This window comes from Pinus tabuliformis, chromosome 1_1 (assembly GCF_031772625.1).
Source record: "Pinus tabuliformis cultivar Carrire ecotype Pingquan chromosome 1_1, CPIR1, whole genome shotgun sequence".
Classification (NCBI taxonomy): domain Eukaryota; kingdom Viridiplantae; phylum Streptophyta; class Pinopsida; order Pinales; family Pinaceae; genus Pinus; species Pinus tabuliformis.
The window spans coordinates 175267678-175339766 of NC_142297.1; positions in this window are offsets into that span (position 1 = coordinate 175267678).

A 72089-nucleotide genomic window follows, 5' to 3' on the forward strand; every position below is an offset into this window, starting at 1 on the left:
TGATAATTCCTACAGCTTGGATTCAGATGAGGAGATCGAACGATGGCAGAACCGCCTACATGAAGTCACAACACTTAACTGTAACATGATGATTAGATCACTACGACACGTAGCCACCGAGGTATGGCAACAGCCAATGGACAACGGTGCAACAAAGGAGGAGGATTTTGTCAACCTTGAAAAAACATCCATCAGAAGGCCGAAGCCGCAGGAGCTAATGGAAGTAGCACCGCGCGCGGCAACCACACCAAGGTGGTATGCACCAAGGAAGCTGAGGTGGAATGAGTGCGGAGGTAGAAGGCGATTCTGAATACAAATCAAAGGATATGCGCGGTAGCCACAATAGAGTAAGATGGTCACTGATCTACAACAACGGGGAGGCTTGTATGCTGCGCAACCATCAACCCAACTGAATCTGCAAGTAGCCAGGGTTCGTTGGGCCAATAAAAACGTACACAAAGCAGGGCTTGCCAAGGGAACTCTACCCATGGTCAGACGGGAAGTAAAGAGAAGTTCCCTAACCACTACCCCTACAGTCTGACCTGAATAAGAAGACCTAGATGAAGCGATCCAGCAGTTGCAGGAAGCCATTTGGCGCAGATGCCTAAGACATCGCAAACTGGAGGAAGTATTGGCGAGGCCACAAAGGCAAACCACGAGGTTGGACAAAGAAATTGACAAAATCAAAAGAGTAGGCACACAAACGAACAGCGCAAGCATGCAAAGGAAGGGAGCAGACCTGGTCGGCCCTCCTATGATCCTAGTAGAAGCCGTGACCCTGCTATCGTGGTTGCAACTGCACCCTACTAAGAAAGGGAGCACAAACCGCAAAGCGCTATCCGAGTCAAGTGTACGCGAAGGGTGCTCGCAGCCCGGGCTAGCAGGGAAAAGGAAGGCTCACACAAAGGGTGCGACCACCTGACTATCTGTAGGGGGCCAAGTCTCAGTGCTCCACACAGTTGAAAGAGGGTGTGGGACTATAAAACAAGCTGTGCAAAAGCTACGCAATTCAGCCGTGGCGCGCAAGGCCAGTCAAACACATAGAATGCACCCACATACCACGAGGTGCGTTGTCGCATGGGAGGGATGGAATACAACCATTACAGTTATTGTTCATGATAATATGTCCCATTTACGACACCGAGGAGCGGGCAGTGGGCAATTAAGGCATAGTGGTTACTGCCAAGATCACATTAATGAGCCACGAATAGGGAAAAAGGCCGAATTTGAATTAGCAATCGTAGATAATAAGCAAGTGAAGGGGCATACAACAAAGCTTGATCATTCATAGAATAGGACGCCCTGGGTTCCAACTTAGAGAACCAAGATGAATGAAAAACTACTAAAGGAAAGCCCGTGGTTTCAAGAATTGCCAAAGGAAATACAAGATTCATTCCTCAAGTCTATAACCCCCACCAAGGAGGTTCTATAGAATCCTATGCCATAGGCAGCCGAAATCCCCAAATCACCCAGAATTTCGCGGACCAAGAAGGACCCCCAGATAATAAGACCAGTAAGGATGTCGCCGCGAAATTCGTGATTCAACAAGCTCACAGTAGAAGAAAATGGAAAAGTTATTCCTATTGAAAGCGATAATGAGGAAGAGGAACCTCTGACCTATGTTGAAGAAATAGAAGAAGAAGGCAAAGAAGATATCCAGCCAGTACGACGACCAAAGTAAGTTCCTCCAAGCAAAGGGAAGGCCAAAGTCCCTACAAATCTGGATGACATTGACAATATACTCCTCACCCTTTCCCTTTCTAAAGAGGTGCGGCTCGAAGGAATGACGATTGGCCGCATCTTGACTATGAAGTTTGAAGACTGGGACCTTGCAAATACCAATAAGTTTTCCCATTTGGAGACCAGCAAACTAATGATGCAAAGTGTGGAGGGAACTGTTACGAAACTTCAACCGAGGAAGTGGATGTGAAAGGTAGGGGAAGTTGGGTTGCTCTATCTCCTGTCTGTTCCACATTTTCAACGGCCCCCCATCACAATCTTGGTCATCTGGCAATTTCTCTGTTTGGTACACGATGGATACTTATGGATAGACAAACCCATTCCCATCATGGCCAACCTTATTCACAAGATCACACAGCTTCCCTACGAAGGCAGGGACCCCATGGAAATAGTTGCTATGAGTGGCAATGTGAAGATGATGCAAACCTTGAAAAAAAAATACAATTTGGAGAAGAAGCAGTGAGGGTATGCTATTGACAGTATTCCAAACAAAGGGGTTCGCGTTGCTACCCAATTTCTGGCAGGAAAAGTGATGCGAAAATGTCGCGCCAACGAGGTCCCAGCAATAGTCGTCACACTAGCGGAGTAGTGCACAGAAGGGGAACGGTTCAATTGGGCGTAATTCCTTTTCAATGAATTCCTGGCCAATTGCGAGGTCCAAGAGGAGGGTAAGACTTTCCATTATGAATGGTTGTTGTTATCCATCATGTTGTTTACAAGTCAACTACCCGAAGACAGCCAGTTCCCTTCCTTGGACCAAGATTGGCCAGAAACCTCCAAATACGCGTCGCTCTGGGTGATGAGGGACACTGTAAGAATCCAGGGCATCAAGATTTTTTGGATAATAATGGACGCAAATGTCTGCCAATGGATCAAACAGTGACCCCATCTGTCCGACGAGACATATGACAGCATGAAGAACATCGTTGAGTTTAAGGCAAACATGCACCATCTTTACATCTGGGCGTGCAAGGACCCAGACCAGACGTGGTCCACACTTCCCTTCATTACCATTAATGAGGATGTCTATGCAGTATTGGATACCTGGCCACTAGAGTGGCACGGACCTTATGCAGTGGGGCATGATGAGATCAATATCCAAAAACATAAGGTTAAAGCTAAGCGAGTAGCACAGCAAAAGAGGAACAAACAGCACGCTACAGAAGTATGGGCGGTCCAGAGGTAGCACAGGCCTCTACCGGTAAGGCACCCATAGAAGGGGCTGCAACGAAAAAGGAAAAAAGCGGTCTAAAGGTGACCACCAAACCGTCCATGGATACAGGGACGGAAGGAACGGTGCAAACCACCACGATTGCGCCCCTAAAATGGCCACCACCAACAGAACAGATGAAGTCGCGGAAGAAGGCCAAGGCGTCTAAATGCAACGGAGAACTGACCACATTGACCAAGGGTGACCTAGGTGACATAGGGGACACAATTCACAAAGTCACCTGGGGAGCTATCGACTAAGCCATGTCGGAGCAACAGATTGTGTTGGGGGTGCTCCACGCATAGATAGAGGAACTTGGGACATAGGCCTCATAGCCGGGAACCATTGCTACTTGTGGAGTTGTGGGTATGTTAGCCACTGAGTAGCTGCTAAAGGCCCAAATGGCTAATACTATCGCGATCCCAGCAGGAGTGTTGGCAATAGAAAATGAGGCAGACAGAGCTATGGTGGGCCGGCTTACGAGGCTTGGATTAAATTTGTCTACCCTCTCGCATGAAAGCTTGTACCAGCTCTAGGACAGTGCAACAATGGAGCGCCGTGCCAGGGAAGGACGCGTGGAATAAGTACTCAACGAACAGAGAATTAATATAGAATAGTTGAGCCTCCAACAGGATGAAGCAGTCACACAGAGTCAGTAGTTGGAGCAATTTGTAGGGGAAGCTTGTTCGTGTGCCCCTGAGCTAGAGATTGCAGCTGAGTTTCCTGTTGGCATACGAATCCACAAGCTAGATAGTGGGTTCTGTGAAGCAAAGGAGGAGGCTGTGAGGATTCAGTTGGCTCTCAACTTGCAGATCGCAGAGCTGAAACTCAAAGAATAGTCGTCTACACCACCGAAGGTCACCAAACAGTGGAGAGGCATCATTCAATCCCTACAATCACTTCTTACGCTCAAGTCCCTACAATAGGATCCAACCTTACAATGGTTGGAAACAGAGGCAAGGGAGCTACAGCAAGCCTACGATAATGTCAGGGGGACCACGTAGACAGTTGCTATTACGCAGCGTTTGGCCAAAATGAGGGAGAGTCAGGCTTTTGAGTTAAGTTTTTGTTTGGATCTTGATTATGGCTTTGAGAAGGCAATATTCTCTGCGTGTGTAAGTCCAAGTCAAGGGTGTTGATAGATAAATAGATGCTCTACAGTTGTGTACGAAGAGGCCTGGTAGAGTCTGCAGCTATGTGCGCAGACCCCTGCCGCTGAATTTGCAGGGCAGATCTGGTTGTATTGAGAGAAGATATTAATAAAGATAAGTTGTTTTCTGAAATATCATAGATCTATTGTGTTTTGGCTTATGCATCTGTTATTTGAGCTTATATCTCTCAAAAATTGCGTGCACTAGGTTTTATTATTAAATGTTTGCTTAAATACTATAACAAGAAGATCAGATCTATAATAATTGCCTTAATAATAAAGTACACCTGCAATCCGATAGTAGTACAGAAGTGGTGCGAGGCCATAGAACAGTTTGCGACCCCTATCCAGACCACATCAAGACATCCCAAGGGTGCAGAAACCTGGTTCCAGCACCCTCCCCTGCTACCTTGGGTGATACCTCAATCCGCGCTCAAGTGTACTTTCTTATTAAGGAAATTATTATAGATCTAATCTTCTTATTATGGTATTTAAGCAAACATTTAACAATAAACCCAGGGCACACAATTATAAAGAGATATAAGCTCAGATAACATATGCATAAACCAGAACACAATATATCTGCAATATTTCATAAAACCACTTATCTTAATTAATACCTTCCGTCACTACAACCAGATCCGCCCTGCGCACTCTGTTGCAGGGGTCCGCACAGACAGTTGCAGACTCTACCAAGCCTCTGCGTACACAGTTACAGAGCCTCTATCTATCTACCAACACCCTTGACTCGGACTTACAGACGCAGAGAATATTACCTTCACAAACCCATAAACATCAAGATCCAAAACCAAAACTTAGCTCCAAACTGACTTCTAGTCCTAGATCCTTGCTCTGTTTATACATTCCCATGGTTTGTGGACCATGGGCAGGCTGACTCACTTCCTATTATTTTATATTATTCTCGAGCAGACAACCCTTTGACTTGACCTATTACAATTCGCGCTCTGTGCACTTTGCGGAGTCTTTACCATACTTTCACCCAAAACTGTGGGCTTTGAGCCCCAAAACCATTACGTGGGCCCTCCGCTACCCAACAGGCCCCCAACACAATCAATGTGACTCGTCCCGAGTCACTCGGCTAGTGCAGCAATCTTCACGCAGAGGTCATTCAGCAAATTCTAGGCTTCGCTTACCCTCGCAACAAAATCTTCCACCACTTGCTTTATCCATTCTACGTGAGCCACCGATGCATCATCATCAGATTCCGTTGCTTGCCTGAGTTCCGATGTTGCCTGCATGTGTGCTAACTTTCCCTTGATGTTGGTGGAGACCGTGAAGGCTTCATCAAGCCAAGGCTGGATGCGTTCTTTAAGTACTACCTCCTTCTACTGAGCGGCATCAACTTGTGCCTTGAGATCCTGGGCCTCCCTCATTTTTGCTAATCGTTGTGTTATGGCAACCATTTGCATAGTCCCCCGAACTTTTTCATATGCCTGCCGTAACTCTCATGCTTCAACTTCTACCACCTATAGCGTTGGGTCATCTTGTAGGGATGTGAGTGTAAGGAGGGACTAATCCAAAAATCCCCAGCAATCTTGGACCACGTGATTTATGACTTCCAATCCTACTTTAATTTCGCTATGCTGTTGTTTGCAAACTCCCGAGAGTGTGGGTGGTTGCGCCTGGAGCCGTAGCTCTGCAATCTACAAATTTAATTCCCGCTAATGATCTAAAAATCACTTATGTATGATCTCAGTTAATTAAAATAGGTATTGTAAACTCATGAGCTGGTATGTGCCTATGTTATTTTAAGCAACAAATCGACAAGATTGTGAAATACATAGGCAATTGGAAATAGTAAGAGAAACACAGCAAGAAATGCAAAAACACAACAATTTAATAAGGAGTTCACCCAATCCTCCTGGGCTACATCTCCTAGTCCAGCTTTCAATGGTGGCATTCTTTTATTGTGTCTTTAAACAGAGATGTTACAATGAGGAGCTCAATGTGAGTCTCCTGTAGAAGATGATGCTTATTAGGGTGGTACTTGGATTCCCCAAGCCACTAGAGTACACTGACTCCTCCTTACCAAGTCTGAACCTCAACTAGTCTTAATGGGATGAGTCCAATTTGGTACTCAGTTCCAAACAAATATCCTCATAGGTATTGCTTGAACCTCTCAAGCCTTCTTCGTTCTGTCTGCTTGATGCTGCCTTATCTCTGCAGGTCAGCTCGACTTCTATTCTTTGCTTCTTGCTTCACCCTTTGTTCTATATCTTCTATCTCACCATCTTCTTACTTTGCTCTTTGTTTGTTCATGGCTTAAAGCCAATATATCCCTTGACTGTTTGCTTCCTCTTCCATCTCCTCAAATCGCCCGCCGCTGTCTGCTTGGAATTCCCTACTTTTGTGTCATCGCCATTGTGTAACGTTTCACAAAGAGGTGGCCACTTTTCCCCTCACAAAATGAGCACCAACTCTTCCTCGAACGGTCATTATTTCGGTTACTTTGTGAAATGATTCATCTGCCAACTTAGTGGTCAAATTGGACTTCAAACCTTTATGTGTCGTAGCTTATTTCTCCCTCCAAATCTGGTCTCCCATTGGGTGCAATCTTAGCCGTTGGATCTGGGGCCTCCAGATCCTACGGTTATCATTTTTATCGCATGGTTGACTTGCTCGAACGTTAGCCTATGATGAGAGCAGTTTTCTCTCTCATCAGCCGGACACGTGTCACTCAGTGTATGGAATTGCTTGGTCCTCTGACAAATCCACTTACCGCCCAAAATGCCTCTGATATTCCACCGGTTCTGGAGCGCAGGACCTGCCTTCTATTTTAGTGCTTTTCCCATGGTTTTCCGATTTCCCTTGTGACCAAGAGCTCAGGGCTTTTCCTTCTCAATGGGTTTTTCCCAACGATGCGTGCGCTAATCGCGCATCAGAAACAGCCTCCGTTTCTAGGTTTGAGCCTCCCAACTACCACTTTCATGGTCCCCATGGGCCAATGGTCAGCGCGCTTCGACTGAAGGTCATCGTTGCTCCATGCTAGCTCCAATTTTCCATTATACAGAGGTTATTTCTGATAGCTCGTTATCTACAAGATTTTGAAGTCTGTCATGATTTGAAATAGTCATAGAACTCTTGATAATTTTCATGGATCCAATTCGGATCACGGCCTTCCCACTGAAAAAGCTTTTGGACCACCAAAAGTTGGTTTTCAAGCATCGGCTAAGTGAGGGTACAATTGTCTCACCTGTCCAATCTCTATCCACTTTGCACTGCTCGGCTTTGAACCCTTGAGCCCAACTATGAGGTACTCAACATCTCCCTTGCGATTCGTTCTCACCTTCCTGTCCAGAACTGTGTCTTCCTACAATTCATTAAGATATTTAGGTAGTAGGTCATCAATAGAAGGCAATTGACTCTCTTCTTCGATATCCTCAATTAGTGAAGGTTCAAATAGTCTCAAGTTGTCTGAATTGACGACTGAGTAGATGTGCATGTAAGCTGGTAGATCAAGTCAAAAAACATTCTCACCAATTTTCTCAAGTATCTTGAAAGGTCCATACCAAATAGGCTTTAGCTTTTTACCTTCACCTTATATTTTGTCCTTGCTGATATACAGCCAGAATTGATCACCAACTTGGAAACTATGCTCCATCCAATGCTTGTCATGCTTTGCCTTGTATTTGGCTTGGCTCTTTTCCATCTATTCCTATACTGCCTGGTGAATCTCTTGGATTTGTTCAATGAACCTAGTTTCCTTGTCCACATCGTTGTGTCCCTCAACTGTTATGTTCTTACCAAAGACAAAATCCAAAGGTGACCTGGGTGTAAAACCAAAATAGGTCTCAAAAGGAGATCTTTGTGTAGAAGAATGTTTGGCTCAGTTGTAAGCATGATGCACATAACACAAATGTTCATCCCAAAGCTTAGGATGCTTGCTGCAATATCCCCTGAGTAATTGGATCACTATCCTGCTGACTACTTCTATCTGGCCATCGGTTTTTGGATGGAAAGCTGTGCTTTTCTTCAGTTTGGTGTCCATCAGCTCCCACAAACTTGACCAAAACTTTCCCACAAATCGGGTGTCTCACTCAGATATAATGGAAGTGGGTAATCCAAAATGAACCCATACATGTTGAAAGAACAGTTTTGCAGTTTGTTCAGTTGTAATCTGTTTATTACAAGGTATCAAAATACACATTTTGCTGAACCTATCCTCAACAACATACAGATAACCATGACCTTTCCTAGATTTAGGCAGTCCTCCAATAAAATCCATGGAAACACTTTCCCAAGGATGAGAAGGACCTGGTAATGGAGTGTACAAGCCTAGTTTTCTATTGTTGGGCTTGCTTTTAGCACACATGGTACACCCTCTTAGAAATTGTCTTATTCATTCTTAGCCAATAACAAAATCTTTGCAGATGTGCAACTGTTTTACTTACCCCAAAGTGACCTGATATTAGAGAAGTGTGTGCTTCTCGAATTATCTTAACTCTTTCAGTTTGTGGAATGCATAACTTCCCACAATGATATAGGAGTCAGTCCTTAATATGATAATCCAATTCTTCTACTCATTTGCCTTGACTTAAAGTTGCATATACATCCTTAAAGTCTATATCTTGAGCATATTGTTCAATGTAGCTCTCATGTAACACAGAATTATGCTTAAGTATAGTAGATGCATTTATAATGGGTTTAGATAACATATCTGCAACTTTATTGTGTATGTCCTTTTTATATCTGATGACTAAATGAAATTGTTGTAGAAAACCCATCCATCTATAGTTTCTTGATTGTTGCAACTTAGTTTGGGAGTGTAGATATTGAGTGATTGATGATCAGTATGTATTACTATCTATTTGCCCATTAAGTAGTGTTTCCACTTTTTCACACTCTGTAATAATGCATACAATTCTTTATCATATGTGGGATAGTTAACTACTGCAGAATTAAATGTCTCAGAATGATAACATATGGGTTTACCATGCTGTATCAACACTGCTCCCAGGCATAGTCACTGGCATCCTTTTGGATCTCAAAGGGTCTTTGAAGATCAGGTAGTGCTAGTACTGGTGATGTAGTAATCTTTTCTTTCAAGTTGTCGAAGGCTTTCTGCTGTTTGCCTCCCCACTGAAACACCTTGTTCAATCCTATTAAAGCATGTAATGGAGTTGCAATTAAGGAAAAGTTAGAAATGAACTTTCTCTAATATTTTGTTGCTCCTAAGAAGCTCCTAACTTCTGTAGCAGATTTGGGTTCAGGCCAGTTTACAATGATTGCCACCTTAGAGGGATCTATCTTCAATTCACCACCCCTTACTATATGTCCCAAATAATTCAAGGATGTTTTTCCAAATTCACATTTTGAGAGTTTAACATAAAGTTTTTCTCTTTTCAAAACATCTAATGTCTGCTTAACATGCTTTAAATTCTCTTCCCATGTTTTGCTAAATATCATAATGTCATCCAGATATACAATAACAAAATCATCAAGAAAAGGTTTGAGTACATCATTCATTATTCTCATGAAAGTAGCAAGAGAATTAGTTAAGACAAAGGTATAACTAGCCACTCATACAATCCCTGCTTTGTTTTGAAAGTAGTCTTCCATGCATCTTGTTCTACAACTCTAACCTAATGATATCCACTATGCAAGTTTAACTTGGAAAAATAAACAGCTTCTTTCAATGATCTAATACATCATCTATGCAAGGAAGGTGATAACGATTTTTGTTTGTTATCTTATTTAGTGCTCGGTAATCAATGCACATTCTCCACGAGCCATCTTTCTTTCTCACCAAAATGTTCGAAGATCCACATGGTGATGTGCTAGGTCTGATGAACCCCTTCTCGAGCAACTCTTGCACCTGCTTCTTGATTTCGGCATTCTCTAAAGTGGACAACTTGTACATTTCAATGTTAGGCAATGGAGCATCTTGCTGCAAATTAATTTCATGCACTATTTCCTTTTTGGGTGGCAGACCTTTAGGTTCTTGAAACAAGATATCATACTCTAAAACAACCTTTTCTAAATCAGCTTGCTACTTAGCATCACAACCCTCAAATACATTGGTTTTATCAGGTTTCTTTTCCTTTACAACCATCAGTAAAAAAAAAATTCATGAATTTATCATTTTTTTCATCTGCCCTGAGTTTATGAGAGTGTAATTATTCTTGAGCTTATGAGCTCTCACAAAGTATTTGATTCCATATTTAACGAGTAGATACGTGTTCTCGGCTCTATAGAAAATAGCTTTTCTGTCATACAAGTAAGGACTTCTTAAAACAATTTCACATATATCCAAAGGAATTATATCTAACTCAACCTCATCTACAAATTCTGACCCAAAAGAAAACTTGAGTTTGCATTGTCTAGTCACTTGTAGTTGTGCTTTATCATTTAACCATCCTAATGGGTATGGTTTCTTGTGAGGTGTGGTTAGTAATCCCGACTTCTTTAAAATTGCTTCAGAAATTAAATTTACTTGTGAGCCACTATCAAACAAAGTATCAATCTTTTGATGTTTGGAAATAACTTTAATATGGAAAAGCTCATGTCGTTTTCTCTCATTTTATTCATCAATAGTAGATTGTGCAGAATTACTAGTAGATTCTTCAGAATTCTTACCTTTTATACCTGTGGCTGCAATCGTTGTTTCATCTCCTGAGTCCGACCCCAAATCTTTCTGAATAACTACAGCAATACTCTTCTTCTTTCCCTCGAACTTCTTAGGTCTCGACTTCGGATGCAGAATCCAATAGTGCTCATCATCATGCCCATCCTTCTTACAGTGAGTGCATGAAGACTTGATTTTCTGTGCAGTTTTGCCCTTCCTTGCTTTCCATTTATGTTTCCTTTTCTCCTTATTCTTGCTTGTAGTGGGTTGGGATGATCCCCCAACTTATGGGTTTCCATTCTTTCGTCTAGCTTCTAGATGCGTAGCTTGAACAGATACCTCATCTATACTAGTGGGATTAAACATGAGGATAGTGTGCCTCATGTAGCTGTGTAGACCACTGATGTATTTGAACAGTGTCTCAGGTGAGTCTAATGAGATTCCTAGAATCAATGCTCTCTTCCTAAATTCTTAGGTGTAACCTTGTACACTTCGCCTTTCAACTATCGAAGATATTTCCAGATCATCATGGCTTGCTGCATCTAGGCCAGTGGATAGAACTACTTTTTGATTGCAGAAACATTCACTCCAGATAGAAATAGTATTACCATGTCTCTTCATGTCAGCTTGGGTCCTGCCTTCCCACCAAACTAGGGCAGTGCCTCCAAGGCACAGGCTGGCCAGATGAATCTTTCTCTTGTCTGAATCAATACTCTGCATTCTGCAGTAAACATCAATTTGTCTAATCCAATTGTCCAGCTTTTCTGCATTCAACTCTCCATCATATATTGGTAAATCAAATTTAACATCTAGTTTAATCAAAGATGTCTTCTTTTTATGTTCAAGGCTATTAGGAGGTATGAGAAAGCTTTCTTCTTTCCCTTTGCCTTTTGAGTGGTCATGGAGGAGAGACTCTTCTTCTCCTTTATCTTGTTTGGAGCCTAATGAATCTTCATCCCTGTGTTTTCTAAAATACTTATACATTTCCTCTACCATGGACCTTATGGCCAGGAAACTATCTATAAATTGAGGTTCTGGCCCCACAGAACCTTCCTCTGACATTGTTTTCTGAGGATACACTCTTCCAGTTTCAGGATTAGTTTCGACCAACTCTCCTTCTCCTAATTTGAGCTTTGATCTAGTTAGCATTCAACAACTAAATCCAGCACAAGCTTTTCTAACCTTAAAAACCTATAGCTCTGATACCACTTGATCTGAAAATCACTTATGTATGATCTCAGTTAATTAATGTAGGTACTGCAAACTCATGCACTGGTATGTGCCTATTTTATTTTAAGCAACGAATCGATAATATGGCGAAATACACAGGAATTGGAAACAGTAAGAGAAAACAGCAAGCAATGCAAAAGCACAACAATTTAATAAGGAGTTCACCCAATTCTTCTGGGCTACGTCTCCAGGTCCAACTTTCAGTGGCGGCCTTCTTTTATTGTGTCTTTAAGCAGATTTTTTACAATGAGGAGTTCAATGTGAGTCTCCTGTAGTAGATGATGCTTAGTAGGGTGGTACTTGGATTCCCCAAGCCACTAGAGTACATAGACTCCCCCTTACCAAGTCTCGACCTCAACTAGTCTTAATGGGATGAGTCCAATTTGGTACTCAATGCCCAACAGATATCCTCACAAGGATTTCTTGAACCTCTCAAGACTTCTTGGTTCTGGATGCTTGATGTTGCCTTAGCTCTGCAGGTCAGCTCTGTAGGAATTTACAGGGTAAGTTCCTCAGAAAGAATACCAAAAGGACACCGCTCACAACCAGATCACATATCAATACACCAGTATTTTTGACGTGGTTAAAACCCTCAAAGAGGGAAACAGTCCAGGGCCTGTCCCAACATGGGTACTACAGGCAATTTATTAATCAAAGAATGAAAATTTACATAAGCTTCTCTCATGCACGGATTTCACGAACAATGACCCTCCATGCGCTTTAAATAGAACTCATGGACCAATCGGGTGTCAAGCCACGGATCAAGTGTCGGTAATACCGAGGAGAGAATGAACCGTCTGATCACTACATATCGTGACCGTCGGATTGTAAGTTACAAAATGTACAACGGTAAAGAAACACACTTTACCTAACTCTATACTAGACCAAGTTGAACTTAACTATTTCCTATGTGTCGGAATATCCTAACATCCCCCCTTAAGAACAACTTGGGATAGGATTGAAGGATTTACAAATATGACACAATAGGAGAAGGAAGGACCCACTAGAGCCTATCCCCCCTTAGTGACAACTTCCTGAACTCCAAGCATATATCGAAGTTTAGTGAACTTCGCCTCTGTGAGAGCCTTTGTGAAGATGTCTGCAACCTGATCATCTATTGAACAATATTGCAGTATTTTTGATGTGGTTAAAACCCTCAAAGAGGGAAACAGTCCACGGCCTGTCCCAACGTGGGTACTACAGGCAATTTATTAATCAAAGAATGAAAATTTACATAATCTTCTCTCATGCACGGATTTCACAAACAATGACCCTCCATGCGCTTTAAATAGAACTCATGGACCAATTGGGTGTCAAGCCACGGATCACGTGTCGGTAATACCGAGGAGAGAATGAACCGTCGGATCACTACATATCGTGACCGTCGGATTGTAAGTTACAAAATGTACAACGGTAAAGAAACACACTTTACCTAACTCTATACCTAACTCTATACTAGACCAAGTTGAACTTAACTATTTCCTATGTGTCGGAATATCCTAACAAGCTCGACTTCTATTCTCTGCTTCTTGCTTCACTCTTTGTTATGTCTCTTCTGTCTCACTGTCTTCTTACTTTGCTCTTTGTCTGTTCATGGCTTAAAGCCAATCCGTCCCTTAACTGTTCGCTTCCTCTTCCATCTCTTCTGATCACCTATCGTTGTCTGCTTGGAATTCCCTTCTTATGTGTCATCTCCACTGTGTAACATTTCACAAAGAGGTGGCCACTTGTCCCCTCTAGGGTCGTGGTCACACCAAAGGTGCTACGCTGCAACATGGACAAGAAGAAAGGTGATCGTTGCTAACACTATTCATAACAAGATGTCTGAGTTATGGCAAAAGGGAGCGGGTGGCGGGCAATTAAGAGATGTGGTACGAGCTAGATCTGGAACAATCTACCACAATCTTAACATTATTGCACCAAAAAAGGAGGGAACGGAAAAATTTGAATTTCGAAACACTAGGCCAGAGTTTTACTTTCGTTTTCTATTGCCAGGACCGGGATCTGCCTAAGTGATGTCTAATGTCAGAACACTGGAACCCTACAAAGAAAGAGCTTGAAGACTGGTTGGATCAGAAGCTTCATGAGTTCGTGGTACAGGAAAACAAAAATCTGCAAATCTCTGAGGAAAGGTGGCTGGATCACTACATATACACTGAAATCCACGAGGTCTTCTTTGCGTATTTCTCGACAGAGTTGTACGAGTAGATAGCGAGGCTAGCTGATAGCATGGGAAGGTGCAAACTTAATCAACCAATAGTGTGGACTCCTTAATTGGTGTGCAGGCTAGAGGCGTCTGAAGATAAAATCGCACGGGCAGTAGACCCCTAGTTAGATCGGATAATAGGAGGGTTTATCACTGAATTCGTGATAGACACAACTGTGAGTTACAGCAAAGCGCAAAGGAGATTTCTCCAAGGACCGTGGGGTAAGTACATCAAATCATTGAATACTAAGATTAAAATTATGTTATGTGAAAAATGGGTTATGGCCATCCATTAATGTTTGTTAGAAAATTATATATTACGGAGCAATGGAACACATAAAATATTGCAGAAATATAAACACAGAGAACGTATAAAACAAGAGAGACACAGATATATGTGGTTCACCCAGTTTGGGCTACGTCCACCCCGAACAGCCAGTCCTTCCTTTCTATTATCCAGCAAAATGAAGAGACACAACCTACAGCAAATCCGTTGTAATATCCTCTGTTTTCTCTCACAGTCTCAGCTCTCAGTTTCTCGCTCACAGAATACACATCTATATCTCAACCTCCAATACAATGCCCTCATACAAAAAGATGGGTTGCCTTCTAGGGCAAAAAACCCTAAACTAAACATAAGTTCTACTATCAGATCATCTGCCTAATGAACGGCCCAGATTGACTAGAAATTACTATACTTTTACAATGCAATTTTACATTTGTTTTTAGCTTCGGGGGGCGCTGCCCTCGAGCCCCCACAGGGGGACCGCTGGCCCCCAGACCCCCCAGCCGAGGGGGACAAGTCCCCCCCGCACCCCCCGTGTGGAGGGGTGTATAAACTTCCTGGGGTATACATCCGACTGAAACAAAGACCTCTAAACAATCATGCTCCACACACAACAATCTCCCACTTGGAGAATGATTGTAGAAACTCCACCGCTGCTTCATTTGTTGGACAATGACTCCTCTTTGGACCTGGCTATTTCTCATTTTCATCGTCATCCTTGAAGACTAATTGAAACTGAGCATATTCTCAGTTTCTCCCTGTTACAACTTTTGTTAGCATATCTGCAGGATTCTGGCTAGTGTGTATCTTTTCTAGCTTCAACTCTCCATCTTCCAACACTGATCGTATGAAATGGTACTTGAGCTGTATGTGTTTAGTCCTAGAATGAAATGTTGAGTTCTTTGCAAGATGAATGGCAGTTTGGCTATCACTGTATAATGTGCCCATATCATGCTCCTTACCCAATTCACCCATAAACCTCATTTCTTTACTAGCCTCTGTAGCAGCAACATACTCTGCTTCTGTTGTTGAAAGTGCAACAACACTTTGGATTTTTGAAATCCAACTGACAGCTATTCCACCAACAGTAAATACATATCCTGTATTTCTCCTCCTGTTATCCCTGTCACCTGCCATATCTACATCAACGCATCCCTGTAGAGAAATGTTTGCACTGTTAACGCTCGAATTTTCCCTAGGCTGAGGAAGGCAAAACTCAAGGCAACATCAAACCACGCTCAGCCTCGTAGCTAGCCCTACGAGGACAGGAGAGGGCTCTCTCCGGGTCAATCTCGGAAAAATATAATCAATGAGGCTCGAGATGACTGAAATTGTAACTAATCTTAGGCTAGGTATTAAGTGCAGAGGTTTTGATTTGGTTGTCTTTAGGGTTTTGTTGAAAACAATGGGAAAGGCAATTTGGGCTCGGGGATGAGACACAGTTTTTGCAGAGGTCTGAATGGAGCAAGGTAGGCAATTGTTTGATGCCTTAAAAGCAATGAGGTGAATAGATCAGACAGGTAAGGAGCTAAGGAGAGCAAGAAAACCTCAAGGATTCTCCTTAAACAAATGAAAACATAGGATATTAAACAAACTTAAAGGCGGAGCATTACAGATTATGAATTCTACCTTAACACTTAATTTGTTCAATTGCAGAAGATGAGAGAAGGAAAATGATACAAATAACAAACTTACAAGTACTGAAATAAGCACACCATCAAGACATAAAGCCACAAGAATTCCAAACAGTGCTGCAAAACCCTGGTCTTTCCTTTGCCAAAATGCTGAAGTAAAATATACAATAAAGTCTCAAAGCCTCTTCCCCAAGAGTCCAACCTGTGCTACTGAATGAAAATTTACATATATAGATCAAGCTAACCTCATTCCCTAACCTCTAGGGGTCGAGCTCCTCCTTCTGAGAGTGGTTTCAACAAATTCTAAACATGGAACTGAAAACTAGGTAGTCAAACAACTAACCCCTATATGCTAGGAAACTGATTCATTCATTAAATTTTTGCTATTTTATGAATGAATCATCTAGAATAGGTAATATAGTGCCAAAATTACATCATATACATCAACTTACATCAAGGAAAACCAAAAATTACATCAAGAGGTGAAACTGGTCAAAATTGGCCGAAATTCTGAGCTGGAAGGTGAAAAATTGGCCAAAATCCTCAATGCGCAGCGCCCTGATCTCTACGCGCGGCGCACCTTTCCGGCTGATTTTGAGGCACTTCCCCACATTCAAATTGAGCTCAAGTTGGCTTGTTGGAAAGCCCTGGATGTCTAATTTCCAACCCAAGTGGAATTTTCCCATTTAGTGTCCATTTTCCCCTCCAAAAGTTCATTTTCCCAAGACTACTTCCTGTGTGTCCAACAAGGGGCAATGATGTCATTTTTTGCATGTTTTTTGACCATTTGGGGACCCAAACCTTGATGAAATTCCTTGGCAATATCTGAGAAGGTATATTTCATCATGAAAAATCCAAAAATGCAAAATATTTGTGATTTGGACCTCCCAATCTTATGGGTAGCGCGCTGCGCGTTGAGCCAAAAAACCTGTTTTTAGGACAAAATTTTCAAAAATGACAAAAATTTCTCCAAATTTGCCCAAATTCGGAGTAATGACCCTCTATCATGTAGTGTGCTCCGCCAATGAAGTCTCGGCCAAAATTTGGAGTGGATCAGGCTTTTTTCGCCGTTTTAGTGCCTTGCTCAATCGTCTCCTAAGGATCTTCATTTTCGCTTTGCAAACATGCATGCGGGCCTAGTAATGATTTTTCATGTGACGAAGCAAGTCTTTGTCTCTATTGGCCTTCGCCAACAACCCCTCCAAGTGTCAGTTGACCTTCTCAAGCACAAATTGCTGCACAACAGGTGTCAAATCACCCGGTCTTGTACGGGCCAACCTACGGTCTTCACGGATTCGTTGCAGCTCTATAAGTGTGTGCTCCTCCTCTAACTGTTTATTGCGCTGCTCCAAGTATTTGATCTGACACTCTGCCTTCAGAAACTTCTCATTCAATCTATCAATTTCAGTCTGTTCCACATCACTCAATGCAACATCAATATCATGACCACCTGAATGGCCCTCCTCGTAAATTGGCTCCTTTCCTCTGTCCTGAACCTGCACCTGTACTGAAGAAGAAGGCGAGACCCCTTCCATACCATGTGGAGATAATACTCGTTGTGCTGATGAAGTCAACGAGACCCCTTCCACCCCAGGTGGAGATAATACTCGTCGTGTAGATGCAAATAAGGCCCTGTGGCCTCGCTGGTATGTCACATATGGAGGAGCACTTATATGCTCAGTCTCAGGAATGCCTGGCTAGTGTGAAGGTGCTCCCTCATCATGAACTATCTCGAGAGGTGGCTGTAATGCTGCAAAGTAATCACGGGAGATGAAATCTTCCCAAGTAATGCCCTGTTGTGCTAACTGATGCATCACTATGATTTTAATCAATGCATAATGATAGATGCTCTTATGCTAATGTGTTGGGCTCTTCCTTTGTACTAAAGGTACCATCCTCTCTATGTTGCAACACATGAAAAACGGAATGTTCATCATACGTACCCTTGTGAAATGCATCAACAAACGAACATGGTACGCATATAGACGTGAGAATCTGCCCTCGCAACTGAAATATCATATGATGAGTTTCATCAATGGTGCATACTCATCCCTCAGGAATCTGAAAGGAAAAACTGCACTCAAATGTCTTATATACGTGGGCTTAATATATGGCTGATAGTAAGATTTCTCTAACTTCTGACGTTTATTCCATTGCTCTCCAACATTTGGTATCCCAGTGGCCTCTGCAATAATCTCTGGTGACAAAATGAAATCAACCGCGGTGAGGTTTACATGGCCATCATGTAAATGTAGAATGAACAAATGAGCTAATTCACGATGAAACTGAATTTGCGAGATTAGCTCACAATAGTGATAGCATGATTGATGACGAAAACAATCCATTGCAAGCGGGCAAGCCTGCAATTGAACCAAAGAAATAGGCTCTTCCCTGAGAGGCTTACACCTTTGCCACCTCTGCAAGACCTTCGTGGCACATTACCCTCTGTTGTAGAATCACTGTCATACTGCTGCTCATACTCTGACTCTGTATCTGACATGGCTTTTAAAAAAACAATGTCTGCAATATGTATGTTGTAGGTATGGTGAGATTACAATTTCAATACATACTCAAAAAGCCAACCGAAACATCAGAAGACTTATGCCATAATGGACATTCTGATTTGGTGTATTTGGGCATAAAACAGTCACAAGGACAGTTTGACAAATGGACAAGGGTATGAAGTGTTGTTGGCTCAAAGCTTTCACATGGGCATGGAGCTATGTTTCATCAAGGAAGGGCAAAAAAATCTTCACCACTTACCCATATGTCCTTTAATACCCTTAAAAAAAAAATTTCTAGGGGCTTAGGGTTTCATTTGATTTCTTACACCCAACACATCACCTCCTCTCTTCAAACACACTATAAACACTATCAAATTGATTGAATCAGTTATAGAACACCTACTTGCAGCTTTGGAGGCGTTTAGACACGATCTGGGCGCATAGACAAGTTTTTCCTGTGGCTGAGATTCAACGCGCAGCACGCCACCCCAGTGCGCAGTGCACGCTCCTATGCGCAGCGCCTGTGTAATTTTGCACTGGCTCAAAACGCCCAATGCGCAGCGCACTGCCCAACGCGCAGCGCGCACTTCCTATGCGCAGTGCACACCTGTACACTGTCCACGGGTTTGTAAACACGGTCTTTCGTCTTCCAGCACTTGAACACGCTCTTGCCTTGATAGTTGGTGAACAAATAGACTTGTTTTTCCCCTTTTATAAGTAAACAAAATATCTCATTTGATTTAAATTTATTTTCAAAAAAAAACCCACTTTGTAAGGTTTGGCACTTTCACTTTTGGTCTTTTAATACAACACTGCTTTTTTATTTTTCCTTGCTTTTCTGAGGTTTGGACTAATCATTTTTGTTGATTTTGCAGGGATCTGGCATTTGGCTTTGGAAAAGATCAGAGGCTTGCATCTGAATCTTCTTGTGATGAAACAAATACAATTATTACAAAATGAAGTTTGACAATTTTTAGTTCCAAAACAGAGTTTTGGACTAAAAATGTCTTTAAATGCTTTTTGAGAAAGAATATAAAATGAAAATATTTGAAACCATCCTCATGACCTGCAGGCTTCTATTACATATATGCAAAGGACTGAAAACCCTAGACTCTAGGACTAAAGACTCTTCCTTTACCGAAACCAATTAGTTATGACAATAAACTTTGGTAATTGTTTAGGAATTTGGACTAACCCTGCAGGTACAAGCATGAGGCATCATAAGACAACCAGACCCCCTCGTCAGTCAATGGCATGCCCCTAGCGAAATGCAATGAAGTGGAACAAGCGAGACACCTAAGAATGATATTCAAAAGTGAAAAGATCTCTGACGGAGGGCTGTAAGGACCGACTCTAACATGCACCACCAAAGCATAATGCTTGATTTGTGGTACCTTTCAAATATCTGAGAATCCATTTCACTGCCATCCAATGTTCCTTTCCTGGATTGTTCATTTACCTGCTTACAACTCCCACTGCATGTGCAATATCAGGCCTTGTGTAGACCATTGCATACATTAAGCTTCCAACTGTTGATGCATATGGAACTTTAGACATATAATCCATGTCTTCTTGGGTCTTTGGGCACATTTCCTTACTAAGTTTGAAATGGCTAGCAAAAGGTGTACTAACTGGTTTTGCATTGTGCATATTAAATCTTTTCAACACCTTTTGTATGTACTCATTCTGATACAATGTTAATTTGCGATTTTTCCTGTCTCTAGTGATTCTCATACAAAGGATTTGTTTTGCAGCTCCCAAATCCTTCAGTGCAAATGAATTTTCCAATTTCCTTTTGAGTACATTTATTTCCTGCATGTTAGATCCTGCAACAAGCATGTCATCCTCATATAATAACAATATAATATATCTACCATCATTTTGCTTTTTCAGATAAACGCAATGATCAGAGTGACATCTAGTATAACCTTGTTCAGACATAAACTTGTCAAATTTTAGATACCACTGCCTTGGAGCCTGTTTTAAGCCATACAAGCTCTTCTTCAACCTGCACACTAGTTTCTCCTTCCCTTTCACCTCATATCCTTGTGGTTGCTGCATATATATCTCTTCCTCCAAATCCCCATGGATAAAGGCTATATTTACATCTAACTGCTCAAGATGCAAATCTTCAACTGCTACAAGACTTAAAATAGTTTTGATTGAAGTCATTTTAACAACAGGAGAAAATTTTTCATCAAAATCAATACCTTTCTTCTGTGCAAACCCCTTCACCACAAGTCTAGCTTTGTACCTCTATTTTCCTCCATCTTCTTCCTTCAGCCTGTAAACCCATTTATTATTCAATGTAGTTTTTCCTGCAGGCAACCTGACTAAATCCCAAGTCTGGTTATGCATTAAGGAGTCCATCTCTTCTTCCATGGCTACCTCCCACTTCTTCCTGCTTTCAACCTGCATTGCTTCTTAATAACATTCGGGTTCACCAGAATCAGTCAACAATAAATAATATAATGAAGGAGAGTATCGTTTAGGGGGTCTACTTATCCTGGTAGATCTTCTAACACCACTTTCAGGTGTTTTGGGTGCCTGTTGCTATTGTGGTGGTTGTTGTTGATTATTATTATTTTCAGGCACCTTTACCTTTTCAGTGATTTCATCAAGAACTGCGTATTCCTTGTTTTCTTTTTCCTGTTTCTTTTCCTGCAACTGATTCTTATACAAGACCTTTTTATTGAATATTACATCTCTGCTCCTAATGATTTTGTGATTTTCATAATCATATAAGCAATAACCAAAATCATTAACACCATATCCAATAAAGGTACATGTCTATGACTTTGCCTCAAGCTTTGTTCTATTTTCTTTATCAATATGGACAAAGGCCTCACAACCAAAAGGCTTTAAAAAGGAGTAGTTTACCTATTTACCTATCCATGCTTCCTCCGGAACACCACCATCCAAGGAACTTGAAGGCCCTCTGTTTATTAGATAAACAGCACTATCTACAGCATCTGCCCAAAACTGTAAAGGCAATCCTGCATGCAATCTAATGCACCTTGCACGCTCCATGATTGTTATGTTCATCCTTTCTGATACAACATTTTCCTATGGTGTTCTTGGAACTGTCTTCTCTCTGCGAATTCCATGTTCTGAACAGTACCTATCAAACTCTTTGCTGCAATATTCACCTCCATTGTCTGATCTAAGACACTTCAATTTCTTTCCTGTCTCAATATCAACCAAAGCTTTCCATTTCTTGAAAGTATCAAATACATCAGATTTGTTCTTAATACAATAAGTTTTTCTAGTTGCATCATCAATAAAAGTAACATAATAACGAGAGCCACCGAGAGATGATACCTGAGCAGGTCCCCATACATCTGTATGCACAAGCTCTAATTTTTCGCTCTTCTTTTCTTTCCCAACTTTGAGAAATCTGACTCTCTTCTGTTTTCCATAAATTCAATTCTCACAGAAATCCAAATCAACATTCTTCAAACCCGGCAATAAATTCCTTGAGTGAAGAATCTTCATCCCCTTTTCACTCATGTGTCCGAGCCTATGATTCCATAATGCTACATCTGCTTCTTTGGAAGTTAAAGCATTAACAGAGTTAGAAATACCATTGCATAAATACAATGTACCAACCTTTTCGCCTTTTTCTATTACCAGGGCTCCTTTGGTGACCTTCCAAGCTTTATCTGTGAAAGTTGTCACACAACCTTCACCGCCTAGCTGCCCTGTTGAAATCAGATTTTTCTTTAGATATGGAACATGCCTTACCTCCTTTAGTAGCCATTTGTTTCCATTCTGTTGTTTTACAAGAACCTTACCCATTCCAATAATTTTACAGGGTTTATCATCACCCAAACGAACTTGTCCAAAATCTCCTTGAACATAGTCATGAAAGTATTTCTTATCAGGTGTGGCATGGAATGAGGCCCCTGAATCTACCACCCAGGAATCAGTAATATTTTTGAAAGAAAGAATCAAAGCATCTTGTAACACCTCACCTGTCACATTTGCTTCGTGATTGTTTTCTTGTTGTGCATCTCCTTCTTTTCCCTTTCGAGATCTACAGTCTTTCTTTAGGTGTCCTTTCTTTCCACATTTCTAGCACACTATCCCCGATCTGGACTTGGATCTGCATTTCCTTGATTTACTGCGATATCCTGAGCTCTTTCCTCTTTCCATTTTTCTTCCCCTAGACTCTGCACTCAAAGCATTACCCGATGTCTCACCGGAGCTTTTCCATCCCATTTCCTCGCTAAGGATAGCACCGACAACATCATCAAACTTTAAAGTACTAGATCCAGACACAAAGTTACTAATGGCCATTACTAAACCATTCCAACTTTCTGGTAATGATCACAAGAATAACAGAGCTCTAACTTCATCATCAAAGTTTACCCCTACAGAACATAACTGACTTGTAACAGTATTAAAATCATTTAAATGGTCTGCAACAGATCCACCTTCCGACATCTTCATATTAAATAATCGTTTCATGATAAATACCTTGTTTGAGGCCGAGGGTTTTTCATATAGTTTCGACAACACCTCAATCAAACCCTCTGTCGTTGTTCCCTTCGAAATGTTGAGGGCGACTGATGCAGCGAGGCACAACCGTATTGTTCCGAGTGCCTCTCTATCGACAAGGTTCCATTCTTCATCTATCATACCCGTCGGCATCTTTGTTTTTCCGCCCAATGGTAGGTACATATCCTTCTGATACAGATAATCTTCCATCTGCATCTTCCACAGCGAGAAGTTTTTACCATTAAATTTCTCGACCCTAAACTTACCATCTTCCGCCATTGCTCCCACTCGAACAAGGAACCCTTCTTTCCTGCGAGTTTATCAGCCAAAATAGACCTTCGGCTCTGATACCAATTGTTAGAAAATTATATATTACGGAGCAATGGAACACATAAAATATTGCAGAAATATAAACACAGAGAATGCATAAAACAAGAGAGACATAGATATACGTGGTTCACCCAGTTTGGACTACGTCCACCCCGAACAACCAGTCCTTCCTTTCTATTATCCAGCAAAATGAAGAGACACAACCTACAGCAAATCCGCTGTAATATCCTATGTTTTCTCTCACAGTCTCAGCTCTCAATTTCTCGCTCACAGAATACACATCTATATCTCAACCTCCAATACAATGCCCTCATACAAAGAGAGGGGTTTCCTTCTAGGGCAAAAAACCCTAAACTAAACATAAGTTCTACCGTCAGATCATCTGCCTAATGAATGGCCCAGATTGACTAGAAATTAATATACTTTTACAAGGCAATTTTACATTTGTTTTTAGCTTCGGGGGCGCTGCCCCCGAGCCCCTGCCGAGGGACCGCTGGCCCCCGGACCCCCCAACCGGGGGGGACAAGCCCCCCCTGCACCCCCCCCCCGCGTGGAGGGGTGTATAAACTTCCTGGGGTATACATCCAGTTGAAACAAAGACCTCTGAACAATCATGCTCCACATACAACAATGTTTGGGGTAATGAGGAGCGGAAGAGGCTATCGTGGGATTGAAGGATTAGAATATAGTCCCCTTATTTCACTTTCGAGGGAGAGCGAGGAGGAGCTCGCAGAGTTCTCCCCGAGAAGCACAGTCTGACAGATAAATCAGCGCATTCCACTAATGCCACCACCTACTTCACCTGCATCAAACCCATTTTCACTTACCCCACTACTGCCACCACCGAGGGTTGGGATGGTACGTGCGATCAATTTGTCGTACTTAGAGGCGTAGGAAATGAGGAACCAGATTAGTTCTAGTTCATGGTAAAGGTTGTATGGGAGGCCCAAGGCATAACAGATGAGAACATCAAAAAAGATTCTCTGGTTAGCGCACTACAGGACCGTGTGTTGACGTGGTATATAAAGTACTCGAGCGATCACCTGAATGCAGGAATAGCGGCATCCAGGATGCATTGAACAAAGAATTCAGCCGGCCTAAATCAGAAATGCAGTCGATCATCAAGTTCAAGGAAATCATGATGCTACCTGGTGAAACCCCATGGGATCTAGATAAGAGACTGAAAAATACAATCCGTGAGGATAACATGACGCTGACAGATGCACAGCACTGCGGATGGTTTGTGGCATCTTTGACACCACACCTGTGGACAATGCTATCACAACAAAAGATCTCAACCCAAGCTGAAGCATTAGAGACATCAATGAGGTTACATGAAACTCCAATACAGGATCCGGGGTTGGGAGTTCAGCAAATCCACGTGCAACTACAAAACCTGTGCTTAGAAATGCAAAGTTTGAAGCAAGAAAGGGCACCCCGAACGGAGGCACATACAGAAGTAGGATGCATCAAATGCAAAAGTCAAAGTCATGACAAAGACCAATGCCCAGTATTTGTGAACTATCTTGTGGGAGGTGGGCCGATGCCATTAAGGTTGGAGGTACAGGTAGGGCTAAGTGCGGTGCCTTCCCTATGGTGCGCAATTTGTCAAGTAGGAGGAAAGCATGCAACAGACAACTACCACCTGTTGGAGAAATATACCCATACCCCGCAACAGTTGTATTGCATCTTCTGTAGGTCAGTAGGTCACGATGAGTGAAGTTGTCGAAGCTATGACCTAATGATGGAGAGGACCCCAGCCTACCGAATGCAGACTGAGGAGCGAGGTTTCGACCCAACCGCAGGGTCTCGCGGGGGATTCCAAGGACATGAATGTTGAAGAGGAATAGGGCTTGGATCGGGCTGAAGACAGATGATCTGTTATAATTGCGGCAAGCTGGGGCATTATGCTCACGATTGTACTAACCCTACGAGAATATCGTATCCCTACTATGAGCAGTTTCACCATGAAATGGTAGACTGTCTGATGCTAATTGCCCAGATGCATGAAAAGGGGGTATTACAGCCCACTCCAACTCAAAATGTCCAAATGATGAAGTCAGAACCGCATGAAGAGGACCCCAGCATAAATATGGTACTAAGGAGTGACACAGGGATCAGGGGGGATGCGTGGAAACAGTCTGTAGAATATGAGAAGGGTCTTGATGCCGCTACAAGGGAAACTGAATTTGCAGTGGAATAGGTGAAGAAGACACCTAAAGAAGCTCAGAAGAGCTTCACGGAAGCCTCTACTCCAGGTAGAAGGGACCCAATTGAGCCGAGAATGGATCCCTCTATGCTTACTACCTTTTTAGAGACATGTATGAAGTTGATGTGTGACAATAGAGCCATTAAAGGACTACAAGAGCTGATCACGAAGTGCGTAGCGTCAGGGGAGCCACGCGTAGCCACAAAACTAGGAATACATGCTCTGCGCACTGGACGGTAGATGCGAATGACAACACAAATAGGTGAGTACGAGATGGACTACGTCATTCTGGATTTAGGGTCGGATGCAATTGTGTTGCCTAAGCAAATGTGGGAACACATGGGTAGGCCTGCACTGCAATGGTCTCCTATTCAACTAAGGATGGCTAACCAACAAAATATCTTATCGATGGGCCAACTGCAAGGGGTGACAGTGGACATTGACGGTGTAAGTACGCAAACCGACTTCAAGGTAATAGAAATTGTTGATGACAGTAATCCATACCCTTCATTGCTAGGAATAGATTGGGCCATGGACATGAATGGGGTCATCAACTTGAAAATACAAAAATGATGTTCAAAAAAGTCACTCCGTGTAATAGTCACGCTGGACCCAGTCGAAGGAGCACGCTACACCGAACCGGTGTGGGACGAGGACAATGACGATGAACTAGACTGCATCTATCAGATAACAACACAAGACCAGGATTGGGTGAATCCCACAGTGGATGGACAAATCTCATGGAAGCGCGATAGTTCCTGCACCTCTAATTCAGATGAGGAAATCGAACAATGGAAGATCTGATTGCATGAAGTCACAACACTCAACTGTAACATGATGAATAGATTATTACGACGCATGACAACTGAGGCACGACAACAACCAGTGGACAATAGTGCAACAAAGGAGGAGGATTTTGTCACTCTTGGTGAAACTTCAATCATGAGGTCGAAGCCGCAGGAGACAACAGAAGAGGCATCACATGCAGCAATCACTCCAAGGTGGTGTGTACAAAGGAAGATGAGGGGGGATGAGCGCGGAGGTAGAAGGCAGTTCTGGGTACGGATTGGAGGACGTGCATGGTGAACACAGTGAGGGCAGCCACGACAGAGTAGGGTGGCCACCCATCTACAATGGCGGACACAGTGGTATGTTACGCAACCGTCAACCCAATTGAATCTGCGCATAACTAGGGTTTGCTGGGCCAATAAGACCCAATGCTATAGCAGGTAGAAGCTGAAGCACAAGAGCTATAGTAGGAATATGACAAGGTCCAGGGGACTATGCAAATGGTTGCCATCAAACAACGACTAGCCAAAATGAGGGGGGCCCAGGACCTCAAGGCACAAGTTGATGCCGCTCAGCAGAAGGAGGTAGTACTTAAAGAATGCATCCAGCCTTGGCTTGATGAAGCCTTCGTGGTCACCACCAACATTGAGGGAAAATTCACACACATGCAGGTAGCATCGGAACTCAAGAAAGCGATAGAACCTAATGATGATGCATCGATGTCTTGTGTAGAATGGATAAAGCAAGTGGCAAAAGATTTTGTTCCGAGGGTAAGCGAAGCCTAGAATTTGCTGAATGACCTTTGTGAAAAGATTTCTGCACCAGCTGAGTGACTCGAGACGAGTCACGTTGATTGTGTTGGGGGCCTTTTGGGTAGTAGAGGGCCCGCGTAACAGTTTTGGGGCTCAAAGCCCACAGTTTTGGTTTAAAGTATGGTAAAGACTCCACGAAGTGCAGCGGAGCGCGATTTGTAACAGGTCAAGTCAAAGGGTTGTCCACCAGAGAATAATGTAAAATAATAGGAAGTGATTCGTCTTGCCCATGGTCCACGGACCATGGGAATGTATAAATAGAGCAAAGCTCTAGGACTAGAAGTTAGTTTGGAGCTAAGTTTTGGTTTTCGATCTTGATGTTTATGGGTTTGTGAAGGCAATATTCTCTGCGTTGTTGTGGGGAAAAATGCCTATGCAGGACGATCCTATCCACCTAAGGTGTGACAACGCCTTAGCAACAAACGAATACAGCTACTATGATTTCTTCCTTTATGAAATGTGAAAGAGGGGAGATTGGCAGACTTATCGTTGTCTTCCGGTTGTCCCTCGATCTAGATCCTCTTCCCTTTGTGTGTCTACAGCTACTCGTCTCCTCGCTTGCTCAAGAGAACAGCTACTTGAATCCCACGAGGTCACAAGAGAACAACTACCTGTGACAAGAGAACAGCTACTTGCGACAAGAGAAGAACACAATACAAAGGCGCATATACATATTCATAAATGATTCAGGATTAGAAGTAAATCAAATACACTAATGCAATCATAAGAAATACACCAGCATATAGGAAAGGATCAAGATAGCTTTATTGATAAGTAACAGGGTTCAGGAAGAGATACAACCCATAGGGCTCCAATCCAGCATCTCCTTCCCAGCAGAATGGAATTCCTTCTTCAGCTCCCTTCAAAGCATTAAGCACCCAATGTTTCCAGCCACAAACCAACAGCAATTCTTTGCAATCACAAAATTCCCGCCTCTAGATCTCATGGAGGTGAGATCCATATATAGATGTTTGGAGAGAGGATGAGTCAGCTTGAGATCTGACTAGTGTCCTCTCCCTCTGTTAGTTCTTGAGTCCACTTGGAGGTTCTTGCTTCCACTTGGAGATTTGGAACCTCTTACTCATCACCAGTCGAATTCCTTGATCCAAGTGTCATTTTGGAAGCTTCCTGGGCATTGACACCTTGAGGAATGACTCTGCCACTTGTCCAAACTCGCTCAGCACAGGTAACCTTTCTTGGAGTTGACATTCAACACAGGTAGACAGTGGAGCAGTTGACATTCAGCGCAGATGCTCAGTGGAGCAGTTGACATGATCCAGAATTGGCTTGTTTTTGAGTGTTTTCAGGTGGAGAACTTCTGTGAATTGTTGTGGTTAGTTGGCCTTGTTCCTCTAGGGGTAGGAACAACATGTTTAGGGACTTTGGATCCCTTGATTATTGACATTTCATGCTCAGTGATGCAAGGCACAAAAATGTCTATAACAGTTGCCCCCTAAAGTATGAGGCCGTTTATCGGGTGAAATGCTTTATCCGGGAGGGTCCGAAGTTCATCCATCTGCTAGGAGGAGACCTGTAATAAAATACAATACAATACATTATGATTCATATTGCTTTCATGATCTAGCTGAGGCGGGCATTCCCATGCTCAGCTTTATAAATTCATTTTTGTACATAGAACAGACGATCGTCTGATGGTAGACTGATAGTTTTGGTGAAATTATCATCCTTTGAGTAGGATGATCATCTGCTGCAATGATGTACATGTCAAATGTCTTTATCTTTCCTGAATATATATCGCAGCCCAGATGGATGAAACTAGATCCGGGGTCTTCAAACTCGTTCGATCTTCACTCTAAGTACAAGTCGATCCACGTGAGAATTGCGCTGAAGTCGAACATGGAAAGACATCGCTTGATTACCGGTCAATGATGTAAACCGTTAACAAGCGCGAGAGGAATCACCGATAATGATAATGACCCTCAAGGTACTGCAGTACCATTCATGTGGTGTGAATAAAGGACTTGGCGTCGAACACCACGCAAAATCTTCTGGTCGAAGGTCATTGACGTATACCTGTCGCCGGAAGTGAGAAACTTGCCATTGAGGCATGCAAGCTTCAAAGTACTGAAGGGGTTGTTCCTAGATCAACTTCTTGGATAATGAGCTGATGTCGACAAGAAGCGATCCGTCACAGGAGGGCCTTAATGAATCCCACATCAGTGACACGGAACGGAGCTAATGATTTTAATGGAGGTGAAAAAGATCTGTGACATATGATTCAGGGTGGCGGTCATGAATGGATGAAGGATAATGTATGGCAGTGGATGGGACCCGGTTGACTCTTTCTGAACGACTTCTCTTGAACATATGGTGACACTGATGCGATGGATCGGTAGCATTACCCCAAATATGGATGGTATGGCGAGACCATGGTGATGTGACCGGTGAATGAAACAACCCAACCTGATTGTGGTACGGAGGAAAAGTGTCATGTTCAAGAGTGACCTGCTACCATCAAAGTTTTCTTGATTTTTCCCAATTTTCCCCAGTCATTGCTGACTAGTACCTCTTTATTTTTGTCAAGCTTGAGGAGGATAACATATGCTTGTTCTATAACCTGCCCTTCGGGCAAGCCCATCGCTATGTTTTAACGAGCTTAGCGATAGCGAAACTCGTTCTCGTCTAAAGACAAGTTTGTCGCTATTTAATAATTTTAACGAGTCTAACGACAAGGATAACTCGGTCCTTTTCATTTTTAGAGAGTCTGAAAAGGTACATAAAGTTAACTCCAAAATTCATTTTTCGTCATCTAATCCCTTAAGTCCGAAAAAGTATAAAACAATACAAAAGGGATGAGTTTTCGATAATTTTAACGAGCCGAATAAAACAAGCGCTCGACCTTTTTGTGCAATAATCCCTCAGGTCCAAAAAGATTAAAATATAGAGGAGGGATAGCTCTTCCTGTCCTTTAACGAGCTGGAAGGCCAAAACTCGGCAATCTTTTCATATTTTACGAGTCAATTGAAAAGAGCTTAAAGAAGACTCGTCTTTTGAGGAACGAGTGATAAACAGGGATAGCAACTGATTCCAGGTACAGGTTGGAATTTTCCAATCACGGCAGTGTCACAAGGATGGCTAGATGAAATCACTCTTCGCAGTTGTTCCTCAAAATGGGTAAACAATCATATGGAGGTGAACGATCGGCCAAATGAAAAGTGGAGGCGGCAGGTGAAAACAAGACCAAGGATTTTATGGCTGATAAATTTACGATCACAGTGGTTATTTACCGGCATAGGTTCATTTTTTAGTTAAAAATGAGCTTAAACTCTGGAGGAAATATTGCTCACTGCTTATATTTAATTTTTTAACGAGCATGAAGACCGTGTTAAAACTGCTCGGATCTCGCGTTTATTTTTTAACGAGCATGAACTTTATGCTAAAACTGCTCGATTATATAGTCAAATTTTGATTTTTTACCATAACTAGCTTTTCTCTTTTCAAGGATAGTACTGCATTCTTAATTGCTGCATCAAACTTAGTTAGAAATGAATAACATTTGCATGAAAATGAGATTATAACCCTAATATTTCGCTTTGAACTTCGTAAAAAGCCATTAAAAGGTGTTTTTACCTCTCATTTTACCATTTCTTTTGAACTTGGTTTGTTGGAGCTCTGGAGGTGCCTCTTCCCCCTTGTTTTTCACCAGCTGATTCCGGGAGATTCTACGGACAATTTTCAGCGCCGTCTGGACCAAGTAGGAGCTAAACCCTAGCTCTTTCTTTTCATGGTTTCCTTTTTCAATTTTGTGCCTGTTTTCCTGTCCCCATGAGCCCCTGGGGTTTTGCTAGGGCGCTCTGGCATCAGTGCAGGCAGTCCATTCGAAACCTGCGCTGAATGTCAAGCTGCCTTAAGGAAGTTTGACCTTCAACGCAGGTAGGACACTTGCCAACTGCGTTGATCTCAGAAAAGTAGTTCTGTGCACAGTTTTTTGATGAAATTTTGCCAGTTTCTCATCAATTTCAGGAACTTACTCTTTCTCTTGTTTGTTTTGCAGGGATCTTTGAACAAAATGTCCCTTACATGGTGAGAACGAGAACATGAAGAGGAGGACATGATTGCCCTCCATGACCCTGTCACAGTGAACGCGCTGCGGAACTGTGGCCTGCTGAAGTTCTTCCGTATCTCTAGTATGAGAGCACAGATCTCTTTACCGCAATATATGCTTGATGCTTGGGATCCTATCAACCAAGTATTCCAGATTAGGGGAAAATCCATCCCCTTGACCATAGAGGACATTTACTTCTTGACTGGGTTGTCAAGGCGGGGTGCCCCCATTTCTTTGTCAGGTTCGGCCCGGGGGAATGACTCCGTGAGAGATTATGTCCGTCAGTATTGCAGGGAAGGTTCCCAGCCGAGCAGGGACGGCAAGGTTGTTATCCGTGAGATCACTGACAGGTCTCTCAGGTCCATTCTGTATACTATTGGTAGGATGGCCGGTAGTGCATCTCTACATGTTGCCAACAGATCTTATGTGCAGCACGCCTTGGAGTGTCTCCAACCGAAAGTATTCAACTGGTGTGATGCAGTACTTGTTCAAATGAAAAGTCAATTGACCAAGGTAAAGGACGGGAAGCTGAAGAACTTTGGATATGGTTCTATTTTGACTGCCTTTGCTTCGGAGAAAATACCACTGATGCAGCCTCAGTATATCGCGCTCGACTTGCCTTCTCCTACCGAGCCACGCATGCAGAGATGGGTCGACCACATGTCTAGGCATGCTGGTCAATCTCAGATTACTTTCACTGATACCTTCTTCAGGTGGTTCGAGCGCCAGGAGATGGTCTATTCCGAGTACCCATATGTTGGCATGGATTTCCGAGGTGATCCGGATTTGGTGCTACCGGATGGCGAACAGTGGGGCACTATTGGTAAAATATTTGACCATATTACTGTTTACTGTTCTTATTTATAATGTCCTTGTGCTTTATTCTATCAAGACTTTAATCAAACTCATGTGTGCATGCAGATGTTGGTCCTATTCGTCCAGCAGCTTGCCTGAAAGCGCCAGATGCCGCCCCAGCAGGGGAGACTGCTGGGAGGGTCATTCTCCGCGACCTTGATGTGGCAGAGATTCTTACAGCTGTGCAGGAGCAGGTTGAGAGCCTTACTCTCGGCATTCCTGATGTGAGGATTGATGAGCTACCTTTACAGCTGCAGCGCCATACTACTGGTGTGCCTGGACGATGGACTCGTCTATTGCGCATGATTGCACAGGCCGTGACGTGCTATCATGAGCACCACTAGGCTAGGGTGCCCCCTAGCATTTTTGAGTTTTGGGTCATATGACCAATTTTTGTCTTGGTTACAGAACATTATGTATGAACGATAAACAGCTTATATATATTTTGATTTTCGATTTTTATTCTGGTTGAGTTATATGATCCATATGTACAATCATTGATGATGTGACCCTTTTTATAAATGTCGCAAATTTCTATCTAACACATAGTTTTCTAATGAGTCAGTTAATGTGTTTAAGTTTCTGGAAATATGCTGGTATTGAATTGAATCAAACTGTCTTTCCAAAATCTTAACCCTCAGGAACATGCGATAAATAGCTGGATTGCGAACGGAATATATACCATTGAGTTGTAGTATTACGAGCTATGAGTCTAGCCTGACAATTAGTCGGCGTATGCCACGGGTGATGGCATCAGAGAGTAGTTCTATCAACGCGCTATAATCAGCGATGTTATTCGTTGATTTCCCAATACATACACCTCTGAAACTTACTAACTCACCGCTTGGATCAAAAATGGCCCAGGCTGCGGAGGATAAGTTCCGCGAACTACGACTCGCTCCGTCAGCATATCCAACACATGTCTCCAGGAGGTTTGACATCTGCAATAAATGAAAAAGGTGGATCACTTGACCAAAACAAACACTTTAGCGAAAACAAAATACAACAAAAGCATACAGGTTACTATTTAAGCATCGTAACGCTTGAGGTACAACCCATTGCGGGGTTGCACCAGTGGAATTCCGTCATAATCCATTAACTCGTAGGCTCCTTTTGCTAACACTCGTTTAACAATATAGGGGCCCATCCATAAGGAATTAAATTTACCTGCTCCCAATTTATCGGATTCTTGGTCATAAAGCAAGACCAGGTCACCTTCTGAGAAGACACGGGGTTTGACATTTTTGTCGAACTGCACCTTGACTCATTTCTTATGGGCTTCGTTAGCCAAAGCGACATCACGACGGGTTTCATCCAATTGGATTAATTCCAAGAAACGAGCCTCTTCTTCTGAAGTTCCGGGGAGGAGATCAATTGTGAGTTTAAGCGAAGAAATTTCGCACTGGATGGGTAAGACTGCTTCCAGGCCATACACCAGTTGGAAAGGTGTGAACCCGGTCGTGTTCTTTACCGACGTTCGGTAAGCCCACAAGGCTAAGTACAGGATTAGGTGCCACCTACTTTTATGAACCCCGATCATCCTTTGCAACATATGCTTCAGGACCTTGTTGATTGCTTCAACTTGTCCGTTGGCTTGCGGATAATACGGGGTAGAGCTGTCGTGAGATAGCCCTAGCTTGGCAGCTAATTCAACCATCATGTGATTGCGAAAATGCGATCCATGATCTATCACTATAGCCTGTGGTACGTCGAACCTGGCGACTACATGATTGAAAAAGAAAAGGGCAGTTGTTTCACCAGTGTTATCCAATGTAGGCATCGCCTCGGCCCATTTGGTAAAATAGTCAACAGTGACTATAATATACCCATGCCCCCCGGTCGAGGTGGGGTTACATTGCATGAAATCGATGCCCCACTTGGCGAAAGGCCCAACAGCAACTATTGGCTGTAAAGGTGCGGGTGGTCTTCTGGTTTTACTATCGAAAATTTGACAAGCATGGCAACTTCTGACTGCGGTTATGCAATCTTTAAACATGGTTGGCCAGAAGTATCCTGCTCGCAAGATTTTTTGTGTTGTTGCATATCCAGATTGATGCCCCCCACACGCGCCTGAATGACACTCATTCAGGGCTTTTTCGGCCTCCTCATGGGTAAGGCACCTCCTCAGAACTGTATCGATACCACGACGGTAAAGCGTATCACCGACGATCATGTAGTCTTTAGCTTGGTATCGTATACGTTTTTGTTCTGAGTGAGAGGTGTTAGGCCTGAATTTTTGGGTTTGGAGATAAATTATTATATCTCCATACCACTCATTGCTTTTAGATATCAGAAACAAACTTTCGTCCACGATTGACTCTTCTGATGTTTCATCGTTGGACAACGATGGGAGATCGCACAATAATTCTGCGAAAACTAGAGCTTTCTTTGATTTGGATTTTACAAATTCCAGATCAAACTCTTGAAGGATCGCTATCCATTTTGAATATTTTCCCCCCAGCAACTGTCGCGACAGTATATAATTCATGGGGTTGCAATCTGATAAAAAGGTAGTTTTTCGAAAGAGGACATAATGTCGAAACCTTTGAATCGCTTGAACAGCTGCAAGCGCTAGTTTTTCAACATAAGAATATTTACTTTCTGTATCATTTAAGTTTTTACTTAAATAATATATAGGATGTTCAATTCCATCGACTTCTTGAACTAAAACCATCGCAATGGTCGTATCCGCTGCAGCCAGATACAGGTTAAAATCTCTTTGATAGTCCGGGGCGTACATTAATGATGCTTTTACTAGACAATCTTTCAGAGCATCAAAGGAAGCTTGCGCCACCTGGTCCCAGACGAAAGGTACATCCTTTTTCAAAAGACGAGTATAACCTTTAGCAAGTTCTGCATAATTTGGAATGAACCTCCTCAGAAAGTTTGCTTTCCCTTGGAGTTTCTGAATCTGAAGCAAATTTGAAGGTGGAGGCAAATTAATGATCGCCTGAACCTTGCAAGGGTCGAGACGAATCCCATCGCTTAGAGACTACAAAGCCAAGTAAACGACCAGAACCGACGCAAAACACACATTTGTGCGAATTGAGTCTTATCTTGTAGTGTCGGCAACGTAGAAATATCGCTCTTAAATGCTGCGGATGATCAGTCCGCTTTCGCGAATGAGCCGTAAGGTCATCGAGATAAGGTTGAACGATGTTCTTGATGTCATGGAAGGCATAATTCATTGCCCTCTGAAACGTCGCCCCTGCGTTTTTTAAACCAAAGGGTAATTTTCGATAAGCGAATGTGCCCCACGGACAAATAAATGCAGTCTTTGACTGGTCCTGTGGGCAGATATTTATTTGATTATACCCGGAAAATCCATCCATAAATGAAAAGATTTCACATCCGGCGCATTCATCAATTATCTGGTCGATGAAGGGTGTAGGGTAGTTGTCCTTCGGACAAGCTTGATTTACATCCCTATAATCGACACACACTCTTATTGTCCCTTGTTTCTTCATAACAGGGACAATATTCGATACCCAATCGGTTAGAGGAACCGGGTAGATGAATCCAGCATGGAGAAGTTTTTCAACTTCTGCCTTAATGGCAGCGGCTTTCTTGGGGTGCACCTGCCGAAGCCGTTGTCTTACTGGTTTGACATCAGGATACATTTTAATTTCATGTTCAACGATACTCGAGTCTATGCCTGGCATTTCATCATATGACCAAGCAAAGACATCTCTAAATTCGCGAAAAAGAGCGTTATATATTTCCAGTTCTGAAGGGGAACAACCTTTGCCGACATAAATATTCTCTACAACATTTGTTTTAGTCGAGATATTTATGGCTATAGTCTCTTCAATATTGGATAAGTTTCGCTCAGAATCCACCGTATTTACAGTATTTGATAGGAATTCAAAAACTGAAGGGTGATAAAGGTCTTGTTGAGTATCTTCTTCATATTCTGGAAGAAGGGAACGATGGTGGTGATCATTCCATGGTGCCCCCTCAATCAACATTGATTGTAAGATCCCTTCGTCAGTCCCATGTACTTTTGACCAAGGATCTAATGGGGTACCATATTCTCTAGACCTATCTACCCAAACGCTTGACAAGCGTTGATTTGGGTTTGCCTCCCATGCTCGAAACATTGATTGCTACAATATTTCTATAGGGCTTGGGGGCAAAACTATTGCATGATCCATGTCGACATCGTCTTTTGTGACCTTTGTGGAAGATATCATGTTGCAGGCTCTTACGAATGCTACCTCCCCCACATAGAATGGAGGTGGAAGTGCGAAAGTTCCCATTAATGTGGGGTCTTTCAGTAGGCCTACTCTGATGTCTTGCAGCGAATGGTTGCTTCCATGGATCATAGGAATGCTTCCTGTAACTTGTGAACCATTAGGGAGGAAGTTCTGTTGGTCGACGACCGTAATCCCTCCTTCAAACGGGAATGCGATCTTCCTAAAATAAGTCGACACAACAGCTGCCATGGCATATATCCATGGTCTTCCCAGTAGGATGTTGTAGTCAAGATTCCCATCAATGACTTTGACATCTATTTCTACTGTTTTTCCTCCCAGTTCAACCTTCAAGTTATTAAGGATACCGTACGGGGTATAAGTCCTTCCGTCGAATGCTTTTAGTGTCGTCGAAGATCGCGACAAGGTTGGAGATCCTAAAGTTTTCCAGCAACTCATCGACATAATACATGTAGATGCCCCTTCATCAATAATTGTCCGGTGAACAGTTTTGTTGAGGGATTTCACTTGAATAAGGAAAGCTAGTTGAGCTGGTAACTGAGGATCGTATCCTTTGTGATCAAAGGATACAAGATTGGAATCCTTAGGATCAACCCCACCAATAGCCGATAACAAAGCCTGCCTTTGGGATGGGAAATTCTGTAGCACTTCAAGGGTCGACATAGCGGATGGCGATTGGGCCAAATCTTCCACTATGTTATAATGCTGCGCCGCTCTGGCGCGAGGATTAAATGTCGACTTGTGTACTACTCCCTTTGGCGGTTTTATTGTTAATTCAGGAATGATGGGCGATACAACTTCTGTCGAAGTTGTTGTCGAACTACTTGGTTGATCTTTACCTTTGTCGTTCGATAGCTGCGGATTCCCGTAATATTTGTTCCTTGTCGAAATCAAAGCATCATTCTGCTGTTTTGAAACCGACAGCATAACCACTTGCGATGGGGAAGCATTTCCACTATCAACCAGATTTTGACCTGGGTTGGGAAATGGATCAGTTAACACAGCTGAGGTTTGTGAACTTTTAAAGAACCTTTTCAACTCAGCTTTGAATGGGCAATTCCTTGTATAATGATCCTCCTCATCACATATTTGACATGGATAATTTAGTTTCCCTTTCCCAGGAGGGTTTGAAGAAGTTTTTCCAGGAGATGACTCATCCTGTTTCTTCTTCTTCCCTTTGTTTTGCTTCTTCTTGCTTCCTGGTTGATTGGTTTCTTTGCCTTTATCTGCTGATACGGCATTTACTTCCGAAGCAAGAATTTCTTCTTTTGCATTTTTATCCGAATTCTTACGGGCTTTCTTAGACGAAGCCTTTATCGATTTCGCGTTTGCCGTGCCAATCACGCCATCACCGGCATGAGAGTCACTATTGGATTTAGGAGGGGGAGGAATTGAAAATTCCGGTCTAGGGGCGTCAGGTATTTTGTCGTAGAGCGTGCCAGACTGAGTATAAACTAAGTCTAGATACTGCGCACGAGCAATAACTTGCTCCTCTGTTACGACTCCTCCCTTTGCCACATCTTCCGTTATAGCAGGAAGTAACGACTTTATAAACCATTCAGCTAACAGCTGATCGGGAACGTATGTTTTAACCATCCTACGACGACGCTGCCATTCATATATATGATCAGATATATGAGTGGCAGTTGTCTGCTTGAAGTTGGTTAATATTTCTGTTCCCGTTTCATACCTTATCGGTAATTGAAAATGGGTTAAGAAAGTCGTGGCTAGGGAGCTAAAATTGTCGAAAGAGGCTCTAGGTAATTCAATATACCATTTAGCCGCTGGACCTGTCAATGTCCTCTGAAAAAGGTGAAGCCTTATCGAATCATCGTTTAGGGTGTTCGACGAACACCACAGATGAAAAGTCATCACGTGATTCGATGGGTCTTCACCTGGATTTCCATTGAATTTAGGAATGTCAGATGGAAGTTTGTGAGGAATCGCTGGCCACCAAGGGGCATAAGCAATCGGATCGTTGGTTAACCGGTGTAAATCGGGTAACTCTAAAGTTGCCACAAATGGCAACTGTTGATTCAGGTTAGGCGAAGCATAACCAGGGTACGATGGAATCGCTTGAGCAGTGGGTCTTTGCATACTAGCATAATGTAATTGATGTTGGTATGACTGATACGGTTGGTGGACTTGACCACTGTAAAGCGGTTGGTTTTGACCGTTTTGAATATACGGTTGTCCACCGTTCGCAAAGATCTGCTGCTCAAAACCTTGGTACACTTGCTGGAATTGTGGTTGTTGGTATTGCACTAGCCACGGTTGTGAAGCCATGTTCTGCTGTGCTATACTAACCGTTGGACCAAGGTGTGGGGTAATTGTACCCGTTTGGACCTGTGTGGCCCCACCAGTTGGCGATTGTGGTTGTGACCCAGGTTCAAGGGGATGTTGCATTACAACCTGAGAAACCTGAGGTTGACATACAACAGGCATCGCTTGAACTTGGGACACTGTTACAATAGCCGGTGTGGTCGGGATATTCGTCATAGGTACACACTATTACATAGAATATACAACCCTTGGTTGTTGAGGTAGCATAGGTACCCAACCACTTGATGTAATTCCAGTATAGCCTGAATATTGTTGTGAACTTCCGTATGGATACCCTCCCGGAGGGGGTAATGAAAGGGCATACTGCCCCCCATAAGGTAGCAATCCGGAACTCAAGGGGATTGATTGTCCTTGGGGACTGGATTGCCCAAACTGACCTCCAAAGGGATCAATCTGTCGAGTCTCAACATAAGAGTTGCCGGATATTATTCCGGATGAACAAACTGGAACAGACCACACTGTCGAAATAGTCCCTTGGTGGACTCCTTCTAGCTGTTGTGAGCTAGTCGGGACAGATGGTGTGCCGGCAAACATTGTCGAAGTGACAGCAGGGGCTTCCGCTGTCATTGTGTCATTTGACACAGTCCTGGATGTTGACGGTTGTTCAGACATTTTAAGTCTATCCAATAGATTTCCTAGCGATTCTACAGGAACTTCCACTTGTGGTGTATTAACTTCTGATGAAGGAAATAGAGTGACCCTGACTCCAAAATGAGTTGGAGTACTTGCTTGTGGATCCTCTGCAATTTCCTCTATCGCAATCATACCCGGTGGAAGAGGAAGACCGTCAGGTCTGTAAAATATTTTTGGTGCCGAAGAAGTGGTTGTTTCGACAGCGACAGTTGTTTGAGGAACAAAACTCTCTGGACCGGTTACAGATGGAACTGGTTCAGTTACACAAGTATTTTCCGCCAGACTAAGATCAGTATTACTGTCCCTCTGTGGCTGTTGAACTTCTTCTATAGAGGCAGGGTTTCCAGAAATGTTTGGAGTAACCGGAATCTCAGATGTAGTTGGAACACTTGTTCTAACTTTGATAGGAGATTTTGAACCGGTTAAACGAGTTCGCTTTGTCTGTATTGTTTTCGATTCCGGAGACAAAGACGGTTGACTCGTAAGCCTCCGCGAACGACGGGGTTTCAATTGACTTTCTTCCATGATTGCGGATTACTCGATCAACCAAAATAAAAAAGGGGAAATTGGTGTTTCCGAATTGAATGAATTTTATTAGACGCTTTAGACACAACTTGCTTTTTCACTTTTAAAGAGTCGAGAAAAAGCTAAAGATGACTCTAGTCTCCTTCGATGTTTTAATGAGCCCGAAGTGACAAATGCTCGGATGGACTTTTTCTGTTATAGAGTCTGAAAAAGGCCAAAAGAAACTGCTCTGGAGATCTAGGCAGAGGGTGTGCCAAACTTTTCGCAAAACCACAGAATACTTTTTACGGTACGGGTGGTCGATCTTCGTGAATGCTGTGTTCACTGCATTGCGATCAGTAGGACGGCCGACACGGCTTCCTAAGGATAAAAGATATATGCCTATAGGGGTCTCCCAATATATACGCAACGGTACGTGGGAGCACAAATCCATACTAGCGCTACAGTCTCTCAGGAGGAATCACCCACCTTCTTCGAGATCGACAGTCACTAGGCTTAACGACGCTGAAACACGTCTCTAGCCTAGACCTCTATGTTGTGCGTTATGTTACAAAGCGTTGTTAGGTTCATTCAGATTATTTTAGGTTGATCTTTTTAAAGTTTGCCTTTCAAGGTTCACCACGAGATGTATGATACAAATTCCTAAATGCAGTCTAAGATGATAAGCAAGCTTTATTATCTTTCAACATTGAAAATCCTAGCTACTAAGGGAAAAGAATAACACTATCTTTTCTCAAAGAGCAATCAGCACACTCTAATGCACTTTCTCTAAATCCAACATGCAAACTATCAAATGCAAAATGCACAATGCAGGTGTTTGTTTTCCACTTTCTTAGTATAAATGCCTACAAAGAAAGCTTTTTGCACAATTTTGAATTTGCTTTTACAATGATCAATACAAACAAGTTCACTTTCTTCGAAATCAACAAGGGTAGAAGAGATTACAATCACTTTGTGATTTTCGAAATAAAGACTTGTTTTGACACTTTGAAAGAGACAAATTCAAACCAATAAGCAAAAGTAAATCTATAATCAATCTGCAAACAGCCAATGAACTCTCTTCTAAGATTACAAACAAATCTGAATCAAAGGCTACAGGATGACTACTTTACTCATGCAAAGGAAGACTGTAAATGACGCCACAAACACATAAAAACATTCACAATCTTTTTGTACAAAAAAGAGGCGGAATCTAAGCAATGAAAAGGTTTATCAGACTGGTACCTATGCTGGTTAAAGGCTGCAAAAACAGAGATCAAAATAGGGCAACAGAGGACAAAGAACCCCAGCTGCTCAAGGCTACACTGGTTCAGCGCAGGTCTAACACTGTCAGTTTGACATTCAGCGCAGGTAGCCCCTTCGGGACCTGCGTTGAAATGCAGACTGCCTTCATAGTGCCTGCGCTGAAAGAGAAACTCTCGTTTCCCTTGGTTTTTAGGTCACAAAATGCTCAAAAATCAACTGTTTCAGGCCAAATCAGAAACACAAGCAAGGTATAAACAGAGGGATACTTTGATAGGGTACTAAAGACTATCACAAGGATCATCAAATCATTTGTGGATCTAGTTTAGATCATAGACAAGTCCAACAACTGGATCAAAGCAGCAACTTTTACTTTTCATCCGGGAAAGATGCAGTTCAACAGTTGCTGTCAAGTCTATGAAGTAAACAAATGACGGAAACACAAATGAAATGAATAAACAAGTTCTTCCCCAGTGGAGTCGCCAATTTTGTTGTGGGGAAAAATGCCTATGCAGGACGATCCTATCCACCTAAGGTGTGACAGCGCCTTAGCAACAAACGAATACAGCTACTATGATTTCTTCCTTTATGAAATGTGAAAGAGGGGAGATTGGCAGACTTACCGTTGTCTTCCGGTTGTCCCTCGATCTAGATCCTCTTCCCTTTGTGTGTCTACAGCTACTCGTCTCCTCGCTTGCTCAAGAGAACAGCTACTTGAATCCCACGAGGTCACAAGAGAACAGCTACCTGTGACAAGAGAACAGCTACTTGCAACAAGAGAAGAACACAGTACAAAGGCACATATACATATTCATAAATGATTCAGGATTAGAAGTAAATCAAATACACTAATGCAATCATAAGAAATACACCAGCATATAGGAAAGGATCAAGATAGCTTTATTGATAAGTAACAGGGTTCAGGAAGAGATACAATCCATAGGGCTCCAATCCAGCATCTCCTTCCCAGCAGAATGGAATTCCTTCTTCAGCTCCCTTCAAAGCATTAAGCACCCAATGTTTCCAGCCACAAACCAACAGCAATTCTTTGCAATCACAAAATTCCCGCCTCTAGATCTCATGGAGGTGAGATCCATATATAGATGTTTGGAGAGAGGATGAGTCAGCTTGAGATCTGACTAGTGTCCTCTCCCTCTGTCAGTTCTTGAGTCCACTTGGAGGTTCTTGCTTCCACTTGGAGATTTGGAACCTCTTACTCATCACCGGTCGAATTCCTTGATCCAAGTGTCATTTTGGAAGCTTCCTGGGCATTGACACCTTGAGGAATGACTCTGCCACTTGTCCAAACTCGCTCAGCGCAGGTAGCCTTTGTTGGAGTTGACATTCAACACAGGTAGACAGTGGAGCAGTTGACATTCAGCGCAGATGCTCAGTGGAGTAGTTGACATGATCCAGAATTGGCTTGTTTTTGAGTGTTTTCAGGTGGAGAACTTCTGTGAATTGCTGTGGTTAGTTGGCCTTGTTCCTCTAGGGGTAGGAACAACATGTTTAGGGACTTTGGATCCCTTGATTATTGACATTTCATGCTCAGTGATGCAAGGCACAAAAATGTCTATAACATGCGTCTGTAAGTCCGAGTCAAGGGTGTTGGTAGATAGATAGAGGCTCTACAACTATGTGCACAGAGGCCTGGTAGAGTAAGCAGTTGTGTGCGCGGACCCATGCAGTTGTGTGCGCAGGGCGGATCTAGTTGTAGTGACAAAATGTATTAATAAAGATAAGTGTTTTTCTAAAATATTGTGGATATATTGTATTCTGGTTTATGCATATGTTATCTGTGCTTATATCTCTTTATAATTGTGTGCCCTGGGTTTATTGTTAAATGTTTGCTTAAATACCATAACAAGAAGATCAGATCTATAATAATTTCCTTACTAAGAAAGTACACCTGCAGTCCGATAGTAATACAGAAGTGGTGTGACGCCACAAAACGGTTTGTGACCACCCTCCAGACCACATCAAGACATCCCAGGGGTGCGGAAACCTAGTTCCAACAGCCTCCCCTGCTACCTCGGGTGAGACCTCAGTCTGCGCTCTGTGGGCTGTTGCTGAAAGGGCCAGTAGCTATGGGATTTGGTTGGCTAAAAACTCTTCTGAACCTTAGTCAGGGCCTAATAAGGAAAAATCAGGTGTTTTCCTAGGCTTATTGGACCCTGACCCAAGTTCATAAGAGTTTTAGCCAAACAAATCCCGCCGCTACCGGCCCTTTTGACAACAGCTCGTAGAGCGCGGACTGAGGTCTCACCCGAGGTAGTAGGGGAGGGTGTTGGAACTAGGTTTCCGCACCCTTGGGATGTCTTGATGTGGCCTAGAGGGGGGTCAAGAATCGTTCTGTGGCCTCACACCACTTTTATACTACTAGCAGACTACAAGTTTACTTTCTTATTAAGGAAATTATTATAGATCTGATCTTCTTGTTATGGTCTTTAAGCAAACATTTAACAATAAACCCAGGGTGCACAATTATAAAGAGATTAAGCTCAAATAATAGATGCATAAACCAAAACACAATATATCCACAATATTTCAGAAAACTACTTATCTTTATTAATACCTTCCATCACTACAACTAGATCCGCCCTGTGCACTCAGCTGCAGGGGTCCGCGCACACAACTGTGGACTCTACCAGGCCTCTTCATACACAGCTGTAGAGCCTCTATCTATCTACCAACACCCTTGACTCGGACTTACATACGTAGAGAATATTGCCTTCACAAACCCATTAACATCAAGATCCAAAACCAAAACTTAGCTCCAAATTGACTTCTAGTCCTAAAGCCTTGCTCTATTTATACATTCCCATGGTCTGTGGACCATGGGCAAGCCAACTCACTTCCTATTATTTTACATTATTCTCGAGTGGACAAGCCTTTGACTTGACCTATTACAATTCGCGCTCCACACACTTCTCGGAGTCTTTACCATACTTTCACCCATAGACCATGGGCAAGCCAACTCACCTCCTATTATTTTACGTTATTCTCGAGTGGACAAGCCTTTGACTTGACCTATTACAATTCGCGCTCCACACACTTCGCGGAGTCTTTACCATACTTTCACCCATAGACCATGGGCAAGCCAACTCACTTCCTATTATTTTACATTATTCTCGAGTGGACAAGCCTTTGACTTGACCTATTACAATTTGCGCTCCACACACTTCGCGGAGTCTTTACCATACTTTCACCCAAAACTGTTAATCGGGCCCTCCGCTACCCAAAAAATTCAACACGCCTTGGACAACCACCATGTCTATATAGATGGTTTTATCTCTCAAGGTGATAGGTAACTTCAGTAGGATCCCCAAAGGTTGACGAGTTCCTCCGTCAAAAGGTAATAGATTCTGAGTGACTGGCGCAAGCTATGGGGAACCTAAAGCTTGTCAAGTAGTGGAAGGAATGAGGCTAACAGATGCACCTTCATCCAAAAGAGTGCGAGGTACTGCCTTATTATAGGCATGTACTGTAATCTAGAAAGGCACGTAGGATGGAAGGCGGAATGCACTCAAACGAATCCATTCGAAGGAAAAAACTGAACTACTTGGCGAGGGTATCGTATGATGGGCCCCATGCTCTATAGGAACCGAAGAAGGACTCTCTTGATCAGATGGGATAGGAGGGTCATTCTTGAACTCAGGAGAATCTGACGAGGCGAGAAGAACATGAGCAATATAATCATGATGCTCTTTTGGAACAGAGTGAACAACTGGTGTGGAAACCGAGTCGACACTCTCTTCGACCAATGGTTGGCTAGGAACAGGCATACCACAGCTAGGCTTAGGAAGAGCAGTATGGACAAGAGATGAATCCAAGTCAATCTCTTTGTCAACCAAGAGAGGGTCAAAAGAGAGCCTCTGATAACCAACTGGAAGTTGAGGTGAAGGAGTTGTAAGACTTTCAAATCAGAAGAAGCTTTATCCATGAGCGGACAAAGGTGAAGGATATGGTCGCCTTCACACAACCTACAGGGGAATCTACTCTTTCGTTTCTTCTTACCACTGTCAGTTGAGGGTGTAACACCGACATGAGCTTCAGAGGGCGGTGAGGGATGAGCCGGATCATGAGACCATACTTCCAAGATCCTAGGAATACCAGGACAATCACGAAAAAGATGGTCACCCTCGCACAATTTACAAGGAAATTTAACCTTCCGCGGAGGATCAAAATGTTTTCCAATCTGAGATGTACTCAGAGCAAGAGTTGCATGGGTGGCCTCACACTTATCTAACTTCTTCTTCTTTGTCTTCCTCTTCTTCTTCTTAGCCTTCTAGTTACTGGATTAGGAACTTTCACTAGGCGAAGTAGGAGAGGAGGATGAAGAAATAGGGGAAGAAGGTGAAGGCTCAACCTTAAAATCATCATGTTGTGATTCAAATGAAGGAGACAGCGAAACAGGATTCATAACGCTTGGGACCACCGAGGTTGAAAACAACCAAACGGGAAAACCGATGGTTAACCCAAGCAAGGACAATGTTGCCATATACAAAGCACCAGCATTTCCAAAAGAAGGAAATAGACTAGGATTCCCATCTGGGGGAAGACCCGAGGAACGTTACCATCAGAAACAACCTTGAAATGCACTCGCAGTGTAACCAAGAACTCTAACTGTAACCAAGAATATTTCCTGGGAAGTAAATTTTATGACAGAGGAACAAAACTTGACCTTTTCATATTTAAAGAATCAAGAAAAAGGACAAAAGATGACTCTATCTCTTTCGAGGTTTAATTAGCCTAAAAGGACAAGTGCTCAAATGATCCTTCTCTTTTAAGGAGTCGAAAAGGAACAAAAGTGACTACTCTAGAGTACTAGACAAGAGGTTTACCAGACAAACCGCAAAACTGCATATACAGCTTGGTGATCAAATGAAAGGGAAATGACCAAGGACTTTTCGTATGGCAGTCAATCTTCCCGAATGCTATGTTCAGTGCGTTACGGTTCGTAAAGCAGCAGACTCGGCTTCCTATGTCTAATAGGTTGATAACCTAGTGGGGTCTCCCAATATATACTCAACGGTACGAGGAGCACAAGTTCATACTAGTGGCTATTGGATCACAAAAGAAGGAATGACCCAACCTTAGCAAACAGAATAGTTACTAGGTTTAACGATGCCAGAGCACATCTCTAGCCTAGACCTCTAGATAAATGTGTGTTAAGTTCCAATGCGTTGTTAAGTTCATTCAATATATTTTCAGAGTTAATCTTGTATTAAGTTTCATTTTTCAAGCCCTACCGAATGTATTTCAACAATTCCCAGCATGCAGCTACAATGACTAAAACACCATTCGTTTCGATGAACAACTACCTAAATGAGGGTAAGGAGTTCATTTCCAAGCGAACACAAACCAAAGTAAATGCAAGCACTAAGAAACACAATGCATCAATACACTTATCTCACAACTACTAATGAAAGATTTGAACTTTTCTTTCTAATTTCTCAATCATGAAAATTCAGTAATGCAAATGCACTTTCACTTTTGTATGTTGTATGAATGCAATATTTGATTTTTGGAATTTTAATGACAAACAAGCAAGTGTAAGCTAGACTGATCCAAACAAATGTGATCTATGTTTGATAGTGTCGATAGTGTGGAATTCAAATCCATATAAGGAACTAGTTCAATAACCAAACACTAGAGACCAATCAAAAAGAAGATAAGCAGTAAAACAGCCTCAAACAAAACAATCAGCTGATTGTGAATGAATCTTGGACGGATGGGTAACCCAACAAACAAATTCTTGACGAAACCTTGAAAAGAGCTAGGTCACACTATCTGAAAACACAAGACTCACTAAATCGAACTAAGGAGAAAGTGCCTTAACCAAATACAGCTAAAACAAGTTGATAAGAAACAAGAGATAGTAGGGGACAAGGAGCACTGATTGATTCAAGAGGTAAAGTTGTAAAAAACAAGTTTTATAGGAATCGTCGCAGGGCTCTAGCTAGCAACCTGAGATGAAAGGCAAATCGTCACAAGCACAAAACTTGCAACTGGGCGACGTCGTCATACCTGTACACCTGTCTTCTGCGACAGTCCAATTTTAGGAATCGTCGCAACTGTACGACAGGATATCTACGACGTGCATGTTAACCAAAGAGGACAGGTGCGACGTTGTCGCATCTGTTAAGCTATAAACAGCGACGATCTCAATTAAGAGAAAAAAACAAAGCAAAAACACCTGAAGGATTCCAGACTAATCTCTCAGACAGTGAGAGGGACTACCAGATTGACTCGAGTAACCTAGAACACTAATGGCTCAGACCCAAAATCAAGAGACACTAAATCAAAAACAAATCAAGAGCAAACAAGAGACAACATATAAAGGACTCCCCAGTGGAGTCACCAACTTTTGATGTATGAAATGTTCCCTCTGCGGACAGAGGCAACCCCTCTAGCCCTAGAGTGGGTCTGTGATGCAGGAAAGTGTTCCCTCTGCAGACAGAGGCAACTCCTCTAGCCCTAAAGTGGGTCTAGTCACAAACAAGGACAGATCAACAATAACTTTCCTTAAATAGTCATAGTTGGAGGCCTACCTCAACCGGTGGTTGATGGAGTTCCGTTGCGCTGCTCCAACTTCCGCTTCCTTCTCCTGCTGAGTGATCAACCTGAAACAATGCAAAGGAAATAAAACAAAGCACGTAACCGGAAAACAATGATGATCTATTTACTCACAAAGTCAAGAATTCATGCGCTATCAAGTAAATTACATACAAGACATAGAAAAACATCATTGATTGTATTAATAATGAAATAAGAGCAAGCTTACAACCAAAGTCTTGATGTCACAAGCCTTCTCAGAGGGATCCATCCAGCATGTTCCTCAAGCATTCACTCTTTGAAGATGGATCTCCCAATATAAAATATCTCTCTCACTCATAAGTTTTACACAAGATTGAGGGCACTCCACAACCTTCCACAAGCTATCAACAATCCCACACTTGTCACACTCACACTAGCTATCTAGAAAACTCACAAACACTAGCAGCACTGCTCAACTAGCCAACTATCAGAAACTAGCAATACATAGCAATGGTGAGAGTTTAAATAGGAGAAGGAGTCTCCATGAAAGGTGGAAGAGTGAGCTTATCCTAAAGGAATGTAGCACAATTGATGGAACTACCATGCCAAAGAAAGGAGGGCGATACAAACTATACCAACAACCAGGTCTAGAGTCATCTGGAAGGCCGACTGTTGGAACAAACTCGCCCAATCTGGATCATCATGGGGGCATAATTGATACTTAGCACTGACATCGCTAGTGAGCAATGTAGCCAGTCAAATCATCGCTAAAGATAATAAGTAACCTCACGCTGGAGCATGAAATCAGACCATCACGGGAATCAGATGTACTTCCGCGCTGGCAGCGCAGCTGGACTGTTTATGAGCGCCTTTCAGTGCGTATATTTAGTCCATAGTCACGATGAGGCAAATAACTTAGGAAAAGTGGGTCATTTGGCAGCACAAGAGAGCATTTGAGCATGTTTGACTTGGACACATGACATAGTAGAAGGACTAGAGTGAAGACAGTGACAAATTATTGTGTAACATATGCCCCCTAAAGTATGAAGCCCGAGAGAGTGGGAGGGGCGAAATGCTTTATGAAACTGATTGGGCTGGAATACCATTTGGAAGAACCTGCACGCAAGTAAACTGATATCTCTGATAATGAAGTACATGTAGTCTAGACATGGGCGTAGCCATCCAAAAGACATACGAACTAGGTTTGTGGTATGGACGCAGCCATCCAGCTAATGAGACCATGATAATGATAAAGGTATGGTCGCAGCCATCCATGAAGACTCAGGTATGGTCGCAGCCATCCATCAATGAGTCATGTAATCAAAACCGATCCACGCAGCCTAAACATGGGTAATCTGAGTTCGAGGTCTTGAACCTATCCAATCATAGTACAAATTCTAGCATGCAAATAGATGTGCTGAGGTCGAGCATGATAGAAATTTGCTTGATTACCGGTCAATGATGAAAACCGTTAACAAGCACGAGAGAAACCACTAATAATGCCAATCATTCTCAAGGTACTAGCTAGCACAATCCATGAAGTGTGAAAAAGGAGCTGAAGTCAGACACTTGTGGAATCACCCAATCAACGACCAATAATGAAAGTCGACCATCAGGTGCAAAGAACTTGCCATTGAGGCATGCAAGCTCTAAGGTACCAAAGGGGATCTCTAGATCAATCTCCTAGATAATGAGATGATGTCAACAGGAGATGACCCTTCATAGGAGGGCCATAATGTTTCCCCCATCAACGACACGAGATAAGGAACAAGCGATAGATGGTGAAGCAGAGTATCAGAGGAGAAGGCAAGGATGTAAACTGTAGAAGGATTATACTCTTGAACATGTCGGCGACATGACACCGGAGGGTGGCAGCATTCAGGTGCCAAGGGATCAGAGGCTCAATGAGGACGATGTGAATTGGATGGAATGAGGCTAAATGACAACCCAAACCTACGAAAGGCCAAATGATGATGTATGGATGTCCCAACCCGACAAGAAGAAAAAGTGTCGATGTTCAAGAGTGACTGGCTACCAATGATGATTTCCAAAGTTTCCCCACCATTACTGGCGAGTATCCCTATTATTTTTTAAAACAACCTTGAAGGAGATAGCATATGCTTGTAACATAAGTTCGACCATTGGTCAAATCCAACCTAGTAATGGCTTAACGAGCCCTAGGAAGGAGAAGCTCGAGTCTCATCATGGTGACGAGTCCAATGTCGTCACGGTTTAATGAGTCCGACATAGGTAAAACTCAGAGTCTTTTTCATGTTTAGAGAGTTTGAAAAAGACACAAAAAAGAAAACTCCAGAGGGGTCCTTTTTCGTAGATTTGTGTCTCTCGAGCTCGAAAAAGTATAAAATGATAATCGAAAGAACCACCTGACCATTATGATCGAGGAGTACTTTTCGTAACTAGTGACTTCGACCCAAAAAAGTAGAAAAGCGATCGAAATCACGTCGTTTTGTAAAAAATAACGAGCTTGAAATGAAAAAGGCCCGCAATCTTTTCGTGTTTACATGGTCGGCAAAGAGCTTAAAGGCGACTGCCTCTTATTTCTTTTAACGAGTCAAGAGGAACAACTTGGCTATCTTTTCATTTTTCAAGTCGGAAAACAGCATTAAAGACGACTTTACAGATCAAGTGTACATGAAGCTGACATAACTCCACTACTATAGCTCTGCACAAAGCACGTCAAACGTAAACCCATTCAACATAAAATGAACAATATACGTAGAAACATAGTTAAAAAACCAAATTTTAATTAACCATGTGATAAAAAATGAGAAAACCCCCACATTTATAAAATATAATTTTTTAATTTCCAGAAAAGGGGGGGTAATTCATTCATTTTTACCATTGTTACTGTTCATTTCACCTTGGAGCAATTTGGAGCACCAAAGTTGGCGAGCTGATTTCGGCCCCATTTGTCCACCGTTCATCCTCAAACTTCTTCCAGGTACATATACTCCTTCCTGCACTTCAATTTAATGTCTTTTTTATGCATTTTGATGTTAGATGTGATAGTTTAGGCATATTTTTTTACTCGGGCTCCGCCGCTCGGTCATCGCAGGTATACTGCTCGAGTCAGCAGTGACCGAAAATATTTACACATAACGTTCTCTGATCATCGCGAGAAAGTGATGTACTTCCGTGATGACCATGAGAAAATTGAACTGGCAACCTCGCGTCATCGCATCTGTTTTAAAAACAGACGTGATGGCGACACAAATTCTTTTTTTGTGCAAATTATGGATTAAAATTTGCAAACGAAGTTCTAATTCGTTTTTTCTCGTCATGCAAGCCATAATGGTGTTTGTCTAGAAGGAACGAATGCATGATGATAACGACGTGGAAGCTTTTGTTGATGTTGGATGCTGAAATGCTTTACATGCATGCGGATTGCTAAAATTCTTCCTTACTCTGCACCTTCTGTCTCAACCCGATTTACTGGAGCTACTAATCCGTGCCTGGAATCCAACATATGGGAAATTCATAGTTCAAGGTCGAGACATCGAGTTCGATGCCACAGACATATACTTCCTGACCGGGCTATCCCATCATGGTGAGAGTCCATTCTAGAGGGGCAGCAACCCATGGGTGATTCTCTAGAGATGCTGATGGCACAAGTGTGCCCACGGGCACACAAATCGAGAAGCGGGAAGGTGGCAATCCCGACAGTGGAAGATGTGGTTCTTCGTGCAATTCTATTTATGGTGACATGGGCAGCGGGCTCCCAAGCCCAACACGAGGCATCCAAGACCCATCTCTGGTTGGCTCTCGAATGTCTCAATCCAACCATGTTTAACTGGGCAGAAACAGTGACGGCCAATATGAAGAGACAACTTACCAACTGCCATTGAGGAGAGACGAAGCAGTTTGGCTACGGGTCCATCTTAGTCGTGCTCATGGTAGAGCGGGTGCCAGCATTGTAGTTATAGGACATGGATTTGGATTTTCACAGACCACGTGAGACTAGGGCCACACGGTGGGCACAAGTTATGCCCCGAGGAGGTGGTGGACGACCAGTGTCGTGGGGGACACGGTTCCAAGAGTGGCTGGAGTGCCAAATGATCTTCATTGAGGATTGGCCATATGCTAGCATGGACTTCCGTGGAGATCATGACATGCATCTGCCCACTGGAGAGTAGTGGGATGATGGTGGTAAGACACTTGATCACATTATTTTTGCATTTTATTTTTTATGATGTTTTTTAGATTTTTTCATGTATATGTCCTAATGATGAACTCTATGGTATTACAGATGTGGGACCAATGAGACCTCTCGGGCTGGCTCCAAAGGCATGGAGGGATGCACAAGGCATTGCAGCATTGGCCTTGGCTCCTCGAGCTGATGATCCAGTGGAGACAATGGCCCGAAATATTGAGGGCCTGACGATAGGGATTCTTGATTACATGGGGGTCGAGGAGGTCCCCATAGCATTCTAGATCCACACAGTAGGAGTGGTACCTAGGGTGCACCGCCTGTTGAGGCGGGTGGGACGAGCGATGGTGTGCTATAGGGAGCATAACCCACCGCAGTAGATACCTAGGTTCTATTTCTTGTTGATGATTTTGTGAGAGACATGTGCCTCGGATGTATGGAGAACACAGACTCTATTTGGACATATACACTTATTTTTTGAGTGCCTCGGTGCGCCACACGAGATATATATATATATATATATATATATATATATATATATATATATATATATATAGATCTGTATGTTTGTATATATATATGTATGTATGTATACACATATTCCTATGGTTTATTATTGTGTTCTACATGCTTCTTATATGTTGTTTTGATTACATGTTACGCAAATATCTGTCGAATACATGGTTTGACAATGCATCAATTAACGTGTTTAATCTTCGTGGAATATGTTGATATGTGATAAAATCAAAATTCCTTTCTAACAATTTAACACGTAAATACAACCTTAAAATCCAACAGTCTCTGACAGAATATCGCCCATTGAGTTGGTGGACGACAACCTGAGAATCCAGGTTCATAACCAATGTACGAAGATTGATCACCTCAGTTACGAGTTGATTGATTATGAAGGGAACCCTCTGGATAAGCCTCGAAATGGGCTTTACTTGAAAAAATATTATGCGTGAAATGTATACACTTTGATTTGTACATACATGTGTTTTTAGCAGGTGTGTGTGTGTGTGTGTTTTCATGTTTTGACTTGGTGTGTAGGCGTAATTGCCGCTTATTGTGTCTTTTGCTTCTTGTGCAGATGTTTGGTGCACCTTACATTGGTTTCGCTAATGGTGCCTGCTGCAGTACCCACAACCTATCTTCTGCGACATGGGTGATCTATGCCCATTTCGAGGCTTATCCAGAGGGTTCCCTTCATAATCAATCAACTCGTAGGCCCCTTTTTGCAAAACTCACTTCACAATATAAGGCCCGTGCCACATGGGCTCGAATTTTCCTACCCCCAGCTTATCATTTGCTTGATCGTAGAGCATGACTAAATCTCCTTCAACAAAAGAATGAGGATGGACAGTATGATCGAAGTGAGTATTCACTCTCTTCTTTTGTGCGTCAATAGCTAGAGAGGCTAGTCGATGAGTCTCATCCAGCCGTTCTAGGTAAAGAAGCCGTTCTTCTATCGGAGTAGTGTTGGGGAGTAATTCGACGACTAATTTCAAAGAAGGTATCTCGCACTCGATGGGAAGGGTAGCCTTCATTCCATAAACTAACTGGAACAGGGTGAAATTGGTGGCATCCTTTACAGAATTTCGGTAGGCTCATAAGGCAGAGAATAACATCAAGTGCCAGTTAGACTTGTGCATGCCAATGGTGCGTTGAAGCATCGTAACTAGAACCTTGTTGACAGCTTCTACTTGACCATTGGCCTGAGGATAGTATGGTGTCAAGTTATCGTGCCGCAAGCCTAGCTGGGTTGTTAGCTCAGTCATCATATGATTACGAAAATGCTTATCGTGATCAGTGTCGATAGCCTGAGGGACTCCAAACCGTGAGATAACATGATTAAAGAAAAATTGCATCGTTGTGTGACTGTCTTCAGATAGTGTGGGCATCGCCTCGGCCCATTTTGTGAAGTAGTCAAAGGCAACGATGATATACCCATGCCCCCTAGCTGAGTAAGGGTTACAGGTCATATAATCAATGCCCATTTGGAAAAAGGGCCGATGTTAACAACAGGGTGCAATAGAGCAGGGGGTGCGCACATCTTCCGCTAGTAGATTTGGCACTCATGATAGGAGCGGACGGCAAGAATGCAATCCTTGAAGATGGAGGGCCAAAAGTAACCAGCATAGAGGATCTTTTGAGCAGTAGCATATTTGGACATTTGACCACCATAGGCGCCAGAATGGCAGTCAGGCTAATGGATTAAGTAGGTCGTAGAGGATGCATGCAGGAGTGTTCCAGAGTTGGTCATGTTGACAGAGCTACCAGCAGCAGAGCGGGTCCATAGATTGGCGACCAGATTCTGCGAGGCCCGGGAGGAATTGGAAAAGGCTCAGTTAGAGCTGAACCTGCAAATCGTTGAGCTATGATTGAAGGCGTAGCCCTCCACAACCCCAGAAGTCAAAGATCAGTGCACCCGCGCTATCCAGATGGGGTTGGAACAAATTGGCCAGGCAACACAAGGGTCCACCGAGATGTTGGAGCAAGCACTAACCATACTTACGCACCTGCAGGAAGACCTGAATCTACAGTGCCTAGAGACAGAGGTGCGCGAGTTGCAGCAGGAGTATGACAGTGTCCGAGGCACCATGTAGACAGTTTCCCTTACTCAACAACTCACCAAACTACAGAAGGAAAGGGCACTGAAGGACTGATTAGATGTCGCGCACCAAAAGGAAGCTGTGCTTAAAGCATGCATCCAGCCATGGATCGATGAAGCGTTCACAATCACAGCTACCATTGAAGGGAAACTGGCACAAATGCAGGAACTATATACGATTGGACAAGAATGTGACCCTGCTCATGAAAGTTCAGAGATACGCGTGCAACAAGTACAACAGGCGACAAAACATTGTGTTTCGGACACCAAAGCTACGCGAGACCTGTTGCATGGACTTCGTGCAAAGATTGCCACACAAGCAAAGTGACTCGGGACAAGTCACAATGATTGTGTTGGGGGCCTGTTGGACAGCGAACCCCCCATAGCATGTTTTTGGCGCTTGAAGCCCGAACTTTAGTCAAGTGTAATGTAAAGACCTCGCGAAATGTGATCACGGAGTGCAAGAGTCTAGGGTTGTCCACCCTAAGATAATGTAATTTAATGTAAAGTGTGTTGGCCTACCCATGGTCCACAAACCATGGGATTTTCTAAATAGAGCGAGGCTCTAAGTGTAAAGGGAGTCTTAGTTTTTGACAAGTAATAGACAAATGTGAAGGCATGGTTAGAAATTAGGAGTGGATCTGAAGGTATTGGGTTGTAGTGATAGGTAGAGGCTTTGTAGCTGAGTGTGCAGAGGCCTAGTAGAGTCCGTAGTTGAGTGCGTGGACCCCTGCAGCTGAGTGCGCAGAGTGGAGTCAAGTCTGTAATTGAACTTGAGTATTAATAAAGATAAGATTGATTCATAATATTGTGCGTCTTTTTGTAGATTTGTATTTCCATGTTCTAGTTATCTTTATGCATTTATATTATTTTTTAGTAGCATGCTAATCTGAAAGTTGAAAAAGTAATAAGAATATTGGGCCCGCACAAACCAAGCACTATTATAATAGCATAGTAAGGATCAGATTGGAATAACACAGTATTCACAAAGGGTGCATGGGTTGCGAAAAATAGAAAGGTGCGCAGAGCAGTGCAGCGCTTAGATTAGGTCCACGAACCTCCAGAACCCTCATCAAGACATCCCTAGGGTGCAGAAACCTGGTTCCAGCACCCTCCCATACTACTTTGGGTGAGACTTCAATCTGCACTTCACGAACTATTACCGAAAGGGCCAGTAGTACCGGGATTTGCTTGGATAAACTCACTGTTGAACCTGGGTCAGGCCCCACGTAGCCAACACATGTAATAACCCAAGAACGGATACATAGAATTAAAATAAAACTTCTCTTTGTTATTTTCTTCTTCAGTTACAGACTCGACTCCACCCTGCGCACTCAGCTACAAGGGTTCGCGCACTCAGCTGCAGACTACTAGGCCTCTACACACTCAGCTATAGAGCCTTTCCCTACTCTACGACCCAAGACACACTTAGACACTTAGATTCTTGCTCTTCGCTTCTATTTCCTCATGAATTACTTCGTTAGTTAACTTTTACACTTGGAGCATCGCTCTATTTATACAATCCCATGGTCTTCAGACCATGGGTAGGCTAACATTACATTACAAGGCTAGGGCGGACAACCCAATGACTCTATCATACATTTTGCGCTCTGCGCCTGCAATTCGCGGAGTCTTTACAACAAGATTAAGTCAAAACTTGGGCTTTGAGCCCCAAAACATGCCTTGGGGGGATTCCATGCCCAACAAAGAGGAAGAGGAAGAAACTTATTTTAACCTACCATTGGTAGAAGAACTAGGAGAGGAATTAGAAAATCCAATTTTGGAACCATATATTAGTTCTAAAGAATCTAAAAGGTTGGAGAAGGGGAAGTAGAAGTACATAATGTGAATGGTTAAGGGGAAGGAGAAGTAGGGTATTCGAAGTTATCCAAAGGGTCTACAAACTTAAATAATATGTGAGGGTTTCAAGTATGCATATTCTATCTTAATGAGATGAATAATATGTATTTTCTTGAAGTATTGAAAAGTCATGTACACTCTATCGCACACTATCTAACCGATCTAAGGGCAATATCTATGGAGAAATATCTCTTTTCCTTCTGAGAATATTTAGAGCTAACACCTAGTGTAAGTTATGAAAAAGTGGAAACACTATCTAATGGGAAAGGATATACTAATCCACATAGATTAGCAACCACTACAATAGCTACAAGCCCAAAGTAAGATACAACAGACCAAGATCTACAAGTGGATGGGTTTTTTATAACAACTTCACTTAGTGATCAATTATAATAAGGAAAGCACAAATAAGTTGGCCAACATGATAAAAGGCCACCCGCATCAAAGATCACAGTTTTGCGAAGTCTGATGCACACACATCCATTCACCCATAATTCATATAGAGAGGCATATTTTGAGGATGAGTACTTCAAGGAGGTATTTTAGTAGTTGTAAATATATATTCGTGTGCACAATGGTGATAGCACCATTGACTACCATCTCTAGGATAGATAATTTATGTGTTCCTATATAAGATAGATAGTGTTTGTGTTCCTCTACATGATATATAGTTTATGTGTTCTTAAAGGTGAGACATTGTAGTTGATTAGAGAGTCTTACACCTCCAAATTTGAAGGGAACTTTCATGTAGGGAAGAAAATGGCCAACTTGCAAAGGCATGTGTATTGGCCCAACATGCAAAAAGTAGGTAGCTAGGTTCTTAAGAGAATGTATGCTTTATTGTACGAGTAAGAATAGTAATAGGAAATATGGTTTATATCATCCCCTACTTTTGCATACTCATCCTTAGGAAAGAATTTCCATGGACTTTATGGGAGGTTTACCAACAACCAAGAAGAGACATGACTACCTATTTGTGGTAGTTGACAGGTTCAGAAATATATGTGCTCTGATGTCCTATAGAAAGACAATTACTAGGAAAGAAGAAACAAACTTGATCTTTGGACGGGTCTGGGTGCACTTTGGGATACTAAGGAGAATTGTTTTAGACAAGGACACAATATTTATCAATGTATTCTAGACTACATTGTTGGAGAATATGGACAGAAATTTAAATAGGTCCACAACATTCCATCCATAGACAGAAGGGTAGACAAAAGTAGACATCAAGATTTTGGTGTAGCTTTTGAGGGGTTAATCAAAAGCATTTAAATACCTAGGATGAAAATCTAGTACATATACAATACTCTTATAACAAAGTAATCCAAACTTTTATTAGTAAGTCCCCATTTGAAACTTTTTTTGGATATTTACTACCCTAACCTTTGGATATTGTACATGGGAAAAAACGAGGAGTGAGGGAGGATATTATAGGGGATGCCTTAATGGCAGAAAAATTTGTTGAGAAGATCAGATAGATCCATATATAGGTATACAAGACACTACAAAAATCACAGGAAAAAATATAAGGCCAAGCATGATTATCATTAAATAGATGAGTACTTTAAGTTGGGAGACAGAGTATGGTTATAATTGAAAAGGTGCAGCTATAGGTCCTAGTAATAAAATAAAGGCTTTGTGATATGGTCATGTTGATGCCTGGAAATGTTCTCGATCAATACGATAAAAATTGCACGGTGGGAGTCCCGATTAGAATCCTTTCTTTTGTGACGGCAACACTAACTGGTTCAATGGGTTTCTAATTACCCATGTCCTAAGACTACCCTAAGGTCATTTTACCTAATATGTACAATATATAAAGTGATGGCCTTCAATTTTTTATGAGCGATGATGATTTTGATTAGTAAATTGAAGGAAAGGAAATCCTCTCTATGATATGGCTTTAAAAAATGATGACCTTTTGTGACTGAAACTAGGGCTCTATCTAGCCAATGTTAGGCTTGCTCCTACACAAGGAGACTTAAAAGGAATAAAGAAATTGAAATGTGAAATGCAAATGCAACCTAATATAAGTGACATAAAAGAAATCCTATCTTAATCATGAGAAAGATACTCTCTCTCCTAATCAAGAGAAAAATATCTAATAGAAAAGGGAAAGGACTGTAGTGGTATTTAGGGTTAATATTTACTTATAAATCACCAAAATAGTTTAATGACTCATGGGATGTTTAAGCACATACAGAATGACCTGATTATGACAAATAGTTATTAAAATAGTTCATGCATATACCCAAATACTATAATGCAAAGATGAATTCATTATTAGATTTATATGAATAATAGAAGTATTTCATTTTATTCATATAAAGGAAATCATAATACGTTTGAATGAGACAAATAAATCGTTATTTATCATTTTCAATTATGATCATAAATCTATGTGGTCCTACAAAAGGTAGCTTTAAACAAGAACACAACTAGCATAAAAATAAGTAGAATTGACAATTAGTGCCCATACTAGTTATCAATATACTAATGAGAACAGAATCAAGAAAAAAATTGAATAACTACAAAAGAGAAAACAATAAATATGTCAATTCTGCAATAGTGAAATCCAAAACAAACATATTATTTACTCTCAAAGTGTTGAAAATGTACATCCCACATTAGTCTTCTACTCCTTACAAAATATCTTTGCAATAGTGCTCAAACATTCTCATATAGAGATGAAAAATTTGGTCATCCTAAGCAAATTTCCTTTCATTTACAATAATGCAATATGAAATACTTGTCACTGGGTTTTTCCATCATTTCTAGTTCTTATGCTCTCATCTCCTTTCATATTTCCAAGTCTCATTCCCCTCGGACCTGCACTCTAACTCTATTTTTTTTATATCAATACAAAGTATCTTGAGTCTCTTCTGCTATCGATTTCTCCACAAATCGAGTAACAAAAGGATTTCAAAATAGTAAATTTGTTTGCTAGATTGATGTTGAATGATTTCAAAATAGTAAATTTGTTTACTAGATTGATGTTGATTGGTGTTTCTAGTTTTGATTCTCGTAGTTGATGTTTGAAATTCCTTTCCTCCATGAATTCACTAGCAACGATACTGCTTATCAGTTGACATATTTATTTAAAATTGGTATATCAGTTCTTAAATTCTGTGTTCGATAGACATATTGCATTGTATTTGTTCAAAAACAGATTTTGTTTCTCAAGAGGATAAGTTGATTAAGCACTCCAACATTCATTCTTTGTGTGAATCTTCACCCTAGATGCCTAGAAGTTGGTTTGGCCTCAACAATATTCCCATACTCCTGCAAGTTGAGCAATATTTACGTGGACCTGCAACCATCCATAAATCGTAATTAAAATAATGATATTTTCAAATTCCAGTCACGTTCAAATCATATGTCTTTTTGTTTTACATAATATTGTGTGTACTCGATGCTTTTCGAGTGGAAAAAGTGGAGAATTCAGCTCACAAGACCATTTTTACTAGTGGGACCCAATTTGGCAATTTGGGGTCTGTAACCTTTTGGGAGGATTTTGAGGTATTAAACGGAATTTTTTGGAGGTAAAACTTTTCTAGAACGTTTTATTCATATTATACACACAAATAACTTTCTAACAGTTCAGGAATTTCCTCAATCGAAGCTTGTATGCAAAGGTTATGCCAGTTAGAAATTGACCTTCCTATTTTGACCACCACAATTAGAGAGGATACAACATAATCCCCCATTACTCATGGAAAATTGGCTAGCCACATGAAAATGATGCAAAAAACTCTATAAAATTTAATCTTTTAACTCTAATTAAGGTTTTAAGTAGTCAAACGTAATTACTAGTAGGTTATAATTACGCCACTAGGAGGAAAATGGGTTCATCTCTTTTAAAGTGTATTTTTTTTTATAGAGAACGAGGGTATTCGAGAGGGATACGGAGAGAACACATAGAGAGGATTTATACACTGTAGTATCCTATAAGCCAAAAGAATTACTTCTTTATACTTGCATCCATTTTTTATTTATAGAAAGAGAGTAAAGCAGCCTCGACTTCCAGCTGGGTTTTCTCCCGAAAGGGCTTCCCAAGATATTTCTTATGTCAATTGTGGATTGTGATTTTTTATTTCATTGTTCTCTATTTTCTACATAACTATAATTGTCATGCATATGCAATAAATAGTAATTAACAAATCCATAAACCTAAGGAGAAATAAAATCGTACAGTGTAGATTTCAAATATATTTTAGTAGATTTGTTGTGACAAATAGTCTAATGTGATACCCAAAGTAATCTATAGATCAATGGCATCATGCTTTCCCATGAAACCATCCATTCCTTAAAAAATTATAAAAATTTTGGCATATTTCTAAAATTGGACCTCTTTAAAACCTTTGATAAACTCAATTAGGCATATCTTTGAAATTTGGCATGCCTCTATTTTTGACAATGATTGGATTTGTTGGATGAAAGCTCTCATTTTCTCAACCTTCTCATCTATTCTTATAAATGGACCCCCCACTAAACCCTTTCATTCATCTTGTGGCACTCACAAATTAAAACCTCTCTCTCCTTTCCTCTGCACACTAGTTGCGGGAGGATTGGGTAGAGAACTCAAAGTGGTGATCTCAAACAAAAGGATAAAGGACCTAAGTCTTTTTGGAGAGGTTCTATGATTATCGCACCAACAATTTGTAGATGACACCATGTGTATGGTATTCCCAAGAATCCAAGAAGCTATAGGTTTATCTCAAGTTTTAGAGGACTTCTCCCTTGCCTCAGTTATAGAAATTTAAAAATTTAAATCTTAATTTTTTTCTTTTATACCCAGCGCATTGTGTAGAACCACATCACCGGGGTGTTCTGATTCTAGATAATAAAGCTAACCTCAAAATATCTCAAAGGTCCACTGGTGAAAAATTCCCTCAAGTAAAATTTATGGGAAGATCTCAATCGGAAAGTGAATAGAAAAATGGCATGTTGGACGTTTTTCTCTCTCAACGTAGTAGAAATATTGGTTATTCTTAAATAAATCCTTCATGCACTTCCAATTTATATTTTCTCAGCACTCATCATTCCCTCCTCCAATCTCACCTCTATACAGACTTTGGAATGCTCCTTTTTGTGGGGTGGGGTCAACATGGAAAAAAAATGGTCCTTGGTATCATGGGAGAAAATTTGCAAACCCAAGTTATTAGTGTGAAAATTCCTCGAAGATGTACCAAAAACTCTCACTTAATTCATTAGGTGACAAGTGATCCTAACAAAAGGCCGATGGTTGTTGTCGTTCTAGATCTACAACACAATTGGAAAATTTGCAGTAAATGAAAACCATGTCCAAAACAAATAGTAGTAGAACGATAGATCCAGAATAATATTCCAGTGGAAAGATGATTTTAAACAAATAAATCTTTATTAATAACACCTGGCGAAGGAGATATATAGATTGGTCTGTAAGGCCCCCTTCGTGGCATTGGCCCTTTGATATCCTTGATGCTTCAGAAATATATTCTCTCTCTCAATCAATTGAAAAACCCAAACAAAGTGAAGAACTCAAGTGGGAGCTCAAGAAAAAATGATGATAATGTTGACGATGATAATGATCATGGTGAGGAATGAATGAAAACCCCCCTTTATATAGCAAAGTATAGAGTTAATCTCAAAAATGGAGAATAATAAAATATTATTGACCAAATTCAGATCTAACTACTTGGAATACTTTATTATATATACTGGAGAGGGAAAAGGAACTTAAAATAGTTAAATTCCTTTATTTATAAATAATTAACAAATAAAATGATTTATTAACTATTTTGCAAGAAACAAGAAAGGTGTGAAATCAAAATAATTATTAAATAGTGACTTAATAATTATTCTATCAACAGAAATAAGGAAATTCAAATAAATAATTATTTATTTAAATATTCTGAAGGGATTTAGTCAAATAGCACAAGGAAAAACTATTAAATAATGATTAATAATTCCAGAGAAAATTAACATGGTCAGAAAGGCGAGTGGCAGAAGTTTGATGGAATGAAATCAAAAGTTCAGTATCGGTATCATAGTGGAGAGGTAACTAGAAATATGAAATAAAGGTTGTGGTAAGAGTCACTAAACTGGAATGGGTTGCCCTGGGTTGGTCTACATACCACTTCGCAGCAGCTCCAGTGAGTGTACGTTGGAACAATCAAAGACGAACGGAATCATCGGTAATAGAATTGGATGAACACCACATATGAAAGCATCGAACATGATTGGTTCGGTCTTCTCCAGGATTACTCTCAAACATCAGGATGTCTGAGGGGAGTTTTGTAGGCATTGTTGGCCATGTGGGATCATGGAGAAGAGGATCATTGATAAGCTAGTTAAAATATGGGAGACTTAGACCAGCGAAAAAAGAAAGTAAGGGAGTCGAAGTGACCATACCAATTGAGGTTCCGCTAATGGGGGTACCCTGGTTGGCACTTGGGTTCCTGCACTTGCATTGGTGCTTGACATGATGGCAATATGAGGATGAGGGGACACGGAATCAAAGGATGAATCAGCAGAATCTGGATCAGAATCAGAATGATGACTCGATGGAGGACTAGGAGGATGAACTCACTCCTGATGGGGAGGAGTGATATGGCCAAATGGGAACTGAGGGTGGAGTCCTCGAATTCGACGTGACAAATGCCTTGGAGGCACTATGGTGTCTAGGCTAAATGATAATGATAGGAAGAAAAGAGAAACAAACAACAAGAAAACACCTAGTGTAGTGGTGTCAAGTGTAAACTAACTATTTTAATGACGTTACTCTAATGCAAGCAAACATGCCTTATCAAATAAAAAATACCTCTAGCCTATAGGTGATCTAAATCCTCAAACAATCCTAAATCTATTGTTTCAGATGGCCTTCCAAAGAACTTCTTACTTGATGGAATTTCATCCCCACAAGCAGAGTTGTCTAGAGAAAGGTGGGGTAGAGGACCAACTGCTTCCCACAGCCAGTCCTATAAGGTGTTTTCCTAAGATTGGTCACTACGGTTACCTTCGTCCCATGGGGGTGGTCAAGTCTTGAGCTTCTTGGTAGTCATCCACCACACGAAATTCCTTGCCACGGGTTGGGTATCCCTGAGGAGAACTACTCACATGATGACCTAGCCTAACCCCCTCTGAATTGGGTTTCTAACGCACACCAGCTTTGACCGTGGGATGGTGAAGGATTTTATGCTCCCAAATATGACAACTACTCTGTCTCAATAAAGAGTGATCGATGGGTGTTATTGGAAGCCTACCCCACCAACCCTACACCTACACTACAAAGATTGTTTGGCCCTGATGCCCAAGTGGGCTTAATCTATGTGTGTTGATTTATTAAGGTGTAGTGTTTAATATCTTGGCTTGGCGGTGTTAACCAAGCTCTCGTTCGCTTAAGGTGTGAGTGTGTGTAAAATATGTGTCAAGTGGATGAGGTAATTAATCATGTCTCATGATGCCATATGTTGTTGAAAGTAAAATGTTGAAATAGTGTAAATGAATCTGAAATGATAAAAAATTTAACAGTCAATCAAGCATACACAACCCCACCCACAAGGGATACTAGGTAGCTAGGAAAGAGAAGGAAAACAAGCTACTCAAAGACACATAAAGAGGCCAAAAATATATGATGTCAAGAAAATGGGATCTAAAGGCTGTAGGCTGCTAAAAAATGGTGTAGACAAACAACAAAAATCAGAGGTGACAATTGTTGTAAAGGACAGGTATGAAGCTCTAAGATCTAAGATGATTAAGGGGATCCTAGGGGTAAAACAGAAAAACCAAATTCTAAAGTGAGAAAAGGGAAAATAAACCTATCTAATAGATATAAAATGTGATGGATCAGATCTGAAAAATAGAGGTTTAAAATGTTGAAAACCCTAGACTCCTCACTCAAAAAATGTCTTCCTACCAATGTGGAGGAGTACTCTAAACCCCTGGGGGATATTTCCTTCCTCAAAGAGACAAAACAAATTGATCTAGACCTAAGGGAGACCGATAAATAGAATTTGAAAAACCTAAACCATTTTGAAAACAACACTTTTGGAAAAACTGTAAAAAAATTGAAATTTAAAAAAAAAAAAATGGGGAGCGGAGGTACTAATTTGTTTCCTAAACTAACACAGATTTAGGGTCAAAAAGTGCACTCTAGAAAGAGGGAGCGCACTAAACAGCCAAAAAAGTGCACTCTATTCCTGTTGGTCTTGGCCAGTAGCTTTCAGACAAATATTGTCGTCTCCTTCTCGTATAGTACTTGTGACCTACGGAAAAGACCAGACACCCTTAAGAATCTGAAAATAAGACAAAATAGGGCTTAAAATTGGAAATAAAATTGAGAGGCCTAAAAAATAGTTGAAGGGGCCCTGAAATTTCTGAAACTTCAGCCACCCAAGAATTTGGTTATTTAACCAGTGGAGTCACCATTTGTTGGACGAAAAATGTAACTAAAGACCAAGTGGAGTCGCCATTTTTTATTATGAAAATTCTTGAAAGATGTACCAAAAACCTTCACTTAAGTCAATTGGTGACAAGTGATCCTAACAAGAATTTGATTGTTTTTTTCGTTCTAGATTTGCAACACAAATGGAAAATTCGTAATTAAAGAAAACCATATCCAAAACAAATAGTACCAGAATGATAGATCTTGAATAATAACCCATTGGCAATACGATTTTAAACAAATAAAACTTTATGGATAACACCTAGTGGAGGAGATCTACAGATTGGTCCGTAAGTCGCCCTCCATAGGATGGGTCCTTTGATATCCTTGATGCATCAGAAATAGATTCCCTCTCTCAATCATGTGAAAAACCCAAATAAAGTGAAGAACTCAAGTGGGAGCTCAAGAAAAAAATGACGATAATGTTGATGATGCTAATGATCATGGTGAGGAATCAATGAAAACCCTCCTTTATATGGCAAAGTATGGAGTTAATCTTGAAAATGGAGAATAATAAAATATTATTCACCAAATTTAGATCCAACTACTTGGAATACTTTATTATATTTATTGGAGAGGGAAAAGGAATTTAAAATCGTTAAATTCCTTTATTTAGAAATAATTAACAAATAAAATGATGTATTAACTATTTCGTGAGAAACAAGAAAGGTGTGAAATAAAATAACTATTAAATAGTGACTTAATAATTATTCTAATATCAGAAATAAGGAAATTCAAATAAATAATGATTTATTTAAATATTCCTAAGGGATTTAAGGAACTACTTTTCTAAGTTATTTATGTTAATTAATTCATTTATATAAGAATAACTCATAAATTCATTAATTTTATGTTATTCTCGTAATTTTACCCATTTAGGTGAAAAGAATGTAAAATATTTTCACTCACAATTTCTGAACTTTCTATAAGAATAATTCAATAAATCATTTATTAATTGATTATTCTTTAATCTTTTAAATATTATCATATAGATGTCCACAGGGTCTTAGATACATGGTGATCGAGCGCTCTGTTAAGATACTCCTTGATGTGAAGTCACCAGTTCAATTCCCCGCCTCGATTAGGGTGGTATATTGGACATGATGAAGATGTAGTCCAACCAAGCTTACGAAAAAAATATTATCATAGAGATAATTTATTAAATCATTATTTATAAATTGTGTCTAACCTATTTTACCATTTCATTTAGAAGTAATTTTAAAAACTCGTTGTCTTTTAATCGTTTCTCACTATTTTACTCATTTTTATTAATTATATCAATAAATCATAATTTTTGAGTTAGTTGCCTAAATAAAGGTTGTTGACCATTATCTTTGACGTTTTCCTCTCATAAATAATAATAAAATATTGAATTGGTTAGATCTTGATTTGGTCCAACAAATAGCTTATTATATTTGACCTCATCAAATCTAGCTAGCATTTTATTGTAAATAGAGAGGTTTTCCTCCTCATTCTACATGATCCAATCTCAGTATTCAACCTATGATCATGAAACTCTCAAGCATTCTCCACTAGACGCCCTCCATTTTTATTTTTATTTTTGTTTTTGGATCACATTTCCCTTTTTGGATAGAGGGAACCACACAAGATGCAACAAGGATTACACATGAATACTCCCAAGGAGGAGGTCCTTTTTTATTCATTCTTAGAATGGAGCTTCTCACCATGTGAGCATATAATAAAAGTCTTCTTTGGATAAATGGAATTTTCATCTATTGTATAGTGATATATATATATATCTATATATATATATATATATATATATATATATATATATTTATCTTTTTCTTTTTTTTCTATTCTAATTATTATGTAGATCTAATAAATAGTTACACTAACATTTGCTACTCGTAGGGTTTATAATTAAATTATCATTGGTTTGTTGTTAGACTACTATCCATCCATATTAGAAAAAGTATTTTTTGTAACCCATTTGTAGGAAGACATCTAAAATATGGGGACTCCAAATTTAGGGAGTTTAACACTTTAGGTTCTAGGTGGAATTCTATAAGCATTTTTCCCTTTTCCTTTTTTAGTAATTTTGAATTTTTGCTGAAGTTTTGGAGAAACATGGTGCCTTTTACTTTTTGAAGTTTTTTTCAGGTCACAAGTATAGGAAGAGAAACAAACAAAAAATTCAAATAAGATCCCGAAAGAAAAGCCTTGGCAAGTCAATGTACTTTTGAACCTTTTTTTGCATTGGACAACATAAGTTTTGACCTATTTTCTGCATTGGTAAACACATTAAATGTTATGAAACCACCTCACAAAAAGATAGAAAATATAGATCAATAGCTTAAAAATCAGCCTCTTCGAGGGGGAGACCTCCTTTACATTACACAAATGAACAATTCTTGGATGATACAAATGACAAGACCTCCTTTCTATATATAGGATTCTAAGAGGTCCCAATACAATCAGAGCCTACATAACAATAAATTGTAGGGGCACAACAATAACAATAGTGGGCTTCTATGGGGCATAATAATAACAACAAGGGGACTATATGGGAACAATAATACAATAAGGGGGTTGCATGAATAAAAATAAGGGGTTACACTAGTATTATAGGGACCTAACATGCCCCTCTCCTTCAAAAAGAGTTGTCCTCAACGCTTGAGTAGTTCTGGATGCTTCTGTATAAAATTCTCATCCTCCCATGTGGAATCTTCAGTGGGTAAGTTCTTCCACTTGATGAGATACTCGAAAATTGATCGATTTCGTAGTTCTCAAGTTCTTGTTTCCATGACTACTTCAAGTTCCAATATGATTTTTCCCTCCTCGTCAAGTTCTGACATTATTGTTTGAACTAGGAGCTCGTCATCTATAACCTTCTTTAAGCATGAAACATGGAAAACTAGGGGCACTCGGGAAGATGCAGGAAGCTCCAATTTGTATGTTGTAGTACCAATCTTTTGCAGTACCTTGTAAGGACCATAGTACTTTGGTGATAATATATTGTCCTCTTAGCTGGCTTGAGGGACATTTGTTTGTATGGTTGTAGCCGTAAAAATACCCAGTCGCGTATATCAAAACTTCTTTCATTGTGATGTTGATATGCCTGTTGTTTCATTTGATTTTGTATGAAATTGAGGTTATCCTTTTTCTTCTTGATATGTCCTTATATCTTGAGATTTTGAGTGGCAGTTCCTACCAATCATGCCGCTGATGGCATGATTGGTACCGTGAACACTAAAAGCAAGAAGAAATCCTCAAAGAATTCTTCTCCTATTATAACCTTACCAGACTCCCCGACAGGAGAATCGTCTGCTGAAGTTTCCGCCGATATTCACGCTGTAGAGTCATCTACGGCTAAATCAAAATCCAGTGGTAAAAAGAAAGGCAAGAAGAAGAATAAAGCAGATAAAACTCCAAAGGAGAAAACAGAAAAGTCGGAAACCAATGACGAAAAGCGCAAACCTCGATATCCTTGTCTTATTTGTGAAGAGGATCATTTTACAAGAGCTTTCCCTCATCAGGCCGAGGTTGTGAAAATCGTCAAGGGTTCCCCAACTCCTGCCGTTTTGAAAGATCCATTTCCAAAGCAGGAGAGTAAGATGACAGGTTCTTCCTCGAGTGCCAGTGAAGAACCCATATTGATGATGTCTCATGTAAGGATTGCGACTCGATCGCAAGATTATGGTAGTAAAAGTCCTGTTGATGGCAAAGAAGCAGAATCTTCTCATTCTAATCCATCAACCTCAGCTCCCAGTTCCAATCCACTACAGATCGAGAAACCTAACCCGAACTTAGTAATCAAACCGCCCGCCAAGGGTGTACTTCGAAGGTCTGCTTTCAATCCACATGCGAGAGCGGCCCAGAATTACAACATTGTTGAGGATTTAGTTGTTTCACCCTCAGCAATGTCGGCTTTGGAATTGCTGCAATCATGCCCAGCACAGCGCAAATTACTTTTGTCGGCTATAGAAGCTGTTGATGTTCAGGACCCGAACCTAATAATCTTTGATCTAGAAAATAGTACACCATGTTTACCTCATCAAATGGCTTTCCAGATCCCAGTGATAGTCAAAAACAGGCCTATTCATCGGACTGTGATTGATGAGGGAGCTTCCACGTGTATTATGTCGATCCAGTGTTGGAGATCGCTTGGTTCTCCTTCACTAAATCAATCCCTGACAATTCTTAAGGCCTTTGATGGCCATGGGTTCCATCCGTTTGGCATTCTACAGGATTTGCCTATAGGGGTTGAAGGAAAAACCATTAGTCTAGATGTGAAGGTGGTTGATGCCCCTCTAGACTACAACCTTCTCTTGGGTCGAAGTTGGTCTTACACTATGACAGTAGTCGTTTCATCGGTCTTCAGAGTAATAAAGTTTCCATATAATGGCAAGATCGTAACCATAGACCAGCTGGCTTACTTTTCATCCGACCCAGCCTCTTCAGAGAGTATCCAGCATGTCGGTAAAACGACTATCCCTTATAAGGATGTTGGAGTAGGATTAGTTAAAGATGCCGGTTTACTGGGAACTTTTCCTTTTCCTCCAATCAACGCCTTGTCTTCATTTGCATCCATTCATATGATTACATAAGATACCATTGTTTATGACAATCCTTGGATCATTCCTTCTGAATGTGAGATAGACTCATTTGGTGATGTTATGCCTTTGAGTCCATATGAAATTGCCTATGAAGCCATGCAGTCTTTTACCGACCCGCGTTCAACCAGAATCGACCAAATGAATGTGGTTCGTGAGGAATCACTTTTCACGTCAACCTCGGAGTTAATAGCGTTTCCCGAAGTTGTGTCATCTGACGAGCAACTTCGTGAAGTCCTGTGTGTAGACGATTTACCATGGGAAGATCTCCATCACAGATCTTCGTTTTTACCTGAGGATGATCGTTTTGAAAATGATTTCTCATCAATATTTACAGCTGAATATGTCAAAGAAGCTCAGAATCCAATGAAACATCCTGATTCAGAGCTGAATTTGGGAAACATCTCTCGCACTATTCCCATTGACATTTCAGTTAAACCCGGAATTGTTGAGCACATTCATATAGGTGCCTCGTGTTCAAATGACGAAATTCAGACATACAAGGCCCTATTTCAAGAATTCCACGACGTGTTTGCCTGGTCTTATGAGGAAATGCCAGGAATTGATCCCGCGATTGTTGTCCATGAGATCAAGACTTACCCAGACATTAAACCCGTACGGCAACGTTTGCATCAGATTCACCCACGAAAAGCGGCTGCAATTAAAGTAGAAGTCGAAAAGCTGTTGAAAGCAGGTTTCATTTATCTGATCCCGTTAATGGATTGGGTATCGAATATTGTTCCAGTTAACAAAAAATAGGGAACAATAAGAATATGCATCGACTATAGGGATATCAATCGAGCTTGTCCCAAGGACAACTACCCAACACCCTATATCGATCAAATAATTGATGATTGTGCCGGCAGTGAAATATTTTCCTTTATGGACAGTTTTTCCGGTTACAATCAAATCAATATTCTACCTGTCGACCAACCAAGAACAGCTTTCATTTGTCCATGGGGGACCTTTGCTTATTCCAAATTACCTTTTGGGCTTAAGAATTCCGAAGCCACTTTTCAAAGGGCGATGTCTTATGCGTTTCATGACATCAAACACATTGTGCAACCGTATCTCGATGATTTTCCCGCTCACTCATTACTTCGAGCTGATCACCTTGTCCATTTACGAGCAATTTTCATGAGGTGTAGGCATTATCGTATTCGGTTGAACCCACACAAATGTGTCTTCTGTATAGAAGTGGGACGATTGCTGGGATTTGTCGTTTCAAAAGTCGGCATTCGCGTCGATCCCTCGAAGGTAGAAGCTATCATTAAATTGCCTCCTCCTTCGAGTCTTCGCCAACTCCAAAGTTTGTAGGGGAAAGCAAACTTTTTACGACGATTCATTCCTAACTACGCCGAGATTACAAATGGTTTTACCCAGTTGTTGAAATAGAACGCTCAATTCTCTTGGGATGAGATAGCTCAAAAATCTTTTGATGCACTCAAGCACGTGTTGACCCATGCACTGTTGCTGCATCCTCCCAACTACAACCAGGATTACTTTTTGTACCTCGCTGCCGCTCATTCCACCATTGGAATGGTCTTAGTACAGGAAGATGAATTTGGAAAGGAACATGTGATATATTACCTTAGTCGGACGTTAAATCCAACTGAGCTCAAATATTCACATGTGGAGAAATTGGCATTGGCAGTCGTTCAAGCTGTCCAACGTTTTCGTCACTACATTCTACTCCGTAAAACTACAGTCATTTCGGATTGCAACCCTATGATCTACATTTTGACTAAACAATTGCTAGGAGGCAAGTACTCTAAATGGATCGTTATCCTGCAAGAGTTCGACTTGGAGTTTGAAAAATCTAAGTCTAAGAAATCTTTAGTTTTCACAGAGTTAATGTGTGACTTCCCGTGTGCTGACACAGAAACTGTGGCAGAGGAGCCCATTGCGGACGAATCTTTGTTTCTCATCAGCACTTTAGATCCATGGTATGGAGATATCATCATCTATCTCTAGACCCAATCCTTTCGGCCCGAAGTTTCAAAATCGGAACGTCAGAAAATTCGGTTCCAGTCGCAACAGTACAAAATTATTGGAGATACTCTTTATCACCGTGGGGCGGACTTGGTTTTTCGACATTGTTTAACTCACAAGGAAGCTGAAAGGGTTCTGAATGACTGTCACTCTGGAGCGTGTGGCGGTCATATGTCTGGGTATGCCATAGCCCAAAAGATATTGCGCGCTGGCTACTTCTAGCCGTCCTTATTTAAAGACTGTACTACTGCGGTCCGGAAATGCCACAACTGTCAAGTGTTTGATCGCAAGATGCGCGCTCCACCTGCTCCTCTCCACCCTATAATTGTCGTTGGTCCTTTTGCTAAATGGGGTATCGATTTTATTACATGTAACCCTCACTCGGCCGGGGGGCATGCGTATATCATCCTTGCGGTAGATTATTTTACTAAGTGGGCCGAGGCGATGCCTACATTCGAGGCAGACGGCAAGACAGCTGCAATTTTCGTATTCAATCACATTATTGCTAGGTTTGGTGTCCCACAAGCGATAATCACTGACCATGGGCGCCATTTTTGAAACGTTATGATGACAGAACTTACAAGCCAGCTGGGTTTGCGTCACGATAGCTCAACTCCTTATTATCCACAAGCGAATGGTCTGGTTGAGTCCATCAACAAAGTTTTAGTTATCATGATCCAACGAATCATTGGTATTCATCGATCGAATTGGCACAACATGTTATTTTCTGCGCTTTGGGCGTATCGAACCTCAGTGAAAACATCAACATGGTTCACTCCTTTCCAACTAGTTTATGGTTTGGAAGTTGTGCTGCCCATTGAATGCGAAATCTCGTCACTTCAAATGGTCGTC